This window comes from Pelobates fuscus, chromosome 3, assembly GCF_036172605.1.
Source record: "Pelobates fuscus isolate aPelFus1 chromosome 3, aPelFus1.pri, whole genome shotgun sequence".
Taxonomy (NCBI): domain Eukaryota; kingdom Metazoa; phylum Chordata; class Amphibia; order Anura; family Pelobatidae; genus Pelobates; species Pelobates fuscus.
Genome location: NC_086319.1, coordinates 280208798 through 280280886, shown reverse-complemented (window position 1 = coordinate 280280886; position 72089 = coordinate 280208798).

The window sequence follows — 72089 nt, the reverse complement described above, 5'->3', positions numbered from 1 at the left end:
AAGGGGGTGACTTTGTGACATTGGATTCTTATGCTAGAACATGTCCTTGACAGACACCTGACTGGGCAGATGAGCAGGAACTGCTCAAGGCGAGAGACGGAATGGCGGATGGCTGAGAGGGGGCAAGGAGGACAGCAGTGGTTGACGTGGCTGAAGATGCTGGACCAGGAGGAGGATGGCAGCTTTGAGTTTGTGTGCTGCTTGTACTCATGTGTTGATCCCATATGTGTTTGTGATGTGCGATCATGTGCCTTCACAAAGCAGTTGTACCTTGGTGGGTGTTGGACTTCCCACGACTCCCACGAGTTTCTTTTGGCACAGGTTGCAAATGGCATCGCTGTTGTCAGAGGCAGACACACAAAAAAATGCCACACTGCTGAGCTCTGCAATGACGGCATTCTGGTGGTGGCAACAGCATGCGTTGATTGGCGTGCTGTCTGGCTGAGCCCGGGTGCCGATGCATGCTGTCTGACTGTGACACTAGCTCCTTGCGACGACCTCCCCCTGCTTCAGGCTCGTCTCCTCCTCCTCCTCCTCCTCTCTGTCTCCCCATCTGAACTTTCCCCCTGTTCTTCTTCTCTTCTAGCGGGCACCCATGTGACATCCACGGACGCATCATCATCATCAACCGCTTCACTTGTATCTGACAACTCAGCAAAGGAAGCAGCAGCGGGCAGGGCCAGCACGTCCATAAGGCAGCACAGGTGGCCGCCTTAGGGCGCACCGGCTCCGGGGGCGCAAGATTTCAGTGACCGGCAGGAGGGAAAATTCTCCCTCCTGCCGGCCACCATCTCCGCCCCCAGTGCGGCAGTGCTGCGATCAGGCGCGGCGAGGGAGCTCTAACCTCTCTGCTCTGCTCCCTCGCGTGCTGTCTAGTGATGCCGCGGGAGCCGGAATATGACGTCATATTCCGGCTCCTGCGGCATCAGCAGACAGCCCGCGAGGGAGCAGATCAGAGAGGTTAGAGCTCCCTCGCCGCGCCTGATGGCAGCACTGCCGCGCGCCGCCCACCAGCCCCACTGGACCCCAGGGAATGATCCACACCAGCTCTCCAGGTAGGGAGGCTGGGTGGATATTATTTATTTATTAAAATAATTTGTGAATGTATGTGATGTGTCTGTGTGAGAGTGTGAGTGTCTGTGTGAGAGTGTCTGTGTGTCTGTGAGTGAGTGTCTGTGAGTGAGTGTCTGTGAGTGAGTGTCTGTGTGTGTGAGTGTCTGTGTGTGTGAGTGTCTGTGTGTGTGAGTGTCTGTGTGTGTGAGTGTATGTGTGTCTGTGTGTATGTGTGTCTGTGAGTGCCTGTGTGTCTGTGAGTGCCTGTGTGTCTGTGAGTGTGTATGTGTCTGTGAGTGTGTATGTGTCTCTGTGTGAGTGAGTGTGTCTGTGAGTGACTGTGAGTGTGTGCGTGAGTGAGTGTATGTGTGTCTGTGAGTGGCTGAGTGTGTGCGTGAGTGAGTGTATGTGTGTCTGTGAGTGATTGTATGAGTGTTGCATGTGAGTGTATGAGTGTGTCAGTGTATGTGTGTGTCTGTCAGTGTGTGTTTGTGAGTGTCTGTCAAATCAGTGAGAGTATCTTTGTCATTGAGTCTGTGTGTGACTATCAGTGTGTCTGTCAATGAGTGTCAATCAGTGTGTGTGTCAGATCAGTGAGTCTCTGTGTTTGTCATTGAGTGTGTGTGACTGTCAGAAGAACACAAAGGGACAGGGAAGGGAGGGGACCAATAATGCACGGGGAGAGGGGCTGTCCTAAAAAAGGCTTTTTGGGGTGCTGTCCTTAAAGCAGAGATAAGATGAGTCCTTCAGGACTGTAGTGGACACTGAATACACTAGCCTAGCTATCAATTTCCCTATTAAATCAGCAGCAGCTACACTGTCCCTCCTCTCACTAAGAATGCAGCTTCCGAATGAATCTAAAATGGATGCTGTCCAGGAGGTGGGAGGGTCTGGGAGGGAGGGTCTGCTGCTGATTGGCTGGAATGTGTCTGCTGACTGTGAGGTACAGGGTCAAAGTTTACTCAATGATGAATAGGGGGCGGACCGAACATCGCATATGTTCGCCCGCCGTGGCGAACGCAAAAAAGCTATGTTCGCCAGGAACTATTCGCCAGCGAACTATTTGGGACATCTCTATTGTCTAATTATGCTGTTTTATTGCTGGGTGGTTTCCCCAGTGTAGCATCCTAGGTTGCATTAAGTGCATTGTATTATATATCACATTGCTAGATGTGCAGGAATATAATACTTTAGTGCTATATGTTTTGTTGTTGTGGGTGGCTGTTTTCTCTATGCATACAATATCTACTCTAACACCTCATTAGAGATAGATTCCCAAAATCTAAAGTTAATAAATTATGTAATTAGGCAAGTTGTTTTTTTTTTCTTATATCATATTATTAGACATATTATTGCCAGAATACAACAGAGGTATTTTAGAAAAGAGAGTTATCCAGTAAATTTAGTTTTTCTCCTGCTGGTTCAAAGTGATCAATGTTCTTGGAAGATTTTCAAACACAAATTTGTTTAAATGTTCTATGTATGACTATTTGTTTCCGCTTTAGAAAAGGTTATGGGAGAGGACATTTAGGCCAATATTATATGCAAATAGATAAACATTCTTCTTTTATTTACTGTGTTTTGCTTGGCTCGCTTTCAACAGTGATACAAATAAACTCAGCGGTATTTTTTTAATTAGGCCTGCAGGACATATTATGTAAAAGCCAAAAAGTAGGAATTCTCATAATTACTTGCTGGAACGTAGGAGCCTCCATCAGAGAGGGCATGAAGGGAAGGATTTGTACCTGGCATCCTTATACTCCCACCACAGCTAAACTAATTTAACATGAACGTAACAAGCAATCCAAGATGGAGAACATTAACTAGAAAATAATCTACAGCACCGAACATCAAAAAATATCTAATATTTTCTTCAATCCTATACTAAAAGTGATGGCAATCATACTTCTTGACATTTAAACAACATAACATCTACTTTAGAATATATTTTGCATACAGCACAGCTTTCTGTGTAGTCAATACTGCAATGTATTTGTTTTACAAAGAACATGACCTCTTAGTTTGTTTCTTTACTGGCTACCTAGTTTGCTCCTGTTCTTCACTTAGTTTGAATTTAGTAAAAAAAAAAAAATATATATATATATATATATATATACCCTATCTCAATTATCTTATTACACACTATATACAATGGAGGAGGGGATATTCATCAGGCTCCTCATGCTTATTCTCCCCTCTATCCCACTTTGACATGAAGTAGAGGAAAAGGAAAGGCCATTCTGCTGTTTTCCCTGGTTTACAGAGTGGTCCAATAGACCTTATGTTGTTATTCATTTATTAATTTTTCATTTTGGCCAAATTCCCAAATCCCCTTCCAGTGGAGCTAGGACAATGATGCATCAAAGGTCCCACAATCGGTCACATTGACCTTAGCTAACCTGTCTAACAGGTGAGACCAGGTTATTTGATTGAGACAATCCTTTATAAACAGAGCACACCTTTCAGGCAGTGCTTGGCTGTTTTGTTGCCGGCCTCAGAACTTCTAGCATTTGTTTCCCTGTGTTTCCTGTCCTTGCTGGTTTCCTGACTTTGCCTTCCCTCAGAATTTTGCTGATTGCCGTCTGCCTTGAACTCTGGACTGTGTTACTCTAATTTCTGCATGACCCTTCTTCTAATATTTTTGCCTTGGATTTTCTGTTAGGTTTATTAAAGCCCCTATGCCATCACTGACTGGACAGAATCCTATTCTCAACCCCAGGATCTCTGTTGATCATGCTTACTCCAATATCCAGGACTGAACACAACCCCAGTGTCCCCATGTCTCCCAGCCATTGTCCCTAGTGGCTCTGTTTCCAAATGGCTGCCAGTTTCCCCTAGTCTCCCAGAGTCTGTGTCCCCATGTCTCCCAGTGTCCCCATGTCTCCCAGCAAGTGTCCCCATGTCTCCCAGTGTCCCCATGTCTCCCAGCAAGTGTCCCCATGTCTCCCAGTGTCCCCATGTCTCCCAGCAAGTGTCCCCATGTCTCCCAGTGTCCCCAAGTCTCCCACTGTCTGTGTCCCCATTTCTCCCAGTGTCCCCAAATGTCTATGTCCACAAGTGTCCCCATGTCTCTGTGTCGCCAAGTGTCTGTCTTCCAGCCAGTCCCCAAGTGTCTGTCTTCCAGCCAGTGTCCCTAGTGTCTCCCAGTGTCCCCTAGTCTTCCAGTATCCCCTAGTCTCCCAATGTCCCCTAGTCTCGCAGTGTCCCCTAATCTCGCAGTGTCTGTGTCCCCAAATGTCTGTGCCCCCATGTCTATGTCCACAAATGTCCCCATGGGGACACAGTGGACACAGTGTCCCCAAGTGTCTGCCTTCCAGCCAGTGTCCCCATGTCTCCCAGTGTCCCCAAGTGCCTGCCTTTCAGCCAGTGTCCCTAGTTTCTCCCAGTGTCCCCTAGTCTTCCAGTGTCTGTGTTCCCATGTCTTAGTGCTGCTAGTGTCTTAGTGTCCCCATTTCTCCCAGTGTCCCCAAATGTCTCAGTGTCCCCATGTCTCCATGTCTGTAATCACAGGTGTCCCCAAGTGTCTCAGTGCCCCCATGTCTCCCAGTATTCCCGGGTCTCTGTGTCACACTGAGACATTGGGACACTGGGAGAAATGAGGATACTGGGAGACATGGGGACTGGGTGACATGGGGACACTGACACTGGGAGAAATGGGGACACTGGGAGACACTGGGAGACATGGGGACACTGGGAGAAATGGGGACACTTGCGAGAAATTCATCTATACAGCAGAATCAACCTGTGAGTAGTTTGTTGGTGATTTTACAGAATTTTCTCTTATGTCACTCCTTGTGATTTACATCATGTGATGTCACTCATAACTAATTATACAAAGGCTGGTATTTTTTCCAAGAAAGTTGGCAACCCTAACTACTCTTCACATACTCTTGCTTAAAGTAACACTATAGGGTAAGGAACACAATCGTGTATTTCTAACCCTATTATGTAAAAACCACCTTCTAGCGCCCCTGGCCCTCTCTTGCCTCCCTAAATATAGTAAAATCGTACTTGTATTCAAGTCTGCAGTTGCTGGCTCTGCCTCTGAACTGACTGTCTGCTGACATAATCTGGAGTGGTGGTCTGAGCAAATTATAATGCTTCCCCATAGGATTGGCTGAGAATGTCAACTAGGCAGATCAGCGGCAGAACCAGCACAAGTCAAACATAGTCCTGGCCAATCAACATCTCCTTATAAAGATAAAATGAATCAATGCATTTCTATGAGGAAAGTTCAGTGTCTGCATGCAGAGGGTGGAGAATGGCAGTGCTGCACACTAGGCAGTACTGCCCCAGGAAGCACCTCTAGCAGCCATCTAATGAGTGGCCAGTGGAGTTATTTTCTCTGAAAAGACAGTGTTTACTGCAAAAAGTGTGAAGGGAATGATTCTACTTGCAAAAACAAATTCAATAAGCTGTAGTTGTTCTGGGGACTATCGTGTCCCTTTAAGTTTGGAAGCTTAAGATGGATGTATGGCAACAAAACCTGTGCGGACTGGCTGACCATAAAATTAGTTTAGGTAATGCAGACTTTGGTTTCTCTAACACTGTGGCATGTCCCCTTTCTTCTGCACTCACTACATACACTATACTCACTACATACACATTTACTCTGTCCCAGACTGTATACCAGGAACTTCTGCCTGCTAGTAAGACAATAATGAGAAAAGTGGACATGTGAGTGCTAGGGGACAGTCCTTAGAAAGCGTGGAGTAGGAGCATCATTTGATGCATGTATGCCAAGTTCAGGGTGCGGCCTGCATAGTATGCCCTTAGTTGGACAGCCTGTATGATTGTCAGGCAGCCTGACATGCATTAATGCCAGGCTGGCCTTCCAATTCTTTGGAGAAACATGCCCCCTTTTTGGGCATGTTCACCCCTTTTGGCAGGTCTTGTCACATGATTTGCGTCAGTGGCACACCCTTTTACCCTGCTCATTGACTTCCTGCTTCTCTGGACACTGCTGTTAGGGGATTTTATTTTACTTGAAAGATGAAAGCATAAATTAGAGAGTGATTAGCATAGCGTATGTGTTTTCGTATAGCTGCATCCTTTCCCTCCAACAGATACATGACGCTTGGGAGGTATGGCACACCCTTTTACCCTGCTCATTGACTTCCTGCTTCACTGGACACTGCACAAGGTCAACACCACCTCCCCCATGGTGAGGCACCTAATAAAATAATTAGCTGAGGGGAACATAGTGCCCACCCATTGGGGAATATTATATTAAATGAAAAGGAGGACATAGTGTCACCTGGTGCCCTCAACCATGCCTCAAAGTGGGGCTATTGAACCCCACCCCTATGTGGCCATGATAAATAAATTGAATGAGGCAACATAATATCCCCCCCCCAGTCTCCACCTTTTGGAGGCAAGAGTGGGCCCTAAATATTAAAGTGAGGGGTGGACCTATTGTCCCTCCCCAGCCCTTAAACATTGGTGATGCGTGGCCGAAATTGTAAAGTGGGGGTTTACCTATTGCCATCCCTAGCTCCTAACTAAATAATAAAGTAAAGGGGTAGACCATTTGTCCGCCATAGACCCTGCCAAATAGCAAATGGTAGCTCCCTCTTTGTAATATAAAACAAATTAACTAAATAACTAAATTGGATAAAATTTATATACAACAATCAATTTGTTCTTTGTTTGGACAAATAGTCTAAATTTAGATATAAACAAAAAATGAATGCCCAAATCTACTGTAAACTTAGTTTTTTTGTGTTATAAATTTGCTGCCTAATTCGAGCTCCAAGCTGTATGCAGCAGCTGTATGTGGCGATAACTCTTTGAAGTGGTCACCTGGTGTTTTGACTTTACACAGTCACCCTAATGCCATCCAAGAGTACTGTGGGCATTCTAGTGTGCTGTGTATACACATCTATATATGATGCAGATAGTCATGTCAACCTAATAAAGCGACATGAGGTCACATCATTTTCAAAGCCCTCTCAGGTTCTATATGGAGCCATATCCATTAGTCCTATAAATCATTGACTGTAACAGTGTTCTGTGTACTGCTGTGGTCTCATTAGTCCCAATAGCTTGTTCATGATTAAAAGGGATTATCTGGCAACTTGTCCTGGATTGTTCTGACTATTCTTCTCTCAGTGTACCTCTCCTGTATTTGGCCTCGGCTTGCCTGACTTGCCCTCTTATGTCTTTTGCACAGCCACCTCTAACAAGTAAACCGCTTCTGATCCTATAAATTATTATAAAGTTTAGGTTTTGATCTAAGATCTTAATGGTGGGTTATCACTTCCCACCTTGACATTGTATAACACAAGGTGCAAAGTGGTAAGGTACCTGATATCTAGGCATATTTCATTGTTTTGTTTGTTAATTCCAAATCTTTTTGCCAAATTTAAATATGCATACTTACCTTCCAGAGTTCAATGTCAAGGGATGTTCTATATATGCATATCTACACGAAACAAAACCTTACCACCTTTCAAAAAATGAATAATAATTGTGTATTAATGAGATACTGCCATTTAAGACTACACCTTAATGTAAGGGTAATTAACTGAACATAATCAAAACAAGAATAATTAGATGGAGTAACACAAGAAAGTGTCAAGTGTCATAAATAATTATTTCATTAAAAAAAATGTAAATCCCCACAACATCTACCATACTACAAATTATATGGTAGGTGGTTTTTCTAACATATTAACCTCATTAAGTTGCATTTTCTGTTGAGTTTGGGGAAATCACTTGCAGCATTTGTTGTGTGAGCTATTTCATTTGCTTTTGTTTGATTTGTTCATTGCAAACAGCTGAACGTCTGTAAATATTGACAATGAAACAGATTTTCAATGGGGGTTGAATCATTTTGATTACAACTGTATATATACAAATATATCCATATTTATATTATATAATGTATATCATTAATATATGTATTCTCATTCCTATAATATTTACACATGTATTAACCCCTTAAGACCGGAGGGCGTACTATTACGTCCTTTTAAAAGCGGCTCTAAACGCCGCCGGACGTAATAGTACGCCCTCCGGTTTTTAGTAACTTACCCGGTCGCTGGCGGTCCCACGCCGGCGATCGCGGTTCGGGGGACTCCCAGGGAGCCCCCCGCGGCACGTCCGCCCTCCAGGAGCCCTCCCGGCCATGTGAGAGTGAGGTCCTTGCGAGGACCTCACAATCACATGGCCGGTATAGCTGCCTGCTGCATTGCCAGCAGGGGGACCAACTGTAATGACAGTTGGTCCCCCTGCTGGCTGAAAATCAAATAAAAATGTTTTAAAACAGTGTAAAAATAAATAAATTATATACTTAGATCATATATATATATTATATATATATATGATCTAAGTATATATATACACATATACACACATACACATACACCGTCTAGGTGTATTTTAATATTAATATATATATAATTATATATATATATTAATATCAAATTACACGTAGACTGATACTGATTAAATATATATATAATTATTGTTATATATATATTTATAAATAATATAAAAAAAATTAATATGTAAATACGTAAAAAAATAAAATAAAAAAAATAATTAAAAATAAAATATTAAAAAATATATAGATGTGTTTTATTTCGTTCTAACTGTATTCTGATATTAATATATATATATTTATATCAAAATACACTTATAACGAAATAATATATATATCTATATACATAAATATATACGTATATATCACTATATATATACCTATATATAAATAAAAATATATAAAAAAAAAAATATATATATATACGTATATATACACATATGTATATATATACATATATTAATTCTACACATATATTTATGTAATAATTTTACATAATTAGGTATCCTAATTAATTACAATTAGCGGGACCTGCCTGACCACCCATGCCGAAAGTATAGGGAATTTAATTTGCTAGCACTATATTTAACCCTATAACTTTCCAAGACACCATAAAACCTGTACATGGGGGGTACTGTTTTACTCGGGAGACTTCGCTGAACACAAATATTAGTGTTTCAAAACAGTAAAATGTATTACAACCATGATATCACCAGTAAAAGTGACGTTTTTTGCATTTTTCACGCACAAACAGCACTTACAGGGACGATATTATTGCTGCAATACTTTTTACTGTTTTGAAACACAAATATTTGTGTTCAGCGAAGTCTCCTGAGTACAACAGTACCCCTCATGTACAGGTTTTATGGTGTTTTCAAAAATTACAGCGTCAAATATAAGGCTTGTGTTTAATTTTTTTCACATTAAAATTCGCCAGATTGCTTACGTTGCCTTTATGACCCTATGGTAGCCCAAGAATGAAAATTACCCCTATGATGGCATACCATTTGCAATAGTAGACAACCAAAGGTATTGCAAATGGGGTATGTCCAGTCTTTTTTAGTAGCCACTTAGTCACAAACACTGGCCAAAATTGGCGTTTTTTGCATTTTTCACACACAAACAAATACAAACGCTAACTTTGGCCAGTGTTTGTGACCAAATGGCTACTAAAAAAGACTGGACATCGCTTATTTGCAATACCTTGGGTCGTCTACTATTGCAAATGGTATGCCATTATGGGTGTAAATTTATTTCCTGGGCTACTATACAGTCTCAAAGGCAACGTAACCAATCTGGCGAATTTCAATTTCAAATGTAACACGCTATATTTGACCCTGTAACTTCCCAAAACACCATAAAACCTGTACATAGGGGGTACTGTTTTACACGTGAGACTTTGCTGAATACAAATATGTGTATTTTATTGCAGTAAAAGCAAACAGTATTATGACATTGACAGTTAAAATGTCATGAAGAACGAAAAAAATCAAAAAAAATCTTATTTTATCCCATTTTTTTCATATTAAATTATGTTTCATAGCTAAATATTTTTTTTTTTTGTAAATATATTTTTATTGTTTCATTCGCAAAAAATATACGTTCCACATCACTATGGCTGTAAATTGTGAGACTCGCAGGTCTCCATTGACTCACTGAACGTAATACAAGTATATATCATCCATTTAACTATGAACTGTGAGACACGCAGGTCTCCATTGGCAAATACAGTATGTAGTCATGCGTACTACTTCAGCTTAGCTTTGAACTGTGAGATACGCAGATCTCCATTGGCATATTCATTGCGTAGACATGTACATAACCTCAAATTAGCCTGTTAAATGTGCAACCCTGGGTGTAATATGTGTTTGTACGGATGTGGGGTGTGGGTCTTGTGTAACAGAGCGTCAACTGAGGTCCGAAGCCCCTCGTGTGGTGGATTCCGTTTGATGGTTGGGCCGTGCTTGAGGGTGTCAGTAGCGGTTGTCGTGGCCAACAACGTTTGCGTGGTCGTTAGTGGATGTGGGTTCTCAGGTCCCGTGTGTTACGTGGACCCGCCGGTCCCTCCTTGACCCTGTGCGGTACTATTAAGGGCCGTTACCCCCTGGTCGTGCGTGGTCAGTGTCGTATCAGTCTCTACCGTCCCTTTGGTCCGTCCAGTCCGTGTCCTAGTAGGTAGTCTATTTCCGGTTCTGATCCCCTGCGTGTGTGTCACGGCATGGCAGGGAGGTGTTATATGGGCTACCCCGGTCCTCCGCGATCCCCGAGGCCCAGGCAGGGTATGCCCCCCCCCGGGTGTCGCGGGCCGCGGGTGACCAGTGGGCCAGTCAAAGGTTATGGGTTATGGCGGGGGGTGTCAGGTGGGCTAAGTCAGTCAGCGTCTGGGTCCTCAGATCGTCCTGGTACAGTCCCATCCCCGGGTTCGCGTTCCGCCCAGAAATTTGGAGTTGTCGCTCTCAGCAGCCAGTGCGTCCATGTGTTGAGATAAGTCTGGTATGTGTTGTTTGCGGTGGCGTGGAGTTCTTCCAGAGATCTTAGTTCCTCCATTTGAGTGAACCACGCCCCCAACGGGGGTGTGTTCTCTTTTTTCCAGTGTTGTGGGATGACTGTTTTGGCTATGTTAAGGATACGAATTGTCATTGATCGTTTGTATGCGGATCGAGTGGTTTTAGTGTGATGTAATAGCATTTCGGCCGGGCCGAAAGGTGGTGGGTCGTCTGAAAATTGTCTAATGATTTTGTGTATGGTCTTCCAATACTGGGTTATCTTGTTACATTCCCACCAGATGTGCAGGAGCGTGCCCCTTTCCGTGCCGCATCTCCAGCACTCTGGGGGACAGTCAGGGATACGCATGCTCAATGCGGCGGGCGTGCAGTACCAGTGAGTGAGCAGTTTGTACGCCGTTTCTTGGGTCTTACTAAAAGTGGAGCAGTGGTGCGTCAAGTAGCATATTTTTTCCCATTCCGCGTTACTGAATGTGCGTCCCAGTGCTGCCTCCCATTTTCCCATGAAGCTAGGCTGTGCAGTCTGCGTTCGTGTCAGGAGTGAGGTGTACATGAGGGATACTCCGTGTGTCAGCGGGTCTGAGGTCAGACAATGGTCTTCGAAGTATGTGGGGGCTCTTGTCAGTGCGGGCCCCTGCGGGAGCGTCGCGGTGTATGTCTGGATCTGTTTATACTTGAGACGCGTCAAGAGGTTGTGTTCCCCTTCCCCTCCTAGTTCCCTTAGTGTTTTTAGTCCGCTCGTCTTGTAGACGTGTTTGAGTCTAGGTAGTGGGTCAGGTATGAGAAATTTGAACGCTCTAGGGTCCAGTCCAGGGGGGAAGCTCGGGTTGTGTATCAGGGGGAGCAGGGGCGATGGGTACGGTGATAGGTCGTGTTTCCCTTTAGAGTTGTGCCACTCCTGCAGAGTCGCTTTTATGTATGGGGAGCATTGCTTGTTCTCGTTCCTTATCCCTGGGGGCAGCCAAGGTAGTGTTGAGATTGGGGCACCTGCGTCGTGTTCCTCTGCCTGTTTCCATTGTTTCTGGACCCCCGGTTTGGTCCATTCTATTATCCTAAGAAGGTGGCAAGCTCTGTAATAGAGGGTGAAGTCTGGTAAGGCCAGGCCACCTCTGTCCTTCGGCTGTGTCAGTAGTGTGTGTCTAAGTCTCGGCCGCTTCCCGTTCCAGACGTATCTGCCCAGGGCTGTGCGGAGTGTGGTAAAGAACGTGCAAGGGATCGTGATGGGGATGGTTTGTAGGAGGTATAGGAGGCGGGGGAGGAAATTCATTTTAACTACCTGTATCCTACCTAGCCACGAGATGTGGGGGTGTGCCCATTCCTGTAGTTCAGTGCGGAACCGTGCGTGCATCGCGTCGAAATTTTCCCTGAGTATGTCCCCTGCTTTTCGTGTGAGCCAAATACCCAAGTATTTAATTTTATGTGTAGCCCACTGGAATGTGTATTGGTGGCGCATCTGTGTCGCCCTGTGTTCCGGGATGTCGATGTTCAGTATGTATGATTTCGCAAGGTTTATTTTGAAGTTGGAGATCTTCCCAAAGTCCCGAAAGGCTTTCAGGATATTGGGAAGGGATACTTCCGGGTTTGTTACATAGAAAAGCAGGTCATCTGCATACGCTGCTACTTTATGGTGGTTCATCCCTGCCTGGACTCCCATTATGTCGGGGTTATCCCTAATCGCTACCATGAGTGGTTCGAGAGCCAGGACGAAGAGTAACGGGGAGAGAGGGCATCCCTGTCGGGTACCATTGAGAATGTCAAATGGCGCTGATAGCGCCCCGTTGATTATCACTTGGGCTGAGGGTTGTGAGTAGAGAGCTGTTATCCACCCCATGATACCCGGGCCTAGGCCGGCGTGTGTCAGTGTCCGGAACAGGTAGTTCCAGTTGACTCTGTCGAAGGCCTTCTCCGCGTCTGTCGACAGCAGGAGAAGGTTGCTTCTTTTGCGTTTGTCTCCGTGTATCAGCGTGAGGGTGCGTATAGTGTTATCCCTGGCCTCTCTCCCCGTCACGAATCCCACCTGGTCCGGGTGTACCAGTGTGGGTATGTGTGCCTGCAGTCTCGTGGCTAATATTTTAGCTAGTAATTTAAGGTCGCAGTTTATGAGGGATATGGGTCGATAACTCCCGCAGTGTTCTACATCTTTGCCCTCCTTAGGGAGGATGGTGATATGGGCCGCCAGTGTTTGCTTGGGGAAGCAGTGTCCCTCCCTTATGGCATTAAACGCCTCAACCAGGGGGGCGTACAGTATGTCGGCATATGCCTTATAGTAGCACAGCGGGAGACCGTCAGGGCCCGGGCTTTTGCCTGGTGCCGTCCGTTTGATAGCCGCGGCTAGCTCCTCTTGTGTGATTGTTTCGTCAAGTAAGGTTGCCGTGTCCCGGTCTAGTGTGGGTATAGTGTGGTTGGCAAGGTAATTATCAATTGCTTCCGACAGTCGCGTGGTTGCCTGTGTTGATGTCGGGCTCGGGAGTGCGTACAGGTCGGCATAGTACGACCTGATTACTTCCTGTATCCTGGCGGGGAGTCTGTGTAGTGTGTTCTTGTTGTCGCGGATGCGGTCAATATATGTCTGTTGTCTGCGTTTAGCAAGCATCCGTGCCAGGAGTCTGCCACTCTTGTTGCCGTGTAACGAGAAGAATGCCTTATGCCGCAGCGCGTCTCTGTGGTATCTAGTTTGTAGTAGTTTGGTCAGGTCCCTTCGTAACGAAAGCAGTTGTTCCTGCTGTGCTTGTGTCTGTTGGGTTTTGTTGAGGGTGTCTATGGCCTGAATGTCTGCTAGGAGTGTGGTCATTCTCTTCTCCCTCAATGTTTTCTGTGTGGCGCCCTGCCTGATGAAGTGGCCCCTGACTACACTTTTGTGTGCCTCCCATACTATCGTCGGGGTCGTTTGGTCGGGTGTGTTGATGGAGAAGTACTCCCTGAGGGTCGATGCTATGTCCGCTTTGACAGTGGGATCGGACAGGAGGTATTCATTGAGTCTCCACTTGGCTACTCTGGGACGGAATAGTGGTGAGGCCAGTGTGAGCGTCACCGGGGCGTGGTCTGACCACGTCGCCGTACCATGGTCAGTTTGTAAGACCAGTGGTAGGTGATAGTGTTGGAGGAAGAAGTAATCTATCCTGGTGTATGTGTTGTGTGGGTGTGAGAAAAATGTGTAATCCCGTTCGTCCGGGTGGAGGGCCCTCCAGCTATCTACTAGTTTGTATTTAACGAGGAGAGTTTTGATTGTGGATAGGTGTTGGGTCGGGACTTGTGAGGTGCCGGTGGATGAATCCCACCTCGGGTCTAGCGTCAGATTGAAGTCCCCGCCCAAGACTAGTATGCCCTCAGTGAATGCTGCCAGTTTGCGGATAGTCTGTGAGAAAAACCTATGGTGTCTCTGGTTGGGGGCGTACACGTTGGCGAACGTGTACGTCTGGCCCGCTATTGTCCCCTTCAGAAACACATATCTACCTTCCCTGTCCGTTTGGACTCCTGTCTCCTGGAGGGGTACCCTTTTGTGTATGAGTATTGCTGCACCTCTTGCCTTGCCACCGTGGTAATCACTAAAATACCCTGCAGTGTATCGGTGGTCCCGTAGTTTGGGTCTGGACCCTTCTCTAAAATGTGTCTCCTGTATGTACACTATGGACGCACTGGCCGCGTGAAAGTCCCGTAGAGCAGCTGCTCTGCGTTCAGGCTTGTTCAGGCCTCTCGCATTCAGGGATAGGATCGTGAGATTGGCCGGTGTGAGTGACATCTCTAGGACCCGTCAGTCCGTCAGTCGTCAGTTAGTAAGGGGTCTATGTAGCGTCTGTGTGAGGGGGTTAGGGATTAGGTTTGTGGGATTCCGCCGCGTCAGAGGCGTTAGAGTGTGGCGTCCAGGCGGTCCCTAAGACCTGAGCCTAGTAGGGGGCCCAGTGTCTCGGCCGCCTTTGCGTGGCGCCTGTCTCTTGGGGGAGTAGGAGGAAGGCCTAGGCCTCTGGGTAAACCGTGGTCCCGCTGCGTGCGGACTGTCGTGGGCAAGTCACCTTGTGATCTCTTGTCAACCCTGTTCGTCCTACGCAGTCGGTTTCCCTTATGTCCCCTTCGTGGCTCTGTCAGTAGCTATAGCATAAGTATGCGTGTCCTCGCCTGAGGTGTGAGGGGCAGATGCATTTCGGCAACAGCAAGCAACAGTATATAAAGCAGTTAAACACATTAACAGTAAACATGTATTAAAATTTACATTTAAATATGAATACAGGCGTTAGGATATGGTGGCACCTATCCCATGTCGTGATGGCCCAGCCCCCAGGCCGCCCAGTGTTGTGTTCTCGAGGTCCGTGTCATGGGGCCCAAGTGGGCCTCTCTTTATTGTCCCCCCCCTCCGTGTTGTCCTCTCAGGGACACGATGAGTGTAATCCATTCGCCATCCGAGGGCCCGAGCGGGCCGGGACCCCGCACCCCCGCCTGCTCCTGGGTAGGTCATCGCAGGTCAACTCGGGGGGTGCGGTTGCCCGGTCCGGTCCGCGGCCCCCGTTCCTCAGACAGTGTTCCATCTCCGGGTTTCTCCCTCCCCCACCCACCCTCTCGGAGGCCCGGGCGCGCCGGGTCCCCGTCCCCCCGGCCCGCTCCTGATAAGGTCGTCACGGGTCTATTAAGGAGGAGACGGTGACCCAGCCCGCCCCGCAGCCCCCGATCTCCGGATACAATTGCATAGCATACATAGGGAATCCCCCCCATCCCGCTCCCGTTTAGCTGTAACCCCAGCCTATCCCTCTCACCGGTCCCCCTTCAGGAGTGGGTAGGCCCCTGGGCCGCGAGGCCGGTGTTAGGTTTGTACTTGCGGTTCTCAGGCAGTGGGATAGAGTCCCCCAGAGCACTTGCTCCATGTAGTCCTGGCCGGCCCTGAGGCCTGGGGTAACCCAGGTCGGGTCCGTGGTTGTGCAACAGAGTCTGTAGCTGGTGTGTCCCGCTCCGTGGCGGTCTTTAGGGCCTCCTTGAGCTCTTCGTTACTTGGATCAGCGCCCCGGGGTCGTGGTTCCCTGCTGGGTGAGGGGGTCTGTGAGTAGGGGTGGGTGGTGGTGTCAACAGTTCCAGGTGTGGGTTGTAAGGTCCGAGATGGACCGTCTGGGCCGCAGTCATCACGGAAGAGGCTGCGTGGAGCTCGATGAAGTGGGCGTCCCGTTGCCGGGCCCAAAGTCCCCGGGACAGGTGCCGTTCGGGTGTTATGTCCGTTTATAGGCCGCGTGGGCCTGCTGCCTGTTGGCGTGTGGTCCTTGGTATCTGGGATCCGGCGGCCTGTCTCCCGGTTCTCTGGGCGGGCGTGTAAAGCATCAGGGGGTCAGGCCAGGTTAAGGAAGCTGGTGTTATTTGCAGTTCTCTCGCAATAGCTTCCATGTCGTTCTTTTCTCGAATTTCGAAAGGGCCTTTCGGAGTTTGTACTTGGAGTCCGTGTGGGAAACACCAGCGGTATTTAATTTTGTTGGATTGTAGCTGCCTGGTGAAAGGGCGCAAAGCCCTGCGGTACGCCAGCGTAGTGGGTGACAGATCCGGGTATAGCTGGATCTCCGTGCCGTCTAGTAATACCCTGCCCAGTTCTCTTGCTTTGCGGAGGATCTCCTCTTTTTGTTGGAAATTGGCTAAACAGCATATTATGTCTCGGGGGATGCCCCCAGGCGGTCCCCTCGGTCTGAGGGCTCTGTGGGCTCTCACTATCTCGAGTGGGGCCTGTGGTGGTCTGTCCAGTAGGTTATTGAATAGGCCCGTAAGGGTGTGTTGTACTGGGGTTGTGTCGTCTACTTCTTCCGGCACACCACGAATCCTTAGGTTTTGCCGCCTGCCCCGGTTATCGAGGTCTTCTAGATGGTAAGCCATTTGTCGGATTTGAAGGGTGCTGAGTTGCACGGAGTCTGCGGTTGCGGACTGCGCCGATGACATGTGGTCGCAGTCCGCCTCAAGCTGAGAGACCCTCTGGCGCAGGCCGCAAAATTCTTCCCTCATGGCCTGCAGCTCCGACGTGATGGAGGAGCGGAGCTCGCTGTTCGCCGCTCGCAGGTCTTCCTTCGTAGGCAAGTTACGCAGGATATCCATCCAGTCAGGGTGGGTGGCCGGGGTGTCCCCTAGGGGGGTCCCGATGAGAGTCTCCCCCCTGTGTGGTGATGGCGGGAAAGGCCCTTCGGAGGCCGCAGAGTCGTTGGAGGCCTGCGTGTCCGGGTCCGCCGGGGCGATCAGGTATTGCCTCAGGGAATGATGGCTGCTCCCTCTGGGAGTGTCAGCAGACTTGGTGGCCGGTGTTGCCTTATGAGATTTGCCCATTGTCGGAGCAGAAAGGTGCTTTTGGCGAGGATAAACGCTGAAAATAGTCGAGCCTGGAAGGGAGCTCAGGAATCACGCTGCCATCTTCCTCGGCTTCCAGGCCACGCCCCCCCATAGCTAAATATTTGATATTAAATGAAAGCCCTGTTTCCCCTGAATAAAATGATATATAATAAGGGGGGGTGCATTTAATATGAAAGAGGTGAATTACGGTTGGACAGACATATAGCGCAAATGCCAGGTTTTGTTTACGTTTTGTTTCGTTCACAACTTGTACATTTGGCTGTGGTGTTAAGGGGTTAATATATACGTGTATATTATTATTATTGTTGTTGTTATTATTATTATTATTATTATTATTATTATTACCACCATTTATATAGCAACAACAGATTCCATATCGCTTTATAATATTATGAGAGGGGGGATTTAACTATAAATAGGACAATTACAAGAAAAATTACAGAAGCGATAGGTTGAAGAAGATCCTGCTGAAACGAGCTTACAGTTTCTAGGAGTTGGGTTATGAAAAACATTGCCTTATTTTGGATCAACAGCAAAAAACAAATGTGAGGAAGGCTGAACTTGATGGACGCAAGTCTCTTTTCAGCTATGTAACTATGTAAATAGCAATCAAATAAGGTGGGAGTAAAGCAGAGCTGGAGGAGAGTGTAAATGCCCCTTGGGAGAGAGCAAGAGCCAGGTATGTGAGGTAGAGGTTACACTGGGAGGCCATAAGCTTTCCTAAAGAGATTGGTTTTAAGGCACTTCTTAAATTATTGAAGACTAGGGGAGAGTCTAATGGCAGTAGGCAGGCTATTCCATAGGCAGGGATCCACCCATGAGAATTCCTGCAAGTGTGTGCTGGCCATCGGGCAGGAGAAGGTCACGGGCAGAGCAGAGAGACTGAGGAGGGGCATACCTATGGATCTGTGAAGAGATATAAGAGGGTCTAGAATTGTTCAGTGCTATATAGGTATATGTGTTAACACTTTGAATTGACTCTTATAGGATACAGGAAGCCAGTATAAGGACTGACAGAGGGGTGAGGTGTGAGAGGAACGACTAGAGAGGAAAATCAATCTGGCGGCAGAATTCATTACAGACTGTAGAGGGGCAATATGGCTTTTGGGAAGACCAATTAGGAGAAGGTTACAATAATCCATGCTGGAAATTACTAGAGCATGGACAAGCTCCTTGGTAGCATCTTGCGTAAGAAAGGGGAGGCTGCGGGCTATGTTTTTAAGATGGAATCTACAGAATTTGGCAACTTACTGGATTTGAGGCTCAAAGGTGAGGCCAGAATCAAGTATGGTACCAAGACAGCACGCTTGCAAGGATGGACTTATGTGGATACCACTAACTTGAAGGGATAGCGAAAGAGGAGGGTCAGTATTAGGAGGAGGAACAACAAGGTTGTTGTCATTTTTAGAAAGATTGAGTGCATAATATGCCCCAAATCACATTAATTCATAACATCTATTTAATGAAGGCTTAGCACTTTTTACATGGTGAAAAATATTGGATGAGATGGTGGCCAGGGAGCGGCACTGTGAAGACTTTTCACACCAAGTGCCTAAAGGCCTCGAACCTTGCATCTGATGGCTCCAATGTTTCCCTTGCTTGGGTGCTAGATTGGCTCCACGAATACAACATTACTCATCAGTAAATTTTATGATGAGATACATTCTCTGTTTTTTTAATTGGAGTCAATGTTAAGTAAAAAATGAAACAGTTAATGTTTCAGTTCATTCTGTAGACTTTCAAGGACTTGTATCACAATGCTTAACTTATGTTAATTGAAGTATGTGAATTTTTTGATGCTAAGAATTCTCAAGTTAAACTATATTGCACTTTGCATTTATAATAGTTATTTCATTTTTTTTTTGGCAAGTAAGTCCATTCAATGTGTAATATTGACTGTGAAAATATTTGAGCTTGTAATTTTGTGTAGGAAGACAGCATATGTTAAATTTTTTTATAGCACATTCTAAGAATTTTTGCTAATTCTTCTTGGAATAGTTCAACAAAGTAGTGGCAAACATAGAAACAAATGAACTTTAAAGTTTATTAAACTTAACGAATGACTCAACTCATTGCAGTTTCTGGCAACATGGAAAAAGACATTTGTTACCCCAAAGGGTTTCTGTTTTTCAGTTGGCTCCTATTATTTGATAACTCCAGGATCAACACACATTTATATATACGTTTGCAAACTCCAGGATCAACACACATTTATATATACGTTTGCAAACTCCAGTCTTAATACACATTTTTGTGTCTTTTGCTGCTCGTCTTAAACATTTGCTTTTCTTCATTAGTTTGAGCATTAGGATCATTACTTACATTTTACTTTTTTTGGCTGTCTTAATATACAGTTGTAATCAAAACTATTCAATCCCCTTTGGAAATTAAGTTTATTACTAGATGAGTATACTACACCTAGTAACATGGGCGCAGCCACTACAGTATAATAGACATGAACCCCCCCCCCCCAGGCCACACAAAAGAATACTGGGAGACCCCCCCCCCCCATCAAGTAACTACCATGTGAAGGAGAATCCCCAGTCACAGTTAAAGCTGGTCCCGACTCTAGATTCCTCTAGATACCCCAAGAATATATACCACGGGCGCACAACACATACACACTAGGGCCCCACAACGAACTCTGTCACTAACTATGTCCTTTCAATCACCACACAAGTTTGCTCTGTCCAATTCAGTGTCCATGAGCATACACACCCTCTCTGCAGCACACAACACACAAGCCATCAGGGCAAAACAACGCCACACATATACCTACTACACTAGCTGTGAATCTCAACCGGTTCTTAAGTTCAACAAGGACATCGGGCAGACCTCTAGGGTATCCTGTCATGGTTCAACTCTGTGCCAGATAATGGGACCCCAATCTAAGCAAACCAACCTAGCATTAGCCTACCTCTATGGGCTCTTAAGCTAGCCCATCCTAAGACGCACATTGCATTAAGCGACCAACTTGAGCCTATCCTTATAGAACTAGGTAGTATGGGTTACTGCTTGCATACTAACACGATGATGCTGCAACTATTACTACCACACGTTTCATGTTTGTTATATATTTTTATTTTTTAATACCACTTGAATATTCTTATCACAGACGTATAGGATGTTACCGCATTCATTATTGCTCTACCGAATAACCCATCCTAAATTGTTAGCCTACAATATCTTTTTGATCTGGAAATGTTTAATTAGCCTGTTACGTACTACTACAAAAATGTGCAGTACTACCGCTTGCCATGTACAAGTCTCTTGTTATATGCTATTGTTAAAATAGAAAGGTGAACAGCGCTAAAGATCAGAAAATGTACATACGTTTAGTAGAAATACTGGCCAGCGGAGTAACTTAAAAAAAAGAAACAAAAATAAAAATAATGGTACAGTATGTATGAACGATATAATTCCACAAGAACAAAGGTAACATGTTCACTTTTGAGAAAGCTTTGGCGAAACGCGTCAAGTGAGGAAGAATTTTGGACTTTTATACAGGACTGGTTTTATAGTTTATTATTCACTTTTTACTTATTGTATTAAAGTATATATATATTTTTTAAAATATCCAGTAATTTCTCCTGTCCTCCTTCCTATCTAATACTGCTTTGCTGCTATATCTGGGTCCACTATATCCCGAGGTGGGGATTATTCCACCTAAAATTCTCCAAACTAGAGCAGGTCGTTGCTCTAGTATATGTAAGTAGGATCATCTACTTTTACTACAATATTTTTATTTACGTACTATACCATGTGGCGTATTTTACTCTTGTTTTTCATATAACGAATACTCACACCTATAAATTCACCAACGGTCTTGAACCTCAAGAAATCCATAGATGGGGATTATTCCGTCCAGGCTCTTAACACCGAGCTGATATAGCTCGTCAAAGTGTGAGTGTGAATATAACACCTTTGTTCTTGTGGAATTATATCGTTCATACATACTGTACCATTATTTGTATTTTTGTTTCTCTTTTTTTTAAGTTACTCCGCTGGCCAGTATTTCTACTAAACGTATGTACATTTTCTGATCTTTAGCACTGTTCACCTTTCTATTTTATCTGTCCATTTATCACAAGGTAGAGGGAACACCTTGTTGGTGAACTGCTGCTCACCCTTGAGAAGAGAGCGCTTATTACTCTTTTGCATTTTATATGTTATTGTGTTTGTGGCTGCTGTTGTGGCAATGCAAACACCAATATATCACACAAAATGCACAACAAAAATAAAGAATTTCAAAAGGAAATTATGTTTATTGTCAACATTTACAGACTTTCAGCTATTTGCAAGAAACAAATCAAAGAAAAGAAACTGAAATACCTTAACACAACAGATGCTAGAAGTGGTTTCCCTGAATTCAACTGAAAATGCAACTTATAATGACTTCTCCCGTCTCAAAATTATTCAACTCCCTGAATAGAATCCCTCTAAACAGCACAACTATGCAAAACAGGTGTTGTTTTAAGCCCACCTGATGCAACTAATCAAGGGCTTCATTAGTTTCACCAGGTGTGCTTGAGCTGGAACACTTGAAATACCTAAATTGGCTAGAGGTCTGTTGAGTGTCAAATTTGACTGCATGTTAGAAATATGATTCAAAAGAATGGTTCATGAAGTTAAGAGACAAGGTAATTACCCATCGCAAACAAAGACTTTTTCGCAAAGACTTGGTAGCAACAGGCACAGAGGTTTCATTGAGGACAGTAAGGCGCCTACTAAACGCAGAAGATTTCCATACCAGAACTCCAAGACGTACTTTATTACTGACCCAAAAACACAAAGGTCAGCCCAATATGCTCAAAAGCATATAAATAAGCCACAGAAGTTTTTTGGATTCTGTTCTGTAGAGCCATGAAACAAAACTCTAACTTTTTTGGCCTAATGCATCAGCAGTATGTCTGGAGGAAAGAGAATGAAGCTAATGCTGAAAAGAACACTCTGCCTACATTTAAGCATGGTGGTGGCTCAGTGATGCTCTGGCACTGCTTTGCATCCTCTGGCACTGGAAACCTGCAATGTGTGAAAGATGGATTAATTGAAGAATCAGGAAATCCTAGGAGAAAATGTCATGCTGTCTGTGAGGAAGCTGACACTTAGACGTCATTGGACCCTCCATCAAGACAATGATTTCAAGCATTCTCAAATGACCCCGAGACTTGGTTGCAGAAGACATCCTGGAAAATTCTACAGTTGCCATCAAAGTCACCTGACTTGGCAGACAATTTCTGGTGGGATTTGAAGAAGGTGGCTGCAGCAAGCAAACCCAAGAATATTGATGAACTGGAGGCCATTGCTCGTGATTAATGGGCTAAGATTCCTTAGGAACACTGCCAGATACTAGTGTATGGCTATGCACCTCATTTGCAGCAGGTCATAACAGCAAAACGCTGCTCTACTAAGTACTAAACATGCTTGCCATGAAGGGATTGAATAGTTTTGACACTGGAGAAGTCCTTATAATTTGCATTTTCAGTTGTATTTGGGGAAACCACTTGAAGCATTAAATATGTTAAGCTATTTCAATTGCTTTTGCTTATTTTGTTCATTGCAAACAGCTGAAAGTCTATATATTTTGACAATGAACCTGATTTTTAATGGGGGTTGAATCATTTTAATTACAACTGTATTTTCTGTAGACCTGTTATGCGTAATTATGTGCTCTTCTTTTGCTGACCATCTGAGCAGATTGGTTGATTTTGTTATTGCTGATTTTACAAGGTACAGCAAAAAGTGCAACACTAATCAATGGACACATTAATATACAAATGTCACATTGAGACTGTACAATACACCACTAAAGCAGGATGGAGGTATAGCTGTGTGTGTCATTTGTGAAAAAGCAATGTCATGCTTTGAGTTTATTCCAATTAAATCTGTACACGTATAGTCTGTTTCAAAAAATCTCTGCTATCCTAAAGGAAGCTAGTTTATTCAAACTAAATGAGTTTAGTTTGACTTAACAGCCAGAAAAACACAGTGAACACAGAACACAACAATTCTAGTTCATATTATTAGCAGCACAATAATGCTGTAAGATTTGCCAGACCTCTAGGTATAGTCACCAAAAGTTTCACATAACAAAATAACCGAATACACAACTTGTAACTCTCCAGGAATCTGGTTCTGGTCAATGCAGTGACTGTTTCTAAACACATACTTGTCTAGTTATAACATTTAATAAGTTAATATTTATTTAAAGAATAAACATCACATTTAAAGATCACTGATGCCATCATCAAAAATGATTTAAAAAAATAACTATATAACAATAAAATAATGAAAATGTCTAAGGTCAGAATTGTTCAGTTCATAAACAAGTCAATCTCACACAAACAGAAATCAGAACCATCCAACTCAATGTAACTGGCAAATGCATAACTATTTATAGGCTTTACTATTGAGTCCCTGTTTTAGTCGTGTTTTGTATTAAATAATGCATGCATTGTTACTTGCAATAGCAGGATGCACCAAGTAGATGACTCTGAGATACATACATCATGTCCTGAGTTATTGGATAAGGAGAAGACAAAGAGAGGAATGATGCTCAGCAATAAAATTACAGCCACAAATGTTAGTAGTGGTTGGACAATACCTTGGATGCCGGAACTGGAGATAATGTGACACCCCTTTAAACATAGCTGGAATATTTACAATGGAAAATGATGTGTAATGGACGAAAAAACTATTTCAATATTAACAAAAAATCAAGTGTTTGTTAAAAATAAATACATATGCCCGTTCCTCTGACATACCATGTCAGAAATGTGTTGCTCATTTTATATTCAAACGTAGCAATGCACATGAAGTTATACACCGGGACTAATAAAACATTAGACTGTCAGAATTTTCCTACTCAGCTATGCTCACACATTGATTTTTTTGGTTGTCTTATTGAAATTCAGTTTTGAGCTTACCACGATTTACTGTTAAGTGAATACACCTCTCAGAAATAACGTTTGGTAGAATTACAAACCTGAGCTTGTAAAATAAATTGACAGCTGGGCATTCTAGATTGACCAGTTGGCTGTAGCTGTCATCAGATTCCTTCTCTGCCTGCTCTTTGCCATCATACTCTTAAACTTCTACTGTAGACCAAGGTCTGATATCTACTGATCTTCAGTGACACCATCACATGTAAGGTGCCAAAAGAAAACCAGAATTGCAGTATGGGACATTTAGACACTAATATACCGTAATTACTTGCTGCTCCAGAAAAATAACATAGGACAAATTGGGCACAACTTATCTCCAGCAAATTGTGTATGTCACTCTTATCCGATCTTCCCTCGCTGATTCTTTTTCTATATTTACCCTTTTCTCCCCCAACAACCTGCGTCAACATGTCACAAAACAACATAAAAATGCCTTTAACAAGTCTCAGTCTACACAGGTTGCCATTTTAGTGTTGCTAGTTCATTTCACTTTAGAGAGAAAGCTTTCCTTCTTACAGCAATTCCACAAAGAAAGGTTTTAATAGATTGTTTCCTCTCCTTATCTACGTGGATAACATGGCATTAAAAACTCTGTTACGCTCACCTCCTGGTGGGTGGCTTTGATATAATGATGTTTATAGTGCTACAGTCATTTCTGAATAAAATACTTAAAAAAAATATTTTTTGAGCACTAGCTGGGTGATGGATCAAAATTACTTGAAAAAACAAAAGAAAACCATGACTCTTTTTTAAATCTATTTATAAACATAAACATACTCTGAATATGTAAGAGGGATAAGAAAAAAATATGGTTTATTTAGAAAATTACTATTATAATTTGTACATTATGTACATAACATGGAAATCTTTTCAGAACTTGTTGTTATAAGCTCACAATCTAAAGCACCATTAAGTTGCACAGTCATATCATCAATAGTCCTCTAGAATGCTAGTTCATTTGAGCGGGGTCCTCTTCAACCTATTGTTCCTGTTCGTTTTTGCAATTGTTTCAAAACCCCCTCTTATAATATTGTAAAGCTATATATGTTGGCACCATGTAAATGCAGATAATAATAATAATATGTCTGAAAGGGTCAATTCAGCTATTCATTCTTCGGAAAATGATAAAATTAGCACCATTCATTTTTGTAATAATACCACTAAGTATGTACTTGAGAAATAAAGGTAGCCAAAAGTACCCTTCTTGGGTGAATATATTATTCTTTCAATTGAGAAAGCCGGATCTGATTGGCCAAACACGTTTTGGACTGTGAACTACCCAGACCTTTTTGTATGTACTCTATTTGTTTTATTTGTTTAATAAATTGTACCATATACCTTTTAGATACAGTCTGGTGGATCATCACTGCTGCTGTCAAAGAAGGATTGTGTCACCCTTAATAAACACATCTATCTTAATACTTAGAGCAAAGTCAGGGGCTCCAAACAAGGTGAGAAGCAAACTGCACTTTGTTAATATAGCTGTTTATTGATGATTTAAACACTAGTGTTGGCTAGTCCCTGTTTTCTCTTTTATTTCCCTTCATATGATGATATTGTATACTATGAGTGAATAGGTTGAGTATACACAAAAGTGGATGCGACTTGAGCATATCCTCAACAGGCTCTTAACCATGTGAGTGCTTCCAAGGAGCATTTTTCTCCTATACAATATTTAAAGCTATATTACGCTATATTTGTTTTATTTCATTTTCCAGCAATATACTATTCTCTTAACCCTTAGGAGTAAGGGTTTAATTGATTTTAGCGCTACACACGTCAAACTATTGGTAATTATTTACCATATAGTATTGGTTCTTATTGTAATGGAGTAGGGTGGGGGAGTTCCTACTATTGTGTGAAAATTGTGTTTTATTAGATTGTATGCACTTTATATATTTATAAGCGCCTTTAAGCATAGAGCACTTTCTTGTTTTGTTGGTTTCCTATTTATCTATAGTTAACAAAAATGTATCATCTCGTATTTTAGTTTCCTTTTTTTTAAGTGGAAGGATCACTTTACAGTGTTTCCACCAATTTCTTTAAATTAAATATACATTTGCATTTGAAGCTAACAATACTTAGAACTATGTGTCTCAAATATTTCTTGAAATTGGTGAAAGACTACACAAGATTTAAAGAAAATGTTTTCTTGGTATACTAGGCCTGTGGGGAAACTCATATAGTTCCAACAGAAGTAGTCCCACTATTAAATGACATAAAATCAATAGCCCTTAACAAGGGAACTGACTTGTTTTCAACACCTACTGCAGCTTACGGTAGTCAATGTTGGCTTGAGATATGGCTGTTAAAGCATTCGTTTCTGGGTATCATGTACTATACCGTCATGTATTCTCATGACAACACAAGCAAATTTTATTACCAACTGTAACAGAGTGGGTAATGGCCAATATACTGTAATGAAAGCACAATATGGACAGATGTATTCAGGAAACCTAATTAAAGTAGAATGGTGATTTTTGGCACTACTAGTTTTAAAAATTTTCATTTTTAAGCTTTTGAAGCTGTTTTTAGGGGTAAATAACAATACAGTGATTGATAATGTCTTCTGGCTTTTGACTGGCATTGTAGAAATGTTTTTAAAGCAGTTAGAATCCAGAATTATGTGATAACTTTCTGCTGTTAATATTGCAGATGTCAGAAGCTTTCATCGGCTTAAAACCGAACTTTAATCACGATTCTGTTATCTCTAGATGTAAAGTGCAACAGGCCGATTTCACAAACAACTGGTGGCTTCACTGGCTTTTCAATTACCTAGAAGTTTGAAAATCGCAGATAGCAAAGAGCAATAATGACTATAATATGTATGTAATTAACCTATTATATTAATTATGGACATTGTACTGTATGTGTGTTTATTTAAGGAAGTTCAAAACAGACATTGGTATGTGGCCAACATACTGCCATTATTATACCTTAAACCAGTACACCATGATGTAATAAAATTAATGCTTTTATTGATATGATAAAGACACAGTTTTTGTTATATTATCTCACATTCAAAATGTTTTAACAAAAATAAAACAAAATGTTGATCTTTCGTATGGTCCATTCACCTAATTAGGCCTTCATTCTTAAAGCTGGAGAGAAGTTTTTAGATGTTTTTAAAATATGTAATATTTCTTTTTCTTTTAATATTCTTTTATTGTTTTTTTTTTCAACAACTAAATAGATATACAAAGACATAATATCAAATAATGTATATCGATAATATATTGTTAAAATCGATCCAAAAAGGAATAACCCTATGTAACAATAAACATTGCTCATTCATTTAATCAAAAAGCACAATATGACAACCTTAAAAATAAAATAGACATAGAACAAGAAAATAAAAATAAAAATAATGCCAATGGAAAGTACATCAGAGTAAAGTAAATAAGGAGATCAACTCCTTTTGCTTTTCCTGTAAATGTGTGCAGTGAATGAAACTATACATTTTTCTTATTGTACAATTTCATCTTTGCAGATACATATTAATTTTAAAATCTGCAGACCACTTCTTAATTGCAGATAATACAATTGCTCCTGCTTTCTGCCCAATCAGATCATTACATTTAGTCACTGCTTTTATATTGGTTGCCAAACAAACGTTGCAATTTTGATATAATTTTCATCTCTCTGCCTATTATTGTCTCCTTCAAAAAGTTTTTCACACGTTAATACTTAAGATTTTCCTTATTTTGAAACCCAAACTCTTGTGTTAAAGTTGAAAAAGATTTCACTCAAGGGCCCTCTAATAGATTTTCTTTTTTTAAGAATTCCCAACTTAAAAAGGTGTATATCAGTAACATTATATTTTAGTATATCAACATCTAATGTTTTCAGTATCTTATTATTCCCAACTTGATTTTTAACTTATTCTGGATCTTTAATACTTGCTCTTAAACCATATTTGGTTTAATCAAAATTTTAAAGAGACATTCTGTAAGCTAAAACTCCATATTAGTACTTTTCAATTTTTTAAGGTCATAGGCAGAGCATTCAATTTTATACCATGCTTTTCTACATCATTCATATAAATATGATATATACAATTTACTTCATAATATTGCTTAATAAGGGATAGTCCTAAACCTCAATTTTAATTTTCTAGGAGATAATGTTGCCAATTATTATTGGCCTTTTCCCTGTCCATATAAACTTACAGATATATGATTGAGTCAGTCAGCCAAATGTCCGGTAATACTAAAGTCAAGTGGTTAAATACGTACGTCCATTTAGGTAGAATACAAGATTTAAAAACATGTATTTTATCCATGATAAAGCCAGATTCTTCCACTCTTATAGCTATAGATTGGCCTCTTTTAATACTGCCATAAAATTATGTTCCATTTAAATTTTTAAATCAGGTTATAATAAAGCAAAATAATACAATTCTCTATCTACCCACTTAAACATAAATTTTGAAAGAGGTCTCATATTTATCTATTAACCCCTTAAGGACACATGACATGTCTGACACGTCATGATTCCCTTTTATTCCAGAAGTTTGGTCCTTAAGGGGTTAATATTTTTTGGAAGGATCAATGATCAGGAGCAGATTGTTGGTATGACTCAGTGCACATCTTGTTGCATGTATGCATGTATGCATGCATGCATGCATGCATGTACAAGTCCAGGGTCCAGGATGTGTGCAAGTGACTTCTCTGGAAGCTCCAATTGGAGATCTGGAGAAGCAAATTGCGATACTGAGTATATATACAGGTGGCAAGTAGTGAAGTGGGATAAGAGTTTGGGAACATGCATGTAGCTGGGTGACAGTAGGGAGAAGTAGCAGAGGAGGATGGAAGAGGAAATGGCTAGTTAGTCCTGAGTTTGCGCAACCTAACAGATTTGCCTGCTTGAGTGAAGATGTTGGGAGCATGAGCACAGAAGTAGCTGTCCTAGAGGAAGCTGTTCCTTCTAACAGCCGAGGAATCAGCCCCTTTAGTAAGGTGGGGATGAGAAGGTAAGACAGATTGTGGTGGTGGGGGACTCTATTATTAAGAGAGTAGATAGTGCAATCACAGTGATCGGCACCGGACAGTTTGCTGTCTCTCGGGGTCTCGGGTCCGGCATGTTGCTGACAGAGTGGATGGATTATTGGGAGGGTCTGGGCATGACCCAGCGGTCATGGTCCATATTGGTACCAATGACAAAGTTAGAGGAAGATTGAAGGTCCTAAAGAATGATTCCAGGGAATTATTCTTGGTGCAGGAAGTAGGGTTGGTGGTTTTTAGAGCACTTAGCTGATTTTGCTCATGCATACAATCCTTATAGCCATGATGGATTGCACCTAAATGGGAGAGGGTCTGCAGTGCCTGGTTACAGGATGGCTAGAAGGTTGGAGGATATTTTAAACTAGTGGTGGTGGGGAGGGATATACATAGGAGATGGGCTTTAGCTCAATACAAGAGGGAGAGAGATGGGGACAGGGCAAGATCAGAACAGAGGAGGTATGTAATGGTAATAAAAATTCACATAAAATACAACTGACTCATGATAATATTAAATGTATTCTTGCTAATGCAAGGAGACTATATAACAACATTGGGGAACTTGAGGCAATAGCATACACTAAGCAATATGACATAATAGGCATAACTGAAACATGGTGGGATGAGACACATGACTGGGCAGTTAACTTAAATGGGTACACACTATTTCAAAGGGATATGAAATACAGGAAAGGAGGTAGGGTATGTTTGTATGTCAAACCAGAGTTGAATCCAAATTTCAAGAAAAATGTGGACGCTTTATGGGTAGATATCTGCTTGAAGCAACAGTAGGTAAATCCCTTATTGGCTGAGATATATAATAAACAAGGGCTGTCCAACTTGCGGCCCCCCAGATGTTGCTGAGCTACAACTCCCATGATTCCCTAGCTATCTGTTTAATTGAAAGAATCATGGGAGTTGTAGTACAGCAACATCTGGGGGGCCACATGTTGGATAGGCCTGTTATAAACCATCTAATGTTAATATTGATGAGGAAGAACAGATGTTAGAGCAATCTGGGAAAAGCTGCAAATTTGGGTAAAACTTTAATTATTGGAGATTTTAATTACCTGGACAAAAATTGGAACAGAGGGACTAGCAGTTTATCAGATTGATTTAGGTTTTTGAACTTGTTAAATGACACCTTCATGTCCCAACTTGTACAAGCACCTACTAGAAAGGATGCTTGTCTGGTTCAAACAAACAATGTTGATCTTTTGACAACATTCAAGTAGGTGAGCACTTGGAAAATAGTGATCACAATATAGTGTCCGTTGAAATAAACTCAAAAAAACTAAAGCGAATGTCCTAAAACACATCATTTTAAAAAGGCCAAATTCAATAAGATATGGGCAGCTTTACAATATATTGATTGGCATAAACTCTTTAGTGACAAACACTTAGGATAAATGGAATACCTTAAAACAAATATTCAAAAGGTAAATTTCTAAGTATGTACCATTGGGTAATAAATATAAAAGAAACAAATTGAAATGTGGCTTTGTGGAAAGGTAAGTCAAGAATTTAAGAAAAAGAGGCATTTAAAGCATTTAAATTGGACAAATCAGGGGCATCCTATAAAAGATATAAGGAAGCCAATAATTATTTATAAAATATTTTACCAGGAAAGATACATTGAGATTTCTCTCGTTTTCAAGTATGTCCTGGGTCCACAAAACATTGCATTGTTACATTAGGGTACAATAAAATACAAATACAAAACAAATACAAAAACAATATTAATACACAACATATACAAAATTTACTATAGAACAGGTAGGAAATATATAATCACCCATGACATGTGAATTCTGTTTTGAGGTATGTAGAGAGGGATCTCTTAATGGACTCTAGGCTTGGGGAAGATTTTAAAGTCTGCGAGAGGTCGTTCCACAATTGCGGTGCTCTGTAGGAGAAGGAGGATAGGGACGCTTTCTTTTTGTATTGAGATAGACTAAATAAAGTGCTGGTACTGGATAGGAGGTTATAGGAAGTGGGAAAAGCTGAGGAGAGCATTTTGCTCAGGTAGGGTGGGAGTTTCCCAGAAAAGATATTAAACACAAGGCTGGAAAGATGAAGGGTGCGTCTGAATTCCAACGACAGCCAGTTTAGTTATTTTAGCATGTCACAATGGTGGGTCCTGTAATTACATTGTAGCACAAATCGCAGAACAAGTTATACAATGTATTGAGTTTATTAATGTGGGATTGCGGTGCAGATGCATATACTACATTCCATTAATCAATGATTGGCATCAGTATTTCCTGTACAATCTTTTCCTTTACTGTAGGGCTTAGGCAGGATTTGTTTCTGTACAGGGCACCTTGTTTTGGATAACGTTAAGATGCAAGTTTTTCTATGTGGAGGCCAAAAGATAGATTGGGGTCTAACATCATACCCAAATATTTGAAAGAGTGGACGGCGGTCAGTGTGCCATTTGTTTTGATGGCTAGGTGGGAATTGTATAATTTGTGTAATTTAGGTACTGTTCCAAAAATCATTGACAGTTTTGTCAGTGTTTAGGAAGAGTTTGTTTTTTGTGATCCACTTTTCTACCTCTGTAAACTGGTCTTGGAGCACAGCCTCAAGCTGCGGTAGCTCGGATTTGCTCACATAGATCACTGTGTCATCTGCGTACATGTGTACATTTGAGGATTTGCAGACATTAGGCAGATCATTTATAAATAATGTAAATAGTAGGGGGCTGAGAATGGAACCTTGGGGAACACCACACATGACTGGGAGAGGGAGGGAGTTGCTGTCAGATATTGACACATATTGCGAGCGATCTGAAACATACGATTGAAACCAGGTTGGCGAACAATCACCAATACCCAAGTTTATAATAATGCATGCAAAAGGGTGATTATATATGCTGATCTACAAAATGAGTAAGTGATACACTGAAAAAACGGGATAGGGGTGTTAGTTAATGAAGACTAGGAAAATGCAGAAATATTAAATAACTATTTCTCCACAGTATATATTAATGTATAACCTATGGCTACAGAAAAACTTTCAGAACAATTGTAATTGGATAACTCAAGATAAGGCGTGGCAGCAACTAAAGAAAGTTAATATAAACAAAACTCCAGGATCCGATAATATTCACACATGAGTACTCAAGGAACTAAGTGTGGAAATAAATGAACCTCTTTTTTTTAATTTTTCAAGATTATTTTCTTTCTGGAATTGTACTATATGATTGGAGGATGGCAGATGCGGTTCCTATATTCAACTAGGGTTCAAAATACTTGCCTGGAAATTATAGACCTGTGAACGTAACTTCTGTGGCTGGGAAAGTATTTGAAATGCTATTAAGGGAAAATATTCAGGAAGTCATTGAGAGGAACGTGGTTATCAGCAAAAATCAGCATGGTTTTATTAAAAGATAATTCATCAAACTAACTTAAATACATTCTTCGAAGTAAGAAGTTTAAATTATGGTGTTGCAGTAGATGTGATCTACTTGGATTTTTCCAATGTGTTTGATATGGTTCCTTACAATAGGTTAGTGTTAAAACTAAAATAAATTGGTCTAGATAAAAATTATTGTTCTTGGGTAGAACATTGGCTTAAAAATATGTAACTGCAAATAGGTAAATGTTCAAGCTGAACAAAAGTGATAAGTAGTGTCCCTCAGGGTTATGTTCTGGGACTTCTTCTATTTAACATATTTATAAACAATCTTAAAATAAGCATTGAAAGTCATATTTCAGTGTCTGCAGATGACACAAAACACTGTAATGTAAAACAATGTGAGCAAGATATTATTTGCAGAGGCATTTCATAGAAAGATATTAAATGCAGAGGCCTTTAGATAAACTGGAGGACCAGGCACTCAAATGGCAAATTAAATTTAATGTAGAAAAATGCAAAATTATGCACTTTGGGGTAAAGAATGCACAAGCAACTTATACACTAAATGGTAGTGAATTAGGGATAACAGCACACCAGAAGAATTTGGGAATTGTTATAGACAACAAACTAGACAACAATGTGCAATGTCAATCAGCAGTCGCTAATGCCAGTAAGGTATAAAAAAGGGCATTATAACTCTTGGGATGAGAATATAATTTTGCCTCTTTATAAATCACTATGCTGTACAATTGTAGATTATACTAGCTTTAGTGTAACTATAATCTTAATTTTATTAATGACAGGAGGCGAATATTTGCTTAAGTCTCTCTTTACTAGAACTCCACAGCAGCACATTAACAGAGAGATAAACACCAAAGACAAAAACATAAGGTATCTATATAAGGCTCCTCCTAAGCCACCATTTCCTCTTTCACGCTGCGACAACGTAACGTACACAACAAAGACAAAACTAAATAAAGAAAAATTTACAACGTAACAATGAATGCCATCTGGAAAAACTTCGGATAATGGATGAACTTGATCTTCATCCTGCCAAACAGCCGATTCTATGAACTGAAGTCGAACCATTAAACTGAAACGAAATAAACAGAGTCGAAAATACTGATTAGTGAATGAAATGTACTGATAAAACATAAATCCCACGATCCAGTACTGATAGAATAAAGACATGAAATCCATCACTAATGACCGTCAATACAATATAACATGCACTTCCCACAACATCACCCCAGACTACCAAACCTAGCTCAGATAATCAGACAAATCAACAGGAACACAATCAATGCAATCCATCCAAAACAAGGGGGGGGTGAAACCAAACTGGGTGGGAAATATTCGCCTCCTGTCATTAATAAAATTAAGATTATAGTTACACTAAAGCTAGTATAATCTACAATTTTATAGCATGACAGGAGGCTTCATATTTGCTGTTTTAACGCTCCGACAGCAAAGCAAAAGAAACATAGCCCGACGGTCCAAAATAAACTGACGCAAAAAACTTCTCACGGGCCCGGACCGCCACATACAAAAACGTCCCGAGGAGAAACGCCCATCAAGGAACAACTTGGAAGCAGTAGCACCGCTAACCGAATGCACTCCAAGAGTAGCATTCACACCTGCCAGTGTCAATAATCATCTCATCCATCGAGATTGGACAGGGGCGAAGGAACGGACGTCAGAAACACGTCTGAACGAAACCAGACACAACAAGAGGGCAAACACAGTAGAAAACTGGCGAAGGGAAAAAACAAGGAACTCCGGCCGAATCCCAAAGAAAAAATGCTAAAACCATACTTACCCCCCAGAGGGAAGAGTATTTAGACGCCGGAGGACGTGCCAGCCTCATCCCACGTAGAAATCTGCAGACCAGCGGGTCCTGACCGATGGGAAAAAACCTCCAAACGGAACACGTGCCACCTAAAGAAATGACTAATTACAAGAACCAGACGACACAACCGTCCCAAATCATCGAGGAGAGACAAGACACTCAGCAAGTTGGTCACGGGCCGGAAAAAGGGTTCAGCATCGTGTCCTAAGCACCAACGACACTAATCCATGCCGAAAGGTAAATATATCCTCGTCCCGGGAGCTCAGGGAGAAGGTCCTTGGCCGATAGTGACAACGCCTTGACATACGAGGCACTCCCGAAAGAGTCCAAGAGGAGTATTCGAGAGGACGGTAAGAGAAGAGGATCCCGACAGGAAAAAAAAAAAACAGAAACTCCGTGAACCCGACCGATCTCGCCATAGCGGGGTCAGCAACACTAAGGACACCCGTCGACCACAAACTAGAAGTAATACCCGGGGAAAAGAGGCGAACGGAGGAAACACCTATGCTTCCTGAGAAAACAACCGCATCTGTCGACGCGCAACCACCACCGCGCACGCTGGATCCGAGAGCCAAACAAAGCACGTCCGAATCCGATGGTCGTCCCGGAGGCGAATAGACCCACCAAGAACAAAAACCTAGCGACGTACGAGTACGATGAAGATGGGTCGAGCGAGCGCCCAGTCGCTGGTATCCTTCCAATGTCTGGAGAACCAATACGTCGTCGGATTTGACTCCCACGGCAGATAAAAGAAAATGTGATTGACTGGGAAAAAGCGTGATGTGGGAGTCTAAGAGGCTTATAGTCGATTCCAGCACGAAATCCGGGGTTGGTCCGAATAACGCCTTGCCATTCCATGCGGCCATGTGCAGAAGCCACCAGCGCAGTCCGGCAATCACGTCCGGGAACGGAGAAAACCATCCGGTCTGAGGAAGGTCACATGCGTAGAACAGGGGTCTTCAGCCGTTGCATGGTCCTGTAATGTAGTGGGCCCGGGTATATTGCCTGTATCGAGGCTGAGAGGAGGTCCACCACGCGAGCAAACAATTGAAGGGGAAACCGAGCTTGCCTCAATATCCTTCACATCACCTCCTGGGCGGATGCCACCGGTGCCAAAGGCAGACGGAGAATGCATGCCATCGCATTGACCACGACACCAAAGAACTCCACCGTCTGTGAAGGTCCCAAAGCTGATTTCTACAGACGAGCTACGAATACCAGGAGCTCCAAGAAGGAGATCGCCGAACGTGTGTGACATCTGAGCCTGGAGGGATCTTCGCAGAGGACCAGCAGAACAATCGGAACAAAAGGAAACGGACTCCCTCCGACCAGAAACGGGCGATCACCGGCGTCAGCAGTTCGGTCAAACACCAAGGGGTCGAGCTGAGACCGAACGGTAGGCATGTGAATTGGCGAGGGGTGCCATTCCAGGGGAAGCAACCCGCGACCACTCTTGTCCCCCAGGGCAGAGAGGTAAGCATCCTTCAGGTCCAGACACACGAACAAGTCCCCCGGCTGGGGAAAGTCCCAAAGGAGATGAATGCCCTCCAACTTGAAGTGGTCGCAGACAACGAAGGTGTTCAATTCCCGAGAATCTACCACCGGGCGGAGTTCCCCCGACTTCATCTTCACTAGAAAAAACAAGCTGAGAAAACACCCCAAATCCGGGGCTCGCTGGGTAGCGCCAAAGGCGAGCAGAGTCCGAACCTCCGAAGCTAGCAAGGAACGTTTAACTCTCGCGATGAAGGAGACACTCGGAGGTCCAACCTGCGTCGGTGAGAAGGTGAAGTCCATGATATAATCTCGTACCGACTGATGGACCCATGCATTCGAAGACACTTCCTGCCACCTGTCTCTGCAGTGAAACAATCTGTCTGTATGCAATAGAGGGGGATTGAAAGTGGCAGGAGATGTACACCCCGTAGGAAGTGTTGCTCGTCCTCCTGCACTGTCTCCACGACCCCTACCCGTCCTTCGGGTGCAGAGAGGTCTGGGCTGGTATGGTGGAAAAAGGATGGGCCACGAGATCAGTGGGGACCGAAGACCAGCTGGGATAACAGTGAGCGAAACACCTTCTGTATAGAGGACCGTGCTTTATCCCAGGGAGCAAATAAATTGATGCGTTTCTGTAGCTCCTTAAAGAAAGGTTCCCGGAACAGTAGGACTTATCGCTAGGGGGCCCAATTATTCGGCTCCAAGTTCCGATAGCTTGGTGTCCATACGGAACAGAGCCGTGTACCCTCGGTTGGTGCAGAACCACATTAGCATTGCCAAGAAGGCAACTGGAGCGTAGTGTCCAATCCCGCATGATGGCCGGGTCCAGGCTCGTATTATCTGTGCAGGTCACGTCCGTCAGGGCCAACATCCTGCACTAAGGACCCAGCCTATCCGGCTGTTCATCTTGCGCTGGGCGGAGGTGACGCTCGACCCCGTACGTGGGGTCCCGAGCCGTACGATTCAATTACGAGGCCACCAGGGGGTCAAAATCCGGGTCCCCCGCCACCTTGTCCGGCAGGACGGCCAGGAGCATTCTGCCCGAAGGTACTCGCGGGCCTCCCTTTCCAGGGGTCTGCGGACCCAGTAGCGCACGAATTGTGCTAAGTGGTCGGGCCGCGACCATAATGAGGACCTGGGGTGCCAGACAGAGCGAGGGTCAGACAGAGGTTCACCTTTAGCATCTAGAAAGGTGTCGTCTCCCGGCACCACCGTGGGGGCCCCTGTTCCCGGCGCGTCCTCATCCTCCTAGCGCCAACCTGGGCCAAACCTACGATCCTAGTCCCAAACATCAGCTACCATTGAAGGGAGGTGGTCTGCCCGTCACTCATCCAGTACGGCCTATGATAGGGGGGAGCAAGGAGGCCTCCACCCCTGCGCCCGATAGACGGCGGCGCGAGGCCAGCGAGGTTAAGAACCTCGAACCATGACGCTTCGCCGGAGCCTTGTCCTACCGGGAGCGTGGTTCAGGGACTTCGCCCTTCCAATAGCGCATTTGCGCACTTGCCTGTTCTCTCCCATGAGAGTTTGACTCAGCCGAGTCGTCTGCCAAGCGGGGGGTTCCACTCGCGCCTCTGCCCAGTTGTGATAGAGGGAGGGCCCTAGCCAGGGCTGTCTCCACAGAGGCGGACCCCACCGCATCAAACAATGCCTGCAAACTCTGCTCCTGTGCAGAGGCCTCCATAATGTCCGAGATGATGGTATGTGACACCTAAGGAGATAGAGAACAGGTATCACTAGCAGGCAGCAGGGGCCGCACCCCTATAGTTGGCAGAGGCAAGTATTATACGCATGCCGGCTCAACAAACAGGGGTCCAGGAGTGGAGCCGTCAGGCCAGTGGCATGCGTAAAATGGCACCGACAATGCAGGCCAAATCATGGGGCACAGACAAAACTGGCCAATCAAGGGGCACAGACAAAGCAGGCCAATCACGGGGCACAGACAAAGCAGGCCAATCATAGGGGCACAGACAAAGCAGGCCAATCATAGGGGCACAGACTACAGCTGGCCAATATCTGGGCACGGGTAGCACCGGCCAGAGGTGTATGGAGGCAAAACGTAAAGCCGTAGAGGCGACAGGCAGGCATATCTTGACACGGAGGCGTGTAGGGTAGAGACGTACCAGGGTCCCCAGGTCAGGTCCAGAACAGTGTGAGGGCTAGTGTCTCCAGTAGGGGAAATTACTTAATTCTGTTCAAACATCTAAATGAGAAATTTCCATGGGCACCCATGATGGGGTTTGAACTTGTGCACTGTTGATCTGGCTGTCTGCTTGCTTATGCATGCAGACAACATATCCCCTAAACCAATCTTCTAGCTGTCTCACATAGCAAAAAACCTCCAATTACACCAGAGATGGTATATAATGCATCTAGGGAAACAGACCAGTGAAGCATGGAATAAAAATAAATGTAAAGGTGTAAATCACCAATGAATATAAGGCAAAAATATATCAGCGCACAAGCTCCACGTGTTCCTCCAGCCAGCATGGAATTACACACGGATAGATTTCTTGCTGTACCGGGGATTGAACTCATGGGTGAAAATCCCCAGTGCAGGTCTGTAACCACTGAGCTACCATACAACATGTCGTAGAAGTGTAAAAACAGACTGTAATCCCTGGAGAAAGCTCTACACAGAAAAAGCAAATGGGGACACTGTGCCCTTAAATGAAGGGCACCCACGCGGCAGGCCAACAGCAGAGCAAACCGCGCACCCCCGGACCGGCCACGCGGTCGCGGGGGAGAGGGTGCACCTAAGCCGCAACTCGCGGCAACAGAGAGGCTCCCTGTACCCTCTCCACGCCGCACGTGAAGCCAGGATGCGAGCGAGGCGAGGGAGGGACAGGGAAGCCTGTAGGGGATTCCCGCTCGGCGGACGAAGCCGGCGGGCGGGAATCAATACACAGCGCACAAGGGACCGCTGGAGTCTTTCTCCGCGGTCCCGACGGTCGGCACGAGAGGCGGTCGGAAGACCGCTTCTCGGCGACCGCAAAGTAAAACAAAACACACAGGGGGACAAAGGGAAAAGACCCCACAGGCAGAAGAGGGAGAGAAATAAAGCACAAATACCCCACAGAAAACGGAGGAACAAATAATACATAAAAAAAAAAAAAAAAAATGGAATGCATAAGAATAGAAACCTAAGAATCAGGAAAAAGAAACCAAACCACAAAGTGGGTCAAATACAAACACAGAAAAATGGAGGAATAATACACATATGAATAATTAGCATTGCCAAAATGTCACATATGAAAACCCACAGCCACCCAGAAAAACCAGGAGGCAGAGGTACTCTGACCTGTACTGTCCGCGGAGCAGCAAAGAAAGAGGAAATGGTGGCTTAGGAGGAGCCTTATATAGATACCTTATGTTTTTGTCTTTGGTGTTTATCTCTCTGTTAATGTGCTGCTGTGGAGTTCTAGTAAAGAGAGACTTAAGCAAATATGAAGCCTCCTGTCATGCTATAAAATTTTGGGCACCTGTTCAAAAGAAGGATATTATGGCTCTAGAAAAAAGGGAGAGAGTGGCTACAAAATTAATAAAAGGAATGTGTCAGGAGAGGGCTGTGGCCAAACACGCAGAATCAAGTCGACTAGAAAAACGTATTACCGGGCCTTAGAATGGTCGGATTTAACGTAGAAAGAATAGTATGAAACAAGCCGAAGTCAGGGACACAGACAGGAGCATAAATGAAAAGACAAAGCCAAAGGGTCAGGGATACCAGAAATACGGATAGTCAGAATAATCCAAGTTCAAAAACCAGGAATAATAACAATACCAAAAGAAGTAGAAACCACGAGAGGGCAAAGAAGAAATAAGGAAATGGGTGTATATAGCCCTTCCCTATCATTCATTGGTGGACAGAGGTCACCTGACTCAAGAACGTGTGTGCGCTCTTTGTGTGGCTGCACACACACATCTGCATGGGCATCTGCAGGCAGGGCTATATCTTATGCTGCTTTTACAGCGGCCGGCGTCCATAGGAATGCCGCGTTCACTGTGGATGGACGCGCCGGGGGATCTGGCCATGATCCGTCGCAACTTAGGCTAGTTTAGTCTTTTGTTGAAGTGACCACACCGATCGGGTGCAGCCACGTGGTGTCACAGGCCGGGAGCCATGACAGAATGGAACATTGTAGCTATGAAGAAAGGTTAACAAATTTCAACCTCTTTAGCTTAAAAAAAGTCACCTCAGAGGGGATATGATCACATTATACAAATATATCTGGGGGCAATAGAAACCATTGTCTAGAAATCTATTCACAAACAGGACTATACATAGGACACAAGGTCATGTGTTTAGACTGGAAGAAAGAAGATTTAGTCTAAGACAAAGGAAAAGTTTTTTGTGCCATAAGAACAATAAGGATGTTGCATTTTCTGCCTGAAGAAGTGGTTTTATCAGAGTCTGTACAGATGTGTCAACAGCAACTAGATGCATGCTTGCAAAAACATAATATTCAATTATATAATTTTTGAAGTGTAGGGTAATATCTAAGGATAAATCTGACTACCATTCTGGGGTCAAAAATTATTTTTGTTCCCTAGTTTGTTGCAAAATTGGAAGTGCTTTTAACTTTTTTTTTTTGCCTCCTTTTGAATCAACAGCAAAAAACAGATGTGAAAAAGGCTAAACTTGTTGGATACATGTCTCTTTTCAGCCTGTGTAACTATGTAATTTTTTTGATGTTTAGTTTATAATTGGACACAAGAATGTAACTTTCAAATTTTTCATAGGTTCTCTAATGAAATATATTGGGTCCATGATGGTAATAAAAATGTTGTCTGCATAGAGATTTATTTTTAGGGATGTGCATGGGCAAAAAAATTTGGTTTGGTTTGAAAATTTGTTTAAGTAAAAAAAATTGACGGCTTTGGTAATTCGTACCAATGGCATTCGGTTCTGTTCTGCACTTCGGAACTGCCGAATGTCGTCACTTTGGAACTTCATGCTTCAGAACTTCAGCATTTCGGACATTCGTAAGCATCCAAATGTCCGAATGGCATGAGATTCTTGTGAATGCACATCCGGAAGAAAACAAATTGCACATGTCTATCACTCATTTTATTGGACAGGGAATAGTGAAACCAGATTGGGTCAGCAAGTATTAAATTTCATGAAAGGAATTAGCTTAGTGGTCAAGATTCCTGTCATCATTCACATTATTTTCCCTCCCTGTCTCTTGTTTTGCCACTTTTCAGAAATCCGAATCACTTCGGTATTTCGGAGCTATGGAGCTTCGGGACTTCGGCACTTCGGACATGTTAAATTCGTACAAATGTACATTCGGAACGAAATGAATTGCACATGTCTATTAATTTTAAATTCATCCTGCTTGATGGAGTAGTATTAATCATTTATAATTATTTTGGCAATATAAATAATTAGGGTGACAACTGACATTCTTGCCATGTTCCAATATTCAAAGGGAACCATTTGACTTGTACGTTTTTACCTATTGTTCTTGCTGTAGGCTTTGTATATAAAGATTCAATAGAACTATGCATAAAATAGTTGACTCCAAATGCACTTAGAGACTGAAACAGGGATCTGATATTTTTCTGCACTAACAATAATATTTATTATCCTACTAATATTATACAAAAAACACAGAGGTAAGAAATCTATTTGATCTATACGGATTACTTGGGGAATTGCCTGTTTAATTCTTCTAGCAAAAATTGCTGCAAATAATTTTGCGGCCAAATTTACACATGAGATGGGTATTTAATGAATTACTTTTTATGAGTCTTTCTAAACTTTTAGTATTGGAAGAATAATGTGTCCTCAAAAACTCTTCTGGACAACGTCATTTGGCACCCATTTCATTATAAGCCATAGTGAGATATCTACTAACGTTATCTCTTAATATTATATAACAGAAACCATTGAATCCATCTGGCCCAGCAGAGTTAGGTTTTTTTTTTTTTTTAATCCATGTATAGCCTCTATTATTTCCTCTTTATTAATTTGTTTATTTAATTCATTAATAGCATCTATAGGAATATTATATTTTACCTAAAGAATTTTTTGTTCAATTTATAGTTTTTTATTGAGTCTTAGTATATGAAGAGAAACAAGAAACAAGAAGTAGTTACAGCGTAGTTCGTACACAAGTTCCACAAGCGTGCAAAAGATAGGATTACAGTACATCACCATATTTCCAACTGATATCGTGGATAACATTGCTATGAGTATACATACATAGGGTAATCTGTTTGTGTGGTACATTTGTTAAATGTTTAACATTCGTCCGTTTGCCGTTTGCTAATACCTTTCATCACTCTGTGTTTATGTACTTAGACCTTAAATGTACTCATCCTTGACATTGTGTTTCGAAGTGTTTTAAGGAACTACTTTGTTTGGATAGGACTGATTCAAATTAATGGGTTTTCAACTCTATTTAGTACTTCATTAATTGAGGGGATTTTACTGCTCTTCCAGTGGATTGCTGTGCAAACTATTGTTGCGAGAAGTGTATTGAGTAGTGCTGCTCTTGATGGGACGAGATCTAGATATTGAATTAAGTGCAATATATAGCATGGTGGGGTGAATGGTATGGTAATACCTGTGAGTTGCTTGACTAGATTTGCAATCTAGAAATCTCTAATGTCTGCACAGTCCCAAAAAATGTGTTTGAGGGTGCCTTCTTCTGTTATCCATCTCCAGCACATGGTAGTCACAGACTGGTATATTTGTGCCAATCTGCTAAGGACAAGGTACCTTTGCATCAGGATCTTAGAGTATGTTTCCCAATGTGAGAGGCATTTTGAGGATGCCTTTGTTAAACGTATTGCCATTTCCCATGTTGGGTGAGGAATTACAGTGTCTAGATCTTTTTCCCACTTGGTCATATAAGGTAGCTTGTCAGTTAGTTTTGTACAGATAGTATATTGTAGCATAACGACAGTGATTTTAGCAGTTTTGTTGGCAAATGGGTATTGCAACAGTGTCTGCCAAATGTTGTAAGTGTGCTGGGGTTTAAGTATGTAGTATGTTTTTGATAGTAAAATGTTTTTGATTAAAAGATAAGTGAATAGTTCACAAGATGGTAATTTGCAATCAGTTGGTAAATCAGGCAATCACTTTATTCCTTTACTATTATAAAGTGAATGTGCATGCTTAATACCTTTTTGTAACCATTGTTTTAGTGAGAGGTCTGAGGAAATCGTTGATATGGAGTTTAAAGGTTTGCTGGTACAGCCACAGGGCTCCAGTTTTTCCAAGATTGTAGCATGAATTTAGTGCATGTCAAGCCTTTGGGCTCTGGCCGTAAAGAAGTGTGAGTGATTTAGTGTTTGCACAAGCGGGTTCGAAGGGTAACTATATGGGATTGGTCCTGCCTGTCAGCAAGTTTGTAGTAGAGTTGAACATTTGGGGTGCTTAAGGCCTCTTTATTAAGAGGAAGCCATAATAGTTGAAATGCTACCTTGGGGGAGAGGGCGGGGGTTTCTTTCATATATGGGCATTTATCATGTATTGACATTTTTTTTGAGAAGAGAATAAGGGATTGCAATAGACAGCATCCTGAATAAGTATAGAAGATGTGGGAGCGTCATCATTTTCATAGTGTTTATCCTTCCCACCCATGAAATCTCCAATTTCTCCCACACGTCTAATTGTTTAGAGAGGTTAGTAAGTACTGTTAAGTGATTCTCCTTTAGGAGAGATTTGCTAGTTTTATACCAAGATATGAGATGCATGACTTGCGCCAGTCGAACTGGTATGATTGTTGAAGTCGATCTGTAAGTGTTGAGGTGATACCTATAGGAAGTACCTGTGTTTTCGTGATATTGTTTTTGTAGTATGAGATCTGTCCATAGTCCGTCAAGGTAGAGATTAATCTCCGAATAGATCGTTCTGGTTGTGTTAGAAAGAGTAGGATATCATCCATGAAGAGAGAGTTTTCTCTCTCCCATGGGTGATTGCAAGTCAGATATGTCAGGGTTGGACTTAAAAGTGGCAATCAGGCGCGGAGATGGACGCGTGATCTGTTAGCTCCCGTGAGGGCTCCTGCTAAACAGCGATTACAAGAGCATTATCTGCCCTGATTTAGGTTTGTCACAAAGCCTACGACAACCTATACCACCATGTCCCAGAAAGCGCCCAGGAGAACTAAAGTTCGACCGGCAGTGACCCGGGTATCCTCCTTCACACCGCCACGCACCAAAATCCAAGATGGCGTCGGAGGCCCAGAATCGCCAACAGCAGCGTCTGAAACCAGCGACAGCACCTCCATCTCTATGGGGACTAATGCACCTGCATCAGAACTCACCCTGCACAAGATGCTACAAGATTTACAACAAAATCTACAAATGGAGTTTGCTAAATTAGCTCGCGATGTCAGAGCTGATATCAAAGAGATCAGTGAACGCACGAGTGCCATTGAAGACAAAATGGAGGAAGTGATCAGTGCTCACAATGATCTAGCGGCATCGCATGATACGATAGAGGCTCGAATGGCGTACATGGAAGCCAAGATTGCTGACCACGAGGATCGTGACCGGCGCAACAATATTCGCGTACCGGAGGAAATCAAACCTTCAGAATTAAGGGATTATGCTATCAGTCTCTTTAAGGCCTTATGCCCAGGCCTCACTGAAGGAGACCTACGACTAGACCGCATTCACCGCTTACCACGACCGAAATTTCTGCAACCCACAGCAGCAAGAGATGTGATCCTGCGGATGCATTACTTCACCTCCAAGGAACTGGTTATGCGAGCTGCGAGAAATCTTGATAATATACCACCTGAATTCCAACATGTCAAACTGTTTGTGGACCTTTCCGCTGCCACGCTAGCTAAATGCAAAGAATTGAACCCAGTCACAAAGGCACTCAGAGATGCGGAGATCCTGTACAAATGGGGATACCCTACCCGCCTCATCATCAAGCGGAATGGCGCAGAACACCACATATCCACAGCAGCAGAAGGAGCGAAAATACTCCAGAATTGGAACATACCGGTGACCCTACAAGACACCATGGCTCCATCTAAGGATCTCCGATCATCCCCTCTGAAAATACCTCACGAATGGTCCACTGGGACAAAACACAAGTAACAAGTAACAAGGACTGACATTACATAAAGAACTGTATAGACCTGATTATGGCACCGTAACCTGAAGATATGTAAGCATATGATTTCGCTAAGTTGGTGTGCTCTTATGCTCTATTCTCCAACGATAAAATGTATGTTTGTGCATTATAAGGTTTTTTGGATACCTAGCGATATAGAGTATCGAACTACATAAGTGTCTCTGATGCATTATGGGCCGTACACCCTCGCTAAATATTGTTGGTTCTATACAGACCCTCAGTACTGCCGCTATAATTTTCCGGGCAGTTCTACCCACAGTTTGCCCTCCCCTCCACCTAGGCTCCATGGGGCCGCTAAACTCGTTTTCTGGGTCAGATAACCCCTATCTGACTCCTCCTTTGTATATAGTTTTTGTTCAATACCACATTGCCTTCCCCACCCTTACTGTAACCCCTTGTCCCCCCACAAATGTACTTTATGCACAATCCAGTCTTAAACCACCTACGAAAATGGTAACTTGCTTTACGATTAACAGACACTTGGTGATACATAGGGCGTTAACTCATGGGCTGTCCCATACAAAATCCGTATACGTCTATGCTTCATTCAGCACACTGGTTGGCTTTAAATATCTTTTCACTAAATGCTAAGGGTTTAAATTCCCCCCATAAACGGAGACTTGCTCTCGAAGAAGCCAAAAAAGCAAAAGCTATGATAGCCTTCTTTCAGGAAACTCACTTTCTGAATGCTAAGAAACCTAAATTTGCATCCAAATACTACCCCATAGGATTTCACACAGGTTACGCCAAAAAAAAGAGAGGAGTCTCCATTTTGTTTAGCAAAGTTGTGGCCTTCTCCCTGCACAAAAAAATAGGAGACAAGGAAGGCAGATTTATTCTTCTACAGTGCAATATTAATAATGAGTAATATACCCTCATTAATGTATATGGTCCACATGATAACCAGTTATCCTATCTAGAAAAAATATTGTTGTTAGCGGATACCCATAAATTCGGAACTGTAATAATAGGAGGTGACACGAATTTTATCCTAGACGATGTGTTAGACACGTCTTCCACTGCGGGAATATCTCGCAAAACTGCTAACAGACGCACTCACTCTACCAATGCCATTGGGTCACACTTACACAAAGCCCAATATCTGGACGTCTGGAGGACCCTACACCCCTCTGACAAAGACTACACCTTCCACTCACAGGCACACAACTCTTACTCAAGAATCGATAGATTCCTCTTGCACTCCTCCCTACTCTCTAAAGTGCAATCCACACATATAGGCCTCATACAATGGTCTGACCACGCACCTATAACTATGTCACTATCGACCCGCTTCCCCACTACGGGACGAGGCTCTTGGCGATTAAATGAGTCGATACTCAGAAAACCCCTTATAACGCATCAAGTCAAGCAAGAACTAGAAATGTATTTCCAACACAACACATCAGATGATATTTCAATAACCACACTATGGCAAGCACATAAAGCTGTCATTAGGGGCTTATTCATCAAACACGCTAGTTACGCTAACAAGCAGCGAAAACGCGAGTTTGATGACCTCATCCAACAAATAGCAACCCTCACCCATCGCAACAAAACTACCCCCTCGCCAGACCACTATACAACATTGAGAACCCTACAATCCAAACTCACAGATCTTGAGCTAGATAGAACCAACTACATCCTACAAAAATTTAAACATAAATTCTTTGCCCAAGGGAATAAAGCGGGAAAGACCCTGGCATCCCAACTTAAACAACGTATGGCCACCTCTAGAGTGGCATACGTCTTTAAGCAAGACAAGACAAAAGCTATGAACCCACAAGAAATAGTAGAAACATTTGCACAATTCTATAGTTCTCTCTACAACCTCAAAGATGACTCCTCTTCACCTCCACCATCACCGGAACAAATTCGACTTTTCTTAGACACCATACAACTGCCGACGCTCACCCAATCAGACATCGACACAATCACTAAACCCTTCACGTTAATAGAAGTAAACGACACGATTAAGAAACTTCCCCTACATAAATCACCAGGACCTGACGGATTTACCAACCTCTATTACCAGACTTTCTCGGACACATTGACCCCATACCTCACACAACTCCTTAATCATTGTTTTACTACGGGCGCATTGCCCCCCGACATGCTTCAAGCGCATATCTCCACGCTCCCTAAGCCAGGTAAACCACCCACAGTCTGCCAAAATTTCAGGCCGATTTCGCTACTTAATTGCGATACTAAAATATACGCTAAGATCATAGCGGACCGCCTCACACACATACTATCCCGCATCATACACAATGACCAATCTGGTTTTGTTAAAGGCAGACAAGGTTCGGATAATACGAGGAAAGTCCTGAACATCTTAGCACATATGGAAACAAACCGAATGGAAGGCCTTCTTCTAGCGCTGGACGCGGAAAAGGCCTTCGACAGGCTCAATTGGGCATACATGGAACAAGTACTCCTCAAATTTGGTTTTCCCACATCCTTCATAACTGGCATAATGGCATTATACTCTAAACCGACTGCGAGAGTATCCAATGCGGGATTCCTCTCGAGCCCTTTCCCGATCACGAACGGCACCCGTCAAGGATGCCCGCTCTCCCCTCTGCTATTCATCTTATCGCTAGAACCCTTGGCGCACAAAATTAGAACACATAATGACATAAAGGGTATCACCATCAACAGAGTAGAATATAAATTATCTATGTTCGCAGATGACATTCTTCTTTCCCTCACTACACCAGACCGCTCCTTACCACACCTCATTGACACACTCAACGAATATAGCAATATCTCCTATTACAAATTAAACCAAACTAAGACTCAAGCACTGCCAATCCACCTCCCCGTGACAGATATCCTAAAACTTAAATCTGCACACTCCTTTGACTGGAGACAGACTCACCTAACGTACCTGGGGGTGAAAATTGCAGCAACATATAGAGGTATTAGCACACACAATTTTTCTACCCTCCCGTTGTTATGCAAACAAACTCTCCACAAATGGAAAAATGTGTTACTGTCCTGGTTGGGTAGGATCAACGCTGTAAAGATGATTCTCCTCCCAAAGCTGCTTTATGTGTTTCGGATGCTACCGTTACCCCTATCGCCTACTATATGCAAGCAATTACAAAGCACAATCTCCACCTATGTATGGGCTAAAAAGAAGCCGAGATTACCCATGTCCCTACTACAACTCCCTACAAAGGAGGGAGGCTTGGGACTCCCCAACATCACAAAATACCACAAGGCGGCTCTCCTAGAAGGTGCAATAAAATTGCACGCACCGCCACATACACTACAATGGGCAGACATAGAGAACGATTATGACCCCAAACATTCCGCAACGGATTTGATGTGGACACCCAAAACCCTTAGAGGTACATGCAGGACGCTCCTGCCACTCACTACTTATGCAATCCGCACATGGGATCATCTCCACAGCCCCCAAACAGCAGAACCGACATTTTCCACCTGGGCCCCACTCACAGCCCTTAACTCGGTCTCCCCGTGGCTCTCCTTACGCAGATGGACAGACATGGGAGTGAACCGCATTACGGACATTTGCCAGTCAGGAACTATTATGCCATTCCCTGAACTGCAAAAGAAATTCCTGCTACCCCCATCATTCATCTTCCCGTACCTTCAGTTGAAAAGTCTGATCTCGAGTGTGGTTACGACCCCTACACAAGTCACGCACAGACCACACCAAAACCTGTCACGTCTATATGAGCGCTGTCACATATCACCGACTAAATCCAAAGCTCTCTCAATCTGTTACACTATACTACAGAATCAACAGACCTCCCTAACCTTTACATACCGCACACAGTGGGAAAATGAATGCAACTATTCACCCACAGGTCAAACATGGCTAACCTCACTTCACGCCCTGAAAGGCATCACTTCCTGCTACTCGCATATTGAAGCCCACAAGAAACTTATTTACAGGTGGTACTACACACCGTCCAGACTCCACAAGATATATCCAAATACCTCTCCTAACTGTTGGAGATGCGAGACAGAAGAGGGAACAATGTCTCATGTATGGTGGAGCTGCCCCGAGATTAGGCCACTGTGGTTAGAAACGCAAAAAATTTGGGAGCAATTGGGAATTATACTCGCACCATTCACACCCTCTATAGGTATCTTTCTCATTCTCCCGGGTATTATGCCCCTCGCAGACAAGCAATTAGTGATACTGTCCATTTTGGCAACTAGGTATGTCATTGCATGCAATTGGAAAAAAAACATGGTGTCCACCTTTGGTAATGGTGAAACGCATGATTAATCAGTTCCTCAAATACGAATTGCTATCTGTGACCACATTGAAACACTCTAATATCACGAGATGCAACTGGCGGAGGTGGGCAGAGCTAGAAGGAACCGTACACACATCCTAACACCCCCCACTCCCCACTTCATCCTAACAGTGGCACCACCGCACACCTTGTAACTACCCCCAAATACTCCTAAATATCGTTAGACTCCAATGAGGTGGGATGATAGGGATATATAAGTTGTGGTAGCCTATGTTGTGATGTGTAACATACCATACTGTAACATTGACATTCTGTTATCTCGTACTGTTATCTGAAACCTATGTCCATTCTGTGAAGAACTGTTATTGTGAGTACCTCTACCACTCTTGTAATACCATTTTCTGTGAGAAATGCAGATATATGTATATTTGTTCCCCCCCCCCCCCGACCCCCCTCCCTTTTTCTTCCTTCTGTACCCCCTTTCCCCCCAAAAAAACAAAACGGATCAATAAAATACTTATTGAAAAAAAAAAAGTGGCAATCAGAGATTCCAGGCACATAATGAAAATGAAGGGGGATAGAGGACAGCCCTGGTGAGAGCTATTTGTTATTAGAAATCATCATGATATAAAGCCTGTGTTAAAGATTGCTGTGGGGTTTGTTTAGAGAGCTGTTATGCTCATTAGGAAGGGTTGAGAGAAGCCTAGTGCTGATAATGTGGCTAACATATATTTTTCAGCATCTAATGCCATTACTACTCCTTTCTGTGAGCTTTTGTTGGCCCAATTAATAAGGTCTATAAAGTATCTGGTGTTGTCACCAACTTGTCTCCCAGGGACAAATCCTACCTGCTCTGCCAATATGATATTTTGTAGAAGGGGTTTGATACGGGAGGCCAGTAGCTTACCGTGTAGTTTGACATCTGCATTTAGCAGAGATATTGGGCAAACGTTTGTGCACAGGGTAGGTGGTTTGTTGGGTTTGGGTAAGGTTATTATATGAGACACCAAAAACAAACAGCTAAGACCCTGGTTGGTGTTACCACCTTCCCAACACTTTGTATGAGTGCAGCGCTATAGATGTGATTACAGAACAAATAGCATACAAAACATACACTTGCCCCTCAGAATACACAGGGGTTATATATGTAAAGGAAAAAAATAGAACAAATATATAGTATAGTACTGTATGGCAACAAGTAGAATAGTTGTTAGGTGTAGTGAGTGGAAATAAACTCACATTTTTTTGAGCCTTTTATATGGGTAAAGGCTGTAAACACTTCAACTTCCGTGCCTTTAAGGTAGGCAGCTGTACCCTTTTCGTGTAGCCCCTTATTCCTCACAGAAAATGCATATTAACGAGAAAAAAAAGACAAAAACACAGAACCTCTGGGTGCAGTATTAGCAATGTTAATGGTTATGAGAAATAAAAAGATAGGTGCTCACCTTTTTTAAAGCCTTTTTTTGTAACTGGCTCTAAGTATTATAGTTTTGTGTCAAATTGTAGGGTGACACTACACTTACCGGATCCAAGGTGCAAGGTGGAGATGGAAATAGGTAAATATGTAAAATGTATTTAAAAATATCAAACACAAAAATATATAAATAAAAAAGTACCATAAGATAAATAAATACAATATGTATTGGTTCTCTTCCTCTCCTCCTTTACCAAAACACGTTTCGCCACTAGAGGCTGGATTCACCCATCGGTAAACAAAGCAGTTTCTCTGAAATTGCTATGTTTACAGCAGGCAGGGTTAACCCTAGATGGACCTGGCACCCAGACTACTTCATTAAGCTGAAGTGGTTTGGGTGCCTATAGTGGTCCTTTAGGAGAGTGCACCCCCCAAGTATCCTTTAAAAGAATACTACACAGACAGGTGGTGTTCCTATACTCCATCTGTATTTTCCGTCAACTAAATATCGGCTGTATAAATTTGGCATCATCTTTTAATATATTTTATTATATAGTAATTTTATTTTTGCAATGTACTACCTATGTTTAACATTATATATACAAATAATACACTTGTACTGATTCTTTTTGAAATGATATTTAACTGATTTCATGTTAATCCTCATTGCTGGCATAAATTTAAACATAATGTATTTTTTTATTTGAATTTTTTTGAGGGAGTAACCATGACAACCCACAGTAAATTATGTACATTACAAACTAATATTCTGTAAAATTATTCGTTTTTTCACTCTGAATGTTTATGATTGTATTTAATAATATTAACATAGACTGCAAATACTGTTAAGTAAGTTTTAAAGTACTAAGCATGTTTAAACAACAGCTGCTAATCACAATTCAAAGATTTATAATTAACCAATTGCGAGGCAGCCAAATATCCATTGAAAAGCCACGGTAGCGGAGAAACGCGTTTGGAAGCTGTCTCACATCACTCCGATCCAGGACCTTTCTGTACAGCAGCACATCCAACTTCACAGCATCCTGCAAACTATCTAACAGCTTGAAGCTTACTGGGGATGCAGAGGAACCAGTATCAGGTCTGAGTCCGAGGAATTTCCTGTATCTATTTTCACATGCAATAACTTCGTACTAGATACAACCTGTTACTATGTACTTTTTCTGTATATCGTAACTTGAAAGACTGAATGCACTGGTTTTTTTTTTTCTTTTTTATTTCTAATTCAAATAAAGTATTGTATTTTAACTATGCTGGATTCTGATCTTTATAGTTATCAGTTTATATACTTTTGAAAAACGTCTGAAATTTTGCATATTGGTGGAAAAGTGTGCTTAATAGCTATTACCACATAAGGCTGGATTGGAGATGGACATATAAAGATCATTTTACTTAAGATTTCACCAATAGAGACTTTTTCTCATATTTTTGTAATCTTATATTTAGAAATATTTTTCTATTTTTTATCATTACTTATGCCAACCATTTTCATTGCCCAAGAGACAGAGGCAGGGAGAGAGTATCTATTATCTCTACTCCTTTTGTTATGTTGGCTGAGTATGCGTGATAAGTGACTGGGTATTTCTTAGATTTAATTTGTGGGGGGAGGGGGGGGGGGGTTATGCAAAGGTGTGTTTCCTGGAGACAAACAATAGTAGCCTCGGAGGCATACATGCCTTTAAGGGCTAGTCGGAGTTTGTGTGGGCTGTTTAACCCTTTTACATTCAGGGAGTAGATTCATAGTGAGTTAGCCATGGAACTATAATTTTGAGGGGGTAATTGTAGTGTGGCTTATCCTTGGCGTATTAGCAGGGAGGCTCAGAATTAGACTTGTAGGTAAAGCAATTTTACCACTGAACCATCTAGGGTTTAGGTATATGAGCATTCGAAAAGATAACATATTCCTGGTTTGCAATGCAAAGGTAACATTTAGGTATGTTGTGAGAAAGGCAATGATGATTAAGTACAACGCAAATGAGCAGGTGAAGCACAGCAAAATGAGCAAATCATGAACGTAAAAACAAAACCAAAAAATAAAGTATATACAGAAGTCTCGTGTGATAGGGAGAGAAAAGGATGGCCATATTAGAAGCCAGTTCAAGGGACCTTGACTTCTCAAGATGTCCATGAAGGAGCATTAGTGCCCCGACAACAAACCCGAGATTAATAGTTAAAACATTTGATATAGTTTTTTTTGGCATTGTGAACTGAGACATTAACTTATTAACTTGAATGTAAAGTAGATCCATAAAATAATATATATATAAACAGTGTGTAAAACATATTTGTTGGATACATTGTTTGCATACTCTAGAACTACCACGATACCTAATATCCTTAGGAGGGGAATCATGACAAACTGTAGCATTTATGAGCACTGTAGTCTTTCCAGGGTATAACCATGAGTCTCTCTTTTTTTTAACTTACAATGTTTAGTGTTCTTAATAATAAATGGCATATGTATAGGTTTACCATTTCTACTATAGGTGTCTGTATTTAAAGTACTGTGGAATATGTCTCACCAGTATTGTATAATGTTGTTGTAAATGTGCGTTCGGTAGGCGAGCACATAAGGTTAATTGAGGTTGGCAGTTCATGCAAACATAAAAGCTTGCAAAACATATTCATCAGACCCATCGCCAGTGCTTTGGTATGCGAATAATATGGATAGCATCATGCCCTTGGGAATTACTATGGTTGTGGGGTGTGCAGTGTATGAATGGCTATGCTGATTGATTCGCAAAGGGATTTGCTTGTGGCATTGGAGTAGTATCCTAGTAACAGAAATAATTTAACCCATTCAATATCAAGTATAGCCAGAAATGTTTTGGGGTGCCACTGAACACACATTTAACCCAATGAACAGCAAAGTAATATTGATCTTAACCCATACCGTTCCGGCATGTATGGCAAGATACAAAACAAAGGATATAGGTCGTATGCATTTCTCACATAATGATGTAAGGCATATATTCAGGTTAAGGTCTGGAGATCTGGAGGATTCGTGCTTTTTGTTTGATTATTTCACCATCTGCCATTCTCCTTGGATTTTCTTTGGTGAAGAAGTGTTTGGGGAATGAGGTGATCCTGAGTTCCATAACCCCCATTCGGATAGTATCTTGATTCCTTCTTCTGGTTCATTGATAACCGATGTCTTCCCTTGTCACCAGATTAGTAGCTTGGTAGGATATCCCCATTTATATGCAATGTTATAATTCCGGAGAGTTTTAGTAACGTTGCTAAATTTGCAGCATCTCGTCATCTTGGCAGACGAGCGGTCGGGAAACAAGTTGATGTGCTGATAGGGAGGCGGGAGAGATGCAAATTTCCTAGCCGCTGTAAGTAATGCATCATTGTGTATAAAGTAGTGGAAACATACTATGACATCTTTCGGCATGTCTGCTGTAAAACTTGCTGGTCGAGGGAGCTTGTGCATGCAGTCAAAGGCCCACGTGGAGTCCGGCAACTCTGATACCAGTGACTTTCATATTGCCAGAATATATGCGGGAAGGGAGTTGTGTGAGATATTGTTAGCTATGCCCCTAAACCTTACATTATGACACCAGGATCTGTCCTTCATACCTGCCATTTTATTGCGTTAAGGCTGCATTTTCTTCTGCCATTTTTTTGACTTTGCCCACCACTTGATTATGTGCTGCGCACAATTCTTCAGCCCAGTATTCTAGATGGCTGGTTCTGTCTCCTAGTGCCGAGATCTCCTTATGTTTTGCACCATCAATTTTCTGAAAATCCGCGTTGATTGTGGCACGTAGTTCTAGCATTTTGTGGAGGCACTTTTCTGTGACAGGCATTTCTGAGTATTTGGAACATTCAGACTCCTGGTCAGGTAAGCCATTTGAGATGGGTGACATTGCGGCCTGCTCGTCGCCATCTTAAAATTCTTTATAGCGGTCTTTTTTCTTTTGTCGGACTGAGTCCGTCAATTTCATTTGCTTCGAAGGAGCTATGAGACTTTACACTATCAGGGGGTACCATTGTTGTTTGAATTATAACTTTAGATCTGCTTATTTGTCGCTATTACTCTCTTACTCCATGTGTTCTTTAATGCTGGAAGCTACCTAAATAATTTTGTGTATCTACAAGATAAGTACTAATTGGCAAATTATATAATGCACCATAATATTTATTAAATACCTCTCCAATCTTATCAGGAGTCATATTATTTTCTACTATTCTATATATGCAGATTGTTGCTTTTTTTTTTTTTTTTTAAAGTTGGTTAGACAATATTTTAGCAGCTCTATTATTTTTGTGGTACCATGATTGTTTTTATTTCTCAATTTCCCAACTAATTTTCTTACTTCCTACTCTGTAATTTTATTTAGAGATTCCTTAATAATTCAAGGATATATTTTGTTCTTTTTTTCTTGATTATAAAGAATCAAGTTGTACTCTCCCCTATTAACCCTAGAGTACCAAGGTTTGAAATTAGACTATTATCTCTAGGTCTAATTAGACCATAAGTTACTTGAGAATCTATTTTTGCAAACCGATGTACTCATTTACATTGGACAATTGAGAGACTAAGCTACCGACCGAAATGCTACCACTATTTTAATATTAAATGGATAGGATCATTTATGGGTAATGCTGGTTTACCAATTGGATGTTTTATACACCTATCCTCCACTATTAAGTGTTCACTTCCTCGTTAAGTGTTATATGTTGCACTCACATTTTTTATCAGCCTATCTACTGGCTGGCTGTTCCTTAAGGGACTAATAGCAGGGCGCAAATACACACTGGCATGCATCTACTCTCCTAATGCAAAACAACATAGATTCCTCTGATGCATCCTCGCGAACCTGGAACAATTTAGAGAAGGCCTCCTCATCATTGCAGGCAACCTTAACATTGTTTTAGACCCCAGAATGGACACCTCCCAGGGACACAGCTCACTCTCGTTGAACAGTCTTTTTTGTGCCTTGACCTCCCTGAGCATGGCATGCTTGGCCAATGGATGAGGAATCCTACACCAAGAGGTCTGGGACTTTTTGTTCTACTTCCCAGTCCATAAGAGATACAGCAGACTGGACTACATTCTGGTTGCTCAAGAATACCTCCACCTATTACAGTCAAGCGAGATACTACCAGCGGCATGGTCTGACCACTCCCCCATTCTGACCTGCTTACACTCCCCACTTTACAAACCTGCTGAAAGAAACTGGAAACTTAACAAACAGACACTGGAGGAGATTGACATTATTGTGGAAACTTGTACTGCCCTCCAATGCTATTTTGAAGACAACGCAACACCCAACACAGACCCCGTGATGATATGGGAGGCACACAAATGTGTCGTCAGGGGACACTTCATCAAAACGTGCACACAACACAAGAAGGTGCACAAATGTCGAATGACTGAACTTTACAGTAAGGTGGCACACCTAGAGTGCTCCCACAAGAAAAAGCTTCTTTGAGGACACCTATAAGGAACTACTAGACAATAGACGGGAGCTTAAGGACTCTCTCAAGGACTCTCCCACAGCATCCGTAAATCCCAAAGACACTTCAACGATTTCTCCAACAAAATCGGTAGACTGCTGGCCAGAATGCTACAACAAAAGCGACGCCTTTGTCACATTTTGAAGACCAAACAAAAAGAAACATAAACATGTTACCCAAATGCCAGATGAAATAGTGGCATAATTCCACTGCTTCTACCCATGACTATATAACCTGCAACCAGACCTGGACTCCACGAATGCACACCAACACATGACCCAAATAGATGAATACCTGCAAAATCAAGTAAGGAGCACCATTACGAGAGAAGCTTGAGAGGAACAAGAGGAACCCATATCCCTGGAAGAACTGCAATTCTCCTGAAGGCTGTCAAAGCACATAAGGTTCCTGGCCCAGACGGACTCCTGGCACTGTACTCCAAGAAATTTTAGGATATATTGTTGCCGCAACTGGTAAAGGGGCTTAATTCCCTTCTCGGGGAGGGACGATTCCCAAGAGATACATTAAGGGCCAACATCAGTCATACCGAAAGAAGGCAAGTATCCTGCCCAATGTGCTAGCTACAGACCCATATCTCTCCTGAATAAGGACCTGAAGCTGTTTTCGAAGATCATCGCCCTTCGTGTGGGAAGGGTGCTGTCAGAGCTGGTCCACCTGGATCAGGTAGGATTCATCCCGGGTAAAGAGGCAAGAGACAACACATTAAGAGCGCTAAACGTGATGCATGCAGTTCAAAGCTCTGGTCAGAATCTCTTTCTCTTCTCTACCCACGCTGAGAAGGCATTTGACCATGTGGACTGGCACTTTATGTGAGCAACACTGAAAGCTAGGTTTTCAAACCTCACAAGTTCCTCCCTCTACCGGAACCCAAATGCTAGACTTTGAATTAATGGCTCCCTCTCTTCTCATTCCGAATCAGGAATGGAACAAGGCAGGGCTTTCCCTTGTCCCCCCTCTATTTGCCCTCTCTATGGAGCCCTTTCAAATGGTGATCAGATGAGACGGGGATATCACAGGGTTCACGTCTAAGGGCACTGAACACAACGTCGCGGCCTATGTGGATGACCTTCTCTTCTTCCTAGAGAACCCCATAGTTATGCTTTCGAACCTCTTCCAGAGATTCCGAGAATACGGCTGCCTTTCTAACCTGAAACTTAATGTGGACAAATCAGAAGCACTGCCTGTTACCCTTCGCAGGGTAGAGACCACACACCGATTCACTCAATTCCCTTTTCACTGGTGTGAGAATCGGGACAAATACCTTGGCATCTGGCTCCAAGCTGTACTACGAATTTCCAACCAATACGCCACACCCTAAGCTCTGACCTGGCAAAATAGGGCTCCTTATGCATATCATGGTCTGGTCGAATCAATGCTGTGAAACTCAACCTCCTCCCAAGACTCCTGTTTCTGTTCCAGACCATTCAAATTGTGATACCAAAGACCTTACCTATAGTCTAATGCATGTATGCTTATATATGTGGTGGTGCATATTTGTGTATATGGGTTCATGTGCATGTATGTATATGTGTTCATGTATGTATGTGTGTACGGAGAGGGAAATAAGTATTTTATCCCCTGCTGATTTTGAATGTTTGCCAACTGACAAAGAAATGATCAGTCTATAATTTTAATGGTAGGTGTATTTTAACAGTGAGAGACAGAATAAAAAAGAAAAGAAAAATACATGTCAAAAAAGTTATACATTGATTTGCATGTCAATGGGTAAGTATTTGACCCCTTTGACTTACTACTTGGTGGCAAAACCCTTGTTGGCAATCACAGAGGCCATACATTTCTTGTAGTTGGCCACCAGGTTTGCACACATCTCAGGAGGGATTTTGTCCCACTCCTCTTTGCAGATCCTTTCCAAGTCATTAAGGTTTCGAGGTTGACATTTGGCAACTCGAACCTTCATCTCCCTCCACAGATTTTCTATGGGATTAAGGTCTGGAGACTGGCTAAGCCACTCCAGGACCTTAATGTGCTTCTTCTTGAGCCACTCCTTTGTTGCCTTGGCTGTGTATTTTGTGTCATTGTCATGCTGGAATATCTATCCACAACCCATTTTTAATGCCCTTGCTGTGGAGGTTTACACCCAAGATTTGATGGTACATGTCCCCATCCATTGTCCCTTTGATGTGGTTCAGCTGTCCTGTCCCATTAGCAGAAAAACACCCCCAAATCATATTGTTTCCACCTCCATGTTTGACGGTGGGGATGGGGTCATAGGCAGCATTCCTCCTCCTCCAGACACAGCGAGTTGAGTTGATGCCAAAGAGTTTGATTTTGGTCTCATCTGACCACAACACTTTCACCCAGTTCTCCTCTGAATAATTCAGATGGTCATTGGCAAACTTCAGATGGGCCTGTACATGTGCTTACTTGAGCAGGGGGACCTTGTGGGCACTGCAGGATATCAGTCCTTCACAGCGTAGTGTGTTACCAATTGTTTTCTTGGTGACTATGGTCCCAGCTGCCTTGAGATCATTAACAAGATCCTCCTGTGTAGTTCTGGGTTGATTCCTCACCATTTTCATGATCATTGAAACTCCACGAGGTGAGATCTTGCATTGAGCACCATCCCGAGGGAGTCTGACAATTATTTTGTGTTTCTTCCATTTGCGAATAATTGCACCAACTGTTGTCACCTTCTCACTAAGCTGCTTGGCAATGGTCTTGTAGCCCATTCCAGCCTTGTGTAGGTCTACAATCTTATTCCTGATATCTTCGGACAGCTCCTTGGTGTTGGCCATGGGGGAGAGTTTGGAATCTAATTGATTGCTTCTGTGGACAGGTATCTTTTATACAGGTAATGAGCTGAGATTAAGAGCACTCCCTTTAAGAAAGTGTCCATATCTCAGCTCGTTACCTTTATAAAAGACACCTGGGAGCCAGAAATCTTGCTTATTGATAGGGGAGCAAATACTTATTTCAAACATTCAAATCAATTTATAACTTTTTTGACATGTGTTTTTCTGGATTTATTTTTGTAATTTTGTCTCTCACTGTTAAAATACACCTACCATTGTCTGTCCCCTCCCCCTCACCCCCAAAACTGCTGACAAATATTGGATATCCAGAGAGCAGCCACTGATTGCATATATTGGAACCAGGTTTGAACTCCAACTATTGCTTGCCCATACTACTTCTAATTTCACTAAGCAAATATAGAAGTGAATGTATGTTGACTACACTATTTTGTTTTATTGTTTAATATTTGCATTCTAGTGCTGAATCTAAATACTTTTTCATATTTAATTTTTTTTACCAAAAGAAGAATTCAGTCCCCACTGATACAGGGTGTGCAGCCCTGAAATGCACACTTACTAGGCATCAGAATACTGTGGACCATTATATACAAGGATTGTTGAAATGGCCTTCTTGCACCAGAACTAATATTTCAGGATTGCGATCCTTTTTTATTTGACTTTATGTTTGTCTATATGTTTTTGAGTTTCTATTGTTACTGATACCTAGTTCACAGAAGCAGTGTTTGCTCTGTTGATACACCAGAAAAGTCCATAGATGTTTATCTGCTTTGGTTGTAGTTGAACTACGAGCTATTGGTCAGCTAAGCAAACTGAGAGTTCTTGTTTTAACAGTCTTCTATTGTTTTAAATTATAGTGCATCTTGTTTTCTGTAAAGTGAGTAAGCTGAAAAAACAGATAAATGAAAAATAAATTTGTGAGTTTGTATTCAAGTATTGAAAAAGCAGTTGCTTCAGATGAATACTATCGTAAAAAAATATAACATGCCCTCAGTGACTGCTTCCAAATTCCTATGCTTTCTTATCATAAATATAGCAAATTAATAGGTAATCGTTGAGTCTCCCTCTTACTGGCATGCCAGAAATGGAATACCAGAAAAAGTAAATGTGACAGACACATGAATATCAGATGCTAACATTATGTTCATAGCAATTGCAATGAATATTAAACAAATTCCTAATGAGATGCTGTGGAAGAGCGATCTTTGTTCCTGTTCTAGGAAATTCATTTTGTGTGTGTTATGAGAATGTGGCTTATTTGGGGAAAAGAAATCCCTGAAAACAAATAAATAAAAAAACAAAAAATGCATCAGATTTATTAGATGGTTATAACAGTATAAAAAAAAAAAAGTATGATAGTTCTAGTTTTATAATTAGTATGAATAAAAAAAGCATGTAGATTGCTCCAGTAAAAATGACTATTTATAAACCCTTTCACACTTTATGAATAAGCAGTTATAAACCATATTTGAGCACAAGCGAGTTTGTAACTACACATGTGAATTTGGTTTTGAAAAATAGCAAAATGACCGAATTGCATTTGCTATGTAGCAAAAGAGAGAACGACTGAACTGCTCACTGTCTGAATGCACCATTTAGTCAATCACACATGTGCAATAAATGCAGCCAATGAAAGTGCAGCAAATATTATATTTGGTAAGTGCATTTTCTAAAAAAAATCCTTTGACCACAATCATGGACCAATAGTCATGCACTGCTATTTTGATCAAAGTCAAATTCCTGCAAAATTAGACCAACCTTGAACTTATATATGGGGGGTTGGGAAGTCGATTTATCCATACCCCTGTCATATACATATAAATAGAAAGTGTATTATATTGCCTATATTCTATGCTTATGGTGCCTTTGCAATAGGTATTCTGATCCCTTGGCACCACCGTAGAGAGTAAAGGACTAATCTAAGCATCTAAGCGGATGATTGCGTCTGACATCAGACTTTATGACGTTAGACGCATTCCGAACTCGGAAGTGACCCTGTCTGGTTTAGAGTAATATGACGGCATAATTCCCACCTCCCCTAGATGGGTTCTTAATTATAGGAAAAAAAAATAGGAACAGGAGCCAGTTGGTAAGACATTCCCCTGAGGAAGGCAGTTTTGCCGAAACGTTGGGGTTTTCATTGGGCACTTAATATTGCATTTTTAGTGATTTAAGTGGTATTCTATTTAATAGTTACATACCTGTACTATTATCTGCACTTTTCCTTGTATGATCTGTGCTTTATAACTTATAAACATGTACTTTATAAACATGTAAAATATATTTTTTTATGTGCAAATGTATTCTGGTGTGCTTGGGGTTTCTTTTATCTACCAGGTTTATGAATCTGGTGCAAGATCAGATTTTCCCTTTGAGCACCTGGTAACTCTCTATTTCATTAACCCATACATACAGTTTGAGCGCTCACTATAACTTTCTATGCAAATATTGTGATGAAATTATTAAATGAGAAGTGTCAAAATGCTACATAGCCGAGAATGTACTTTGTGTAGTGGTTTTGGATTCTGTGGCTGCTATAGAAATTGTCATCTCTCGCCAAACTTGACAGTTTCTCATGACAACGTTTTAGGTCTAAAACTGCAATTTATACCTTGCAGTACTTGTTTTATAATTTCTAAAAGTGAATTGAAACCCTAGGCATATTATATAAAATGCTATAGGCATTTTAACAATCCAGACTAATTAGTGAAAGTGAGTTTGAGTTAGTTTTCTTTATTTTCAATTGGTGTGTAGAAATTATTAAATGTAAAACAGAAATAATGTGTTATATATGCATAAAAGGTATCAACAGAAGGCTCACCCAGGAGAGTGAACTAGTACATGGTGGCTGTCCTGGAAGGAAAATCCAGAAGCACAGTACAGACAAGGGAAAAACTAAAATCAGATTATAAAACAAAACCAAAGATCAGGGCCGGCAGCTAGTATGATCAAACAATAATCCAGATGTAAAAGTACACAACCAGAGAGTCAAAAGTAGGTAGAATGCTTTCAGAAAAGGCCACAATGAACTGACCGTAAAGCAAATAAGAGGTCGGGCTTTGGAGCCAGTTAACCAACCACAGATAAGTCAAATAGCTACAGGTAAGTGAGCAGGAGTTCAGCCCTCTAGAGATGCAGGCTAAACTGCTAAACAGCTAAACTGCAAAGCAAAGGGGCAGCCATGCCTGGCAGTCTGCAGAGATGGGGACATACTGTAACACTCTTTATGAGGAGATTCTGACTGGCACAGCAAGGCAACTTGTTATGCATGCTCACATGCTTCCATAAGGGGAACCATTGGATTGGCTAAGTTCATCAGGATTTAGGATGTCATCCAAGGGAGAGAGGGCAGCCACACAGAGACATCAAAGAAAGTAAAATCCATTTTATTAGTTCTGGGAGGCCCAATAAATTAAATTGTTAGTATAACTCAATAGCGTTAGTAATACATGTTTGGCTATAGTGTTCCTTTAATGTAATTTTCTCCACATATACTTTAGTTTATAACCTTGTTGGGGCTTATTAGCTAAGTTTACAATTATTGAAGTTTGACAAGGGAAATACAAATTTTAGAATAAACTTACTAAACTGAAAAAATAGGTGAGATTTAAAAATATCCAGTTCAGCTATTTCTTCGCTTAAAATCTACATGTCCCCTGACAACTGCTGTTGTCATGTTATTATATAAATCGAGCTGAGGGTGTGCTGTAAAACTCTGTCATATTGATATTTCTGTAAACAATGTCACTAGAACAATACATAACCAATTTAAATGTTCTTTATGGCTTTTTTTTCTTGTTAATTCTAGTTTACTTATGAATCTATATTGGAGTTACAAACCATTGCTTAATCAGTTTGAGCAAATGTCAAGTTGTTAAAATACAATGAAGATAATAATGTAAAAATGTAAAACTCAGCAGATTTAAAATAGATGTAGATTTGTTTAAATGCCATTTAGACCTGTTCATATTTGCTTCACCCAATTGAATTCATTACAAGCCCATTAACAAAAAGTAGATGTTATTCCAAGTTAATGATCCAGGACCTGTGCTGTTATTAAAAGGAATAACACACCTACCATTTTTTCTTGAACGTACCCAAACTGCTTTTATTCAATTGAAATGCCAATGTCTTCTTGGTCAAACAAAAGACAGCACGGCTTAAAAAAGTACATATTTTATAAATTCTGTATATTAGTCTACTCCTATACAATGGCTAGCATTGATTACAATAATATAATATGCATGAAACAGGGTTTTGCCAGTGTGTTCCTACTTGGCCATAGGATCCAGCCACGTGGCCACAATGGGTCTGCTATTGTTCCCCCTCAGCCCCCATCCATTGCCAGCGGGTGGAGGTCCTAAGTGATAAGAACAGGGAGGGACCTATTGCCCCCTCTCTCCAACCCCCAGCTAGTACCGGTGGGTGGGGGCGTAAGTGATAAGGTGGGGGACCATTCCCCCCCCCCCCAGTGTCCACCCATTACCAGTGGGTCAAGGCCCTAAGTAATAAAGGGGAAATACCTATTGTTCCCTACCTGTAACTTCCTCCCAGGTTTGTGCAGGGAGACAGCACGGGAGAGAGAGGAGACAGCAGCAGCATGAGGGGAGAGGAGCACATCAGCAGCAAGACTAGGACTCCAAGCCACCCACCTGGACACATAAGGTAAGCTAACAGGAGGGTGGCTGCAGATAAAAAAAAATATTATGTGTGTGTGTGTGAGTGTGTGTCATGATGTGCATCTGTGTGTGTGTGTGTGTGTGTGTGTCAGGGTGTGCATGCATCTGTATGTGTTTGTGTGTGTGTGTGCCAGGGTGTGCATCTGTATGTGTATGTGTATATGTTAGTGTGCTTCTATGCCAGTGTGTGTGTCTGTGCGTGCACACACATCTGTATGTCAGAATGTGCATTAGTGTATGTGCATCAGTGTGTCAGGGGGTGTATCTGTGTCATGGTGTGTGCATGAGTCAGTGTTTGTGTGTGCCAGGGTGCATGTATCTGTATGTCAGAGTGTTTGTGTGTGTGTGTGTGTGTGTGTGTGTGTATGTCAGTGTATGCATGTGTTAACGTGTGTGTATTAGTCAATGTGTGTTTGTGTCAGTGTGTATCTATGTGTGTGTATATGTCAGTGCCTATATGCATTTCTGTGTATGTGTTGGTGTATTATATGTATAAGTGTGTTAATGTGCATATATATCTGTGTAAGTATGTATGTGTGTATGTTTGTTAGTGGTAGTGTATGTGCATACATCCACGCAGCCAAACACCAGCTCAATATATAAACACTCTTGTGCAATCAAACACAAATATTACATACAAACAACTGCTGTGGCTGTGACTTAAAGATTAATATTAATCTTTTAATTAATATATAATAATTAAGCAATAAGAAACAACATTAATATGTTTTATAATTAATGGTATTATGGTCGAACATCTGGATAGAAAATACACAAAATGTAATATTAAATGTATATTTTATATAATTATAATAACAAGCAAACAATGCTAGTAGAATGTCAATTTACTATAATAATTATACAATATAAAACTACAACATATTACTTACAAAACTAAGTAACAGTTGCTAAATGTTACAATGGAATCAATGGTACAATGGTACAATACAAAACATGAACAAACTTATACAGGCTGGGGCTAAACAGTCAGCTGCTACATTCTTAGGTAGTCAAGGGCAGAGCAAAAAGAGAGAGTGAATCCCTCCTACATCTGGTTTTTATTCCCAGCGTATTCCTAAGTAGGCTGGCCTGTGGTGTCACTGCCAGAAGCACATGGCTTACGGATACCTACACACTGCCCCTAGTGGTGCCTCTAAAGCATTAAACTCATTATGCTTTATTATATTACATAAATCATTATATTAATACCATTACATACATCCCTGCATTCAAACCTTAAAAGGATATACAAACAAACTCTTCACTCAAACACAATTTTTTCACACAAATGACCAAATGTACATCCACATTTAAAAGTGAACATTACATTCAAACACACCCCTCAAATTAAACGCAAACATTACATACAAACACATCTCTGTATTAAAAAACTAAAACCATATACAAGCACCCCTTTAAACACCAACACTATACATTATACTATAGCGCAAGTAATTCTGCATCACTGTACAGATATACAATCTAGAAATTTTGTCTTGGGGCACCTTGGAAAAATATTTCAATATTAAGGGCGCCTTCATACTAAATAGTTTGGGAATGCAATTAAAGAATAATCCTTTAAGTAACTAAACCAACACCATAGCTTATAAACAGAGACAATTAATAATTACTTCTCAGTATATTTGCAAAATTATGATATTAAATCAAAAACAATTCACCAAAGTCAAAATTATGATCAAATGTAATCTCAGAACAGCCATCAACATCTGTACCAAAGAAGAACACAAAAATAAATAACAGGATGCTCCTAATATCAGTGGAAAATTGTTTAAAAAGGCCAGAGGACACAGTCCAGTTTCTCCTTTAATCAGGTAATTTTGCTTCTTTTCATAGTTGGATGATTAAGGGGTACATGTGGAAAGACAGAAAGAGAGGAACCAATAATATAGTATTTTCAAAGTATAAGGACAGTGCACAGCATGGATGTGTGTGCATGTTTTGAGGATTGTGACCAACTCCAGGTGTAGTGCAATCTCCACTAAAGGATATATCTCATTCAGAGGTGAGTTGCTCCATGTTCAAAGTGTGTAGTGATTTATATGGAAAAGAAGAAAAAAGTACAATAGTGTGATATTGAAACTGAGAGTGAGCAGTCAGTAATAAAATGGTAATACACTTACAAGCATGGAGCTAATGACACAAGCTCAATAGGTCAGGCATAAAGTGGTATAATCACCACCTAGTGGATATCTCGGATACAACTGTTTCTTCATCAGCAGTAACATGAAATGTGAAAAACAGAAGAAACAAACCAGTGCTCACTGATAAGGTGGATAGGTGAACATTATATAAAAATGTACTCACATATTGGAGAGCAGTTAAACTGAACCGCTCACTATTTACACCATAGGTGGTATTATGCCCACCAAAGATGAGTTACCCAGGAGTCTTTAATCAAACTATTTAGCAGGGTGTCAGGCACATGGGAAATGCTTCCTTCTAGGACTCTCTACAGTGGAAATTCTACGCATATGCGTTCCATCTATATTATGCAAATTCTTATATGGATGTTGCATTTAGACCAGTGGAACGCATCCGTGTGTTCCACCAGAAACAAGAAGTGACATAATTTGAACGCAGGTTGTGCTCCACAAAAGACTCATCATACATTATGAAAATGCACAAACGTCCAAAACATCCAGATGGCGCAAATTTTATAATTATACCAAGTTATTTAAAGATGGAGAGTACAGATATTGACTTTATTCCAACTGAAGAAGTCAGTTTCGTTGCGAGACGCAGATTGGACTTGGACTATTGGACTTATTCCATTTATACCTTCATGGTTGTACCTTTTGGTCATATTTTTTTTTTTTTTATATCAAATTCTACAGTTCATGTTTACTCTCTAGCACTCTGCTCTTCTCTATACAAGATCACCTGGGTCCTAAAGACTAAGAAGAGGGATGTGAATCTCCTTAAGATCCAAAAGTGACATCCACTAGAGCCAGGTGACCTATTGGCTCTCCTCTTGTGAGTGCAAACTTTGATATTGGTTCACTTGTTTTATGTTCAAATACCATCTGCACAATTGTTTTGCATTTATTCCTTTTCAGATATATTCTCTGTTACCATCAATATTATCTACCCATCATTTATCTTAAGGTATTCTTAGCCCCACTTATTTTCTGTTTGGGTGTATTTGTATTTTGGTGAGGGTTAAGGGGATCCCTCTCATTAAATGTTGAGCTTTCCTTTTTCCATTATATTGTTATACATTTTTTTCTGTTGCTTTCTAATAATATGTTTCAATAGAAGCTATAATTAATTAAGCCATTTTCACATATACTGTAAATTCACTGCACAAAATAGAGATAAATTATAAAAGCATATGATCTGACTCAAGGCACCTACGTTTATTGTTCCCTGCCTGAATGTCCCGGTTAAATATTGGTCCTGCGTCTCCTGCACTAACTGTGAGTTGCCTTGAGCCTGATCCATTGGACACACATACCCGAGTCTGGACACATACACACACTAGCACACACATTTGTAATCCTGACACTATAGTGTCCCTTTAATTATTTCTGTAATGGCTTGATTTTTTTTTACATAAAAAAACTAAAAATAAAAAATATATAGAAATACTAAAGACACAGTTGAAACATTAAACTTACTCATTCCTTAATGGTTGATACATTGCATTTGTATAAACAAAACCAGTTGCCCGCTACAGTATGAGATGACATTAGTAAATACATGTCTTTTAGACATGTACATATCAAGTAGAGAATTGTAACCCTAACGCAGGGGATTTACATAGTGGGCTTATGCAGAATAGTATTGAAATCAGTATTGCAGAACTGTGGGAGCAGTAGTAGATTAGTGTGGACTGGGCTTTTATATCCAAGTCCCAAATAAAGATGAGCAAACCCATTGGGAATAAGGAATATCAAGGTGATTAGTCTTGACTGTTTAGTCATCAGGGATGGTGGTCTGTAAATATAGCATAATAAAGGGACTTGTGTAAAGGTAAAATCCTACTATAGTGATATACTCACTCATTATTGAAAGTGTAAATACATATATTAATCTAGAGTGGGGATTTATAGAGTGTCTAATTGGTTAATTTGATAAATGTATAGGATTAATTAATTTTTAAAAATAAAGCCAATTATGATATTTTCTATTGAGAAATGTATAACTTGCTCACATTTACACCATGTTCTACTATCTATAAAGGGTGCATTCCTTCAAATTTAAAACGTTTTTGTTTAAAAATGAAGAATATCTCACAACAAGAATATCTCATACATTTTATGCACAGTGAAAGTTAGTGAACGCATGCACACATCATAATATTAAGCAGAACATTTGTGTGTGTGTGTGTGTGTGTGTGCGCATTGGAGGTGTATGAAGAGTGATTAGACAACAAGATAACTAATGCAGCTATATATTTATACAAACTTTAGCTGAGCACACAATCATATACCATCATGATGTTTACCAAAACCATTCTGCAAATATTCTTCAATGAACTAGCTAGAATAGTGAATTTATGACCTCACATTTCTTGTAAGTTCACTGACATAAACTAAGAAATGGCATAGTGTGAACGTATTATAGTAGACACATTAAAGGTTTACAAAATAAACTGCTTCCTACTGTAACTCAAATGATGAAGCCAAGAAGTTTTGCTGAAAGTTGCACTTTTTCAAAGACTGTCCAAATATAAAGACTGTAAACAAAATAAAAGATTTACAGTTTAGGATATGATATAATTTTACTGAGACAAACAAGATTGTGACTAAGTAGAACATACAAAATATATACTCAGTCTGCTGTTCACAAACTTGTTTGGGTTTAAATGCATGGATTTAAAATTCAGGACGCACACTGATGACAGAGGTTTTTGCAAATATGCAAAACTGGTATATAGGATCACCAACCAGTTTCACTATAGCTCCAATAATGAGTAAATTTAAAGGACCACTATAGTGCCAGGAAAACAAACTTGTTTTCCTGGCACTATAGTACCCTGAGGGTGCCCCCACCCACATGGCCCCCCACCCGCCAGGCTGAAGTTGGAGGAAGGGGTTAAACACTTGCCTTTCTCCAGCGCCGGGCTCCCTCGGCGCTGGGGACTCTCCTCCCTCTTTGGCTGAATGCGCATGCGCGGCAAGAACCGCGCACACATTCAGTCAGTTCATAGGAAAGCATTCTCAATGCTTTCCTATGGACACTGGCGTCTTCTCACTGTGAAAATCACAGTGAGAAGCACAGAAGCGCTTCTAGCGGCTGTCAATGAGACAGCCACTAAAGGCTGGATTAACTCATATGTAAACATAGCAGTTTCACTGAAACTGCTATGTTTGCTGCAGACAGGGTTAATCATAGATGGACCTGGCACCCGGACCACTTCATTAAGCTGGTCCTTTAATTAATTGTATAAAGGAGTTTATTATGAAAATATAAAAATGAAATATAAAAATTCAGAAAATTTCCAGCAAACAAGATATTTCTTGTAGACTTATTAAATAGTCCATGATTTAATTGATACTTACATGACTTGCATGGCTTGTCCGACAGATATCAATAATATTACTATCCAGAAATTGTCACATGAGTTCCATGGTAAACCAATTGTCAAATGAAATGTTTCAAAATCTCTTCATAACTAACTGACCTCATTAACCCCTTAGTGACCAGACTGTTTTTCAATTTTCTTACCGTTAAGGACAAGGGCTGTTTTTACATTTCTGTGGTGTTTGTGTTTAGCTGTAACTTTCCTCTTACTCATTTACTGTACCAACACATATTATATAGCATTCTAAACACTAAATGGTCTTTCTAAAGATACCATTATTTTCATCATATAATTTACTATAACAAATTATAAAATATAATGAAACATTAAAAAAAAAAAAACTTTTTCTAACTTTGACCCCCAACATCTGTAATGCAACTATAACCGCCAAAAAACATCATGCTAAATAATTTCAAAATTTTGTCCTGAGTTTAGAAATACCCAATGTTAACATGTCCTTTTTTTTGCAAGTTATAGGTCTATAAGTTATAGGGCTATAAGTACAAGTAGGACTTGTTTAAAAATATATATTTTTAAAAATGTATCAATAGTGACATTGTAACAATTTTATCTGTCATAAATCTCTGATTACATCCCCATGTACAGGGGATGTTTCTGGGTCTATGTTGCCTCTTGAGACCATATGGTAGCCCAGGAATGTGAATAAACCCCATCATAGCATACCATTTGTAAATGTAGACAACCCAGGGTATTCAAAATGGGGTATGTCCATTCACTGCTCATGGGGGGGGGGACAAGGAGGACCCTATGCCCTCCGTTTAGCTGAATAGCCCCCACTCACGGGGCATGGGCGGTGGCTCGGGGGGGACTTAGTGTTAACTAGTTAATAGATGCCCCACCATAGGGCCATTTACTGGTGGCGGGTGCTTTATTTATTTTTTATTTTTTATCAGGCTGCTCACTGTTTACTAGGCATGCCCCTACTCGCGATATAGCAGATTAACCCCTAAAGGATGGCAGGCATTCTATGCCATCCTTTTTAGGGCAGTCCTAAATGCCGGTGGGTGGCATAGAACGTCCCCGCCGTCATTTGGACTTACCCGGTTCCTACCATTCTGGTCCCCGCCATTGCGGTCGCAATCCTGGAGTCTGCCTGGGAGCTCAGGCAGACCCCCTCTGCCCGATTCGACCCCCTCTGGTCATGTGGTCGCGGGGTCCTTGCGATCACATGACTGAAATAGCCGGGAAATGCAGTGCCTGTAGGGGGCCCCCCTAATGCCTGTAAAAAAGTTTAGAAAGTTATTAAAAGTTGATAAAAAAAAAGTTTAATAAAGTAAATAAAAGTACTGGATCATATATATATATATACAATTGATACAATTGATTTATGTCCTGAAGAAAGTTCTGATTGAACTGAAACATTGACTATTGGAATAAATCTGAGAAGTCTTTTTTCACAAGTCCTAGAGTGCTGGCTTTTTCATTCATCTATTTATTGTGCAGCCAAGCACCAGGCAACACCAGAAAGGATAGCTGGAGTGCAAAATTGTTTGGAGATATATATATATATATATATATATATATATATCTCCAAACAATTTTGCACTCCAGCTATCCTTTCTGGTGTTGCCTGGTGCTCGGCTCGATTTATGATCGAAGTACTTTTATATGCACATAAACATACATAAACCATTAATAAAAGTGAATTTTAATATTATTATATATTAATATTAAAATACACGTAGAATGATGTTAAATAAAAATACAATTTAAAAAATGATATGCCAGTTTTAATTTGTTCTAACTGTATTTTGATATTAACCCCTTAAGACCGGAGGGCGTACTATTACGTCCTTTTAAAAGCGGCTCTAAACGCCGCCGGACGTAATAGTACGCCCTCCGGTTTTTAGTAACTTACCTGGTCGCTGGCGGTCCCACGGTGCTGGCGGTCCCAGGGAGCCCCCCGCGGCACGTCCGCCCTCCAGGAGCCCTCCCGGCCATGTGAGAGTGAGGTCCTTGCGAGGACCTCACAATCACATGGCCGGTATAGCTGCCTGCTGCATTGCCAGCAGGGGGACCAACTGTAATGACAGTTGGTCCCCCTGCTGGCTGAAAATAAAATAAAAAATGTTTAAAACAGTGTAAAAATAAATAAATTATATACTTAGATCATATATATATATTATATATAATATATATGATCTAAGTATATATATACACATATACACACATACACATACACCGTCTAGGTGTATTTTAATATTAATATATATATAATTATATATATATATTAATATCAAATTACACGTAGACTGATACTGATTAAATATATATATAATTATTGTTATATATATATTTATAAATAATATAAAAAAAATTAATATGTAAATACGTAAAAAAATTAAATAAAAAAAATAATTAAAAATAAAATATTAAAAAATATATAGATGTGTTTTATTTCGTTCTAACTGTATTCTGATATTAATATATATATATATATATATATATATCTCAAAATACACTTATAACGAAATAATATATATATCTATATACATAAATATATACGTATATATCACTATATATATACCTATATATAAATAAAAATATTAAAAAAAAATATATATATATACGTATATATACACATATGTATATATATACATATATTAATTCTACACATATATTTATGTAATAATTTTACATAATTAGGTATCCTAATTAATTACAATTAGCGGGACCTGCCTGACCACCCATGCCGAAAGTATAGGGAATTTAATTTGCTAGCACTATATTTAACCCTATAACTTTCCAAGACACCATAAAACCTGTACATGGGGGGTACTGTTTTACTCGGGAGACTTCGCTGAACACAAATATTAGTGTTTCAAAACAGTAAAATGTATTACAACCATGATATCGCCAGTAAAAGTGACGTTTTTTGCATTTTTCACAAACAGCACTTACAGGGACGATATTATTGCTGCAATACTTTTTACTGTTTTGAAACACAAATATTTGTGTTCAGCGAAGTCTCCTGAGTACAAC